Here is a 72,089-nt window from a genome sequence, read left to right as displayed (position 1 = left end):
ACAATATAGCACCCAAGGCAGCTGCGCTTGTGCCCCACCAGTGCCAAAAATTGCCTGAATTAATGGTGTAGTGACAATGGTGCTCTAAGATGTTTTGGCATTTTAATATGTTAACAGAAATAAGTGAAGATGATGTAGAAGGTTTTAAGGTCATCAATGCTCAATCACAAGGAAAAGGAAAAAGTACTTTGGGATACAGCATCCTGTCAGCTGAAAATCTTGACTGTTTCGCCATGGGCTCCAGTTCCAAACTCTGGACCAGAGCAACAAGCCCCTAGTGTCAGCCTGTTGGTGGCTTCTCCTTCTTCTGTGATGAGTGGTGCATCCTTGTGTGACCACTCGACACCCGTATGGGCAGCTGTCCCTACCACACTCAACCATCCCACATATCTATAAAAGAATGGCTTGATTAGGTTCTTACTTGCTAATCTTGTTAGTAACTATCTTTTTATAACTATTCCTTCTGGTCCAGACAGGTCTCCCGAGCGTTGCTCTGTTGTTCCAAACATGAACAGAATAGCCTGTGGTGGTCCATCCATGCCTCCAGAGATCTGCAATAGGCGAGGGTGCTGCTTTGATGATGGAGACCAAATTAACCCTTGCTACTATGGAAACTCGGGTATAATGACTACTAAGTGGCTAATATTTGGTGATGTAATTTGACCTTTTAATAATGAATTGTCTTTTAGTTAACATCCAGTGTAGCCAGGATGAACTCATCTCTGTTGCCATTTCTAAAGCCTTAACAAGTCCTCCACTCAAGCTCAACTCTGTGCACATGCTAATGGGAGAAGAGGCCTGTAAGCCTGTGCTGAGGTCCACCAGGTTTATATTGTTCCAGTTCAGTCCATCAGCCTGTGGAACTACGTCTAAAGTGAGTAGCAAAAAATGTCCTCTGCCTGGAAGACCTCGGTGAATACATTTGGGGAAACTTGTTCCTGAAGATATATCCGCAGGTTTCCCACAGCTGCTCGCCGGAATTCACAGCTATTTTTAGCTGCGGTAGTACAGCGAAATAGCTGCGGTAAACCTGCGGCCATTCGTGCGGCATACCTGCGGAAGTTTCGGCCTCTATCTTCATAGTGGAGGGCTGGGATTTCCGCAGGTAATTCTGCAGAAATAATTGACATGCAAATATGTGCGGCTGCGCGACATCCACAGCATGTTCCGCAGCATGGACACAGCACTCCCCATGTCCCATAGGATAACATGGGAAGTATCTGTACATGCTGAAACCGGTGGATTTATCTTGAAAATCCAGAAAATCCGCAGGTCTAATCTCCCGTGGGCACATAGCCAGTCGTGTAACTAGAGTTTGATGGGCCCCGGTGCAAAGTTCGGACCTGGGGGGGCCCCCCCCCCCCCTCCACGTACACCGACACTTGGGGTACGGGATAATGATGCTGACACTTGGCTCTTACCCTCAGCACCCAGAGGGAACTCAAATCATGGGAAATCTGGGTGCTGAGGGAAAGATGTATAGCAGAGCATGGGGAAGCTGGGTGCCGAGGACAAGATGGAGATCAGAACATAGATTTCCCATGATTTGAAATACCTCTATCAGCACCCAGCTTTCCTATGTTCTGATCTCCATCTTGTCCTCGGCACCCAGCTTCCCCATATCAGAGCATGGGGAAAGCTGGGTGCTGAGGGAAAGAGCCTTTTTCTCAGCACAAAACATTCCCATCCCATGCTTGTATCTTTGTCCCCTCTTGTATATAGTTCTCCAAATAGAATAATGGCCCCCACGTAGCCTTCCATATAGTATAAAGTATGGGTCCCCAATTCCAGTCCTTGAGGGCCGCCAACAGTGCATGTTTTCAGGATTTCCTTAGTATTGCACATGTGATAATCACCTGCACAGTTGATGATTCCAACACCCATGCAATGCTAAGGAAATCCTGAAAACATGCACTGTTGGCGGCCCTCGAGGACTGGAGTTGGGGAACCCTGGTATAAAGGGTCCCACATAAACCTTCATATATTAGAATGCAGGTACATAGTCCTCCATATATTATACTGCGCCCCATTGTCCTCCATATATTATAATTCACACCATAGTCGTCCTTGTATAAAGTAACCCTCTAATTATAATGAATTTACCATAGCTCTCCATGTATTATTCACTCCATAGTTCTCCATATATTAGAATGCACCCCATAGTACTTCATATATTATATTATACTGCACCACATAGTCCTTCATGTTTTATAATGCACCCCCGTAGTCCATGTATAAGGTAGCCTTCATATTCCTCCATATACTATAATGTATCCCCCATAGTCCTATATGTATTATAATGCAGCCCCATAAAACCTTCATATTGAGTTATGCAGCCCCATACACCTCCATGTATAATGCACCCCTGTAGTCCATGTATAAGGTGTCCGTCATGTTGTATAATGCAGCCCCATAGACCTCCATGTATAATGCAGTCAGCCCCCCCCCATGCTTCATGTATAATGCAACTTGAACAAAGGACCGGCACTCCTCATCTTCTGGAATTTTTTACAATGTATTCCATATTATAAGTATACAGGCGTAAATTTACACCTGTATCCTTATGATGTGGAATAAATTGTAAAAAATTCCATAAGATTAGGAGTGCCGGTCCTTTGTTCAAGTTATACTGTGGATGCCTTCCTTGGACACATGCACCTTGGATTGTGTGCTGCCTTTTTAACTTTTGTTTTTCCATGTATAATGCAGACAGCCCTCCATGTATAATGCGACCGCAGTAGTTACGCCCCTGCACATAGCCTAAACCATGTTCACACGTTGAATGCACCATTTCTACCTTTTTTCACCCACTCCGGGTTTTGACTTACAAATACTGATGTGAAATACTGAATCTGTGAATGTGGCCTTATGGTGATGGAAGCTACCAGCAGATATTGAAGCAGAGGACTAACCTTCATATCTGGCAATGCCAATAACAACCACTCAGCTCACTCTCATTTTCAGATACGCACTGGGAAAATTAAAAATCTCGTTACTACAAGGGGCTGCTGATGTCTTTGGCTTTGTGATTATTTTTTTTTTCCCTTCTATGGTAACATGCTACATGACACGATAGCCTTATGTGTCTAATATGTTTTAAATTTTGTGTTTGCTTATGGCAACAGTGTTCTACGCACACAGGAAAACAAAATGGCGAAGTCTAATGTGATGTTCACAGCATTCTGAGAGCAGAGGAGTGATAAAATTCTTGTTTTTGCAAGGAAAGTCCACAAAGGAAATTCATGGTGATATGTCACAGACATTGGGGGATCAATGCCCTTCATATTCCACAGTTAAGAACTGGGTTGACAAATTTAAAACTGGCCACTTCAGCACCCATAATGAGGAACGTCCTGGACGAGCGAGAGCGGTTGTTCCGGAGATGGTCGATGCTGTGCACAACCGCATACTGGAGAATCTGCGAGTTTCAGCTAAAGCAATAGCAGACATCATGGGGATTCCCCGTGAACGTTTGTGTCATTAATCATGAACATTTTGGACATGAGGAAGCGATCTGCAAAGTGGGTCCCCAAAAGTTTGACAACAGATCAGAGAAGCATGAGAGTGAAAACTTCCCGGTCCATTTGTCAGCATTTTCGAAATAAGAACGTCCTGGATCGACTGATCACTATGGATGAGACCTGGCTTTCTGTATGACCCTGAAAACAAGGAGCAGTAAAAAAAAAAAAAAAAGTGGAGACCCAGTGGTTCTCCTCCGTCCAGGGTGCAAAAATCAGCCACTAAGGTGATGGCGTCTGTGTTCTGGGATAAGGAGGTTGTGCTGCTAGTGGACTATCTTCATAAGGGTTCCACTATCAAGGCAAGGTAATACATTGAACTTTTGGACCAATTGAAGGCAGCTCTGAAGGCCAAAAGGCGCATCAAGCTGTCCAAAAGAATCTTGTTCCTATAAGACAATGCCTCCGCTCACACTGCACAAGTGACCACAGCAAAACTGGCAGAGCCAGGCTTCCAGCTGGTTGACCACCCACCTTATTCACCAGATCTAGCTCCCTCCGGCTATCATCTATTTTCAAACCTTAAGAAACATCTCAAGGATACCATATTTCACACCATTTCTGATGCCATGGCTGGTACGGATGCCTGCTTTAAGGCAGAACTGAAATCCTCCTTTTTGCTAGGCCTACAGAACTTGGAATGCTGATTTAGAAGAGGTGTGTTGTCGTCAGTGGAGAATATGTGGAATAAATGTGAAGTTTCTTCATTCTATCTTGTTTCTTTCTGGGTAAAGCCAAAGATTTATCAGCAGCCCCTCGTATAAAGTTTTACTGAAATATATAGTTGTCTAATCTATACTACATTTCTAGACACTCTTCCTATATGTGCAAATAGGAGGCTTTTCAGTAGAAAACTACAACAAAATGTGCATAAAGTAATTTCAGATTTCATGCTTGCCCCGTGTGCACAAAACCTAATATTCAGAGGGTATGTATTCTCACCCACCCCTACTCCTTTGAAGTAGGAAAATACACATGCATGATGACCTTCAAAGTTCAATATCTGTTAGCAATATAACATGTATATATGCCTTATATTGTAAATGAACATACAAACTGGATGGGAAATTCAGCTTTAATTTCATATGTCCACAACATGTGGATTTCAGTCCTTTAAATTTAAAATCTGTAGACTATTGGGGGGTGGGGGGAATGTTAAACAGAAATGGCTTCAGGCTCAGGAGAGTAGAATGGAGAGGATTGAAAGACTGTGAATCTTCCAATGCCCGTGTCGGAGATCTTGCCCTGCTTCTGGACGACCAGGAGAACAGAAGCAGAAGAAACAATATCAGGCTGAAGGGTATACCTGAGGACTGGCCCCAGGATCTCCTGCGCACTAATGTCCTAATCATCTTCAATCGGGTCACTGACCGACCTCCGGAGGCTACCTACCTCTTTGATAGAATTCACAGAGTTGCAAGGCCGGGCCCCAGATCTGCCCCCTCCTCTAGGGATGTGTTATGTCGCTTGCGTTATTATGGAGACATAGAAAGGATCCTACAGGGAGCTTGGGCACACAGTCCGGTGGAGCTGGATGGGGTCATGGTGAAGCTTTTTCCAGATGTCTCCAGCCGTACACTATAGAGACGCCTGCTTCACCCTCTCTTGCTCAGCATCAAAGAAGCACATGCCTCATACAGATGGGGCCAACCCTTTCACTTGATTGTGTTCTTGTTAAGGAGACACTCGGAGCTTCCGGATCTCTTTGCCTTCCTGGGAATACCAGACTGTTCAATTCCGGATTGGATGGAGTGGGAACCCCAGGCACCCATGGGACAGCGGAGGAGGAGGAGGAGGAGTGTTGCCTGTCGTACCCAGGGTAGGGAACCTTGAGGGGCATGGCACACAGCGGGAGTTACCGGGTTGGAGGCGAGCCTCCAGAGGAGGTGGTGTCGGCGTGAGACTGAGTCAAGGAGCGGGGAGTTGGGAGACTCGTCCACGTCCTCGAAGCAAGTGGCCCTAGCCATGAAACCAGATTGTTCGGACATAGTATATTGACTTATATATACAGTCAGGGCCAGAAATATTTGGACAGTGACACAAGTTTTGTTATTTTAGCTGTTTACAAAAACATGTTCAGAAATACAATTATATATATATATATATATATATATATATATATATATATATATATATATATATATATATATATATATATATATATATATATATAATATGGGCTGAAAGTGCACACTCCCAGCTGCAATATGAGAGTTTTCACATCCAAATCGGAGAAAGGGTTTAGGAATCATAGCTCTGTAATGCATAGCCTCCTCCTTTTTCAAGGGACCAAAAGTAATTGGACAAGGGACTCTAAGGGCTGCAATTAACTCTGAAGGCGTCTCCCTCGTTAACCTGTAATCAATGAAGTAGTTAAAAGGTCTGGGGTTGATTACAGGTGTGTGGTTTTGCATTTGGAAGCTGTTGCTGTGACCAGACAACATGCGGTCTAAGGAACTCTCAATTGAGGTGAAGCAGAACATCCTGAGACTGAAAAAAAAGAAAAAATCCATCAGAGAGATATCAGACATGCTTGGAGTAGCAAAATCAACAGTCGGGTACATTCTGAGAAAAAAGGAATTGACTGGTGACCTTGGGAACTAAAAAAGGCCTGGGCGTCCACGGATGACAACAGTGGTGGTTGATCGCCGCATACTTTCTTTGGTGACAAAGAACCCGTTCACAACATCAACTGAAGTCCAGAACACTCTCAGTGAAGTAGGTGTATCTGTCTCTAAGTCAACAGTAAAGAGAAGACTCCATGAAAGTAAATACAAAGGGTTCACATCTAGATGCAAACCATTCATCAATTCCAAAAATAGACAGGCCAGAGTTAAATTTGCTGAAAAACACCTCATGAAGCCAGCTCAGTTCTGGAAAAATATTCTATGGACAGATGAGACCAAGATCAACCTGTACCAGAATGATGGGAAGAAAAAAGTTTGGAGAAGAAAGGGAACGGCACATGATCCAAGGCACACCACATCCTCTGTAAAACATGGTGGAGGCAACGTGATGGCATGGGCATGCATGGCTTTCAATGGCACTGGGTCACTTGTGTTTATTGATGACATAACAGCAGACAAGAGTAGCCGGATGAATTCTGAAGTGTACCGGGATATACTTTCAGCCCAGATTCAGCCAAATGCCGCAAAGTTGATCGGACGGCGCTTCATAGTACAGATGGACAATGACCCCAAGCATACAGCCAAAGCTAACCAGGAGTTCATGAGTGCAAAAAAGTGGAACATTCTGCAAAGGACAAGTCAATGGGTTTGGTTTTTGTCCAATTTCTTTTGACCTCCTAAAATGTGGAGTGTTTGTAAAGAAATGTGTACAATTCCTACAATTTCTATCAGATATTTTTGTTCAAACCTTCAAATTAAACGTCACAATCTGCACTTGAATTCTGTTGTAGAGGTTTCATTTCAAATCCAATGTGGTGGCATGCAGAGCCCAACTCACGAAAATTGTGTCACTGTCCAAATATTTCTGGACCTAACTGTATGAACACAGTGTATTGCCCTAAGTATATGCTAATTTCATTTTCATGGTAATGGCTTGCGGGTGGTGGTGGTGGGGGGGGGTAATGCTCCCCTTTATTTTGCTTGTCCTGGGTGGGGGGGTTTGGGGGAGGATAGTTGGTTGACCCTCCCCGGTTGTTGGGGAATGGGGTCACTTAGTATCAAAAAGTGGGGTGCGGGCCAGCGCTCTGGCCGCATGTCAGTTCTTGTCCCTATTTTTTTTCCTAAGCAGTCCCTGGGCTGGTTCCCGGTACTGCGTGCGGCAGTCTTTCTGCTTTTCTACTTTCTTGTGCTCTTTTCTGAACTTTCCTTTTTTCTTTCCCACTTTCTCCTTCTAAAGGTTCTTCACTTCTTCCCCTCTCTATCATACCTTCTCCCCTCTTTCCCTCCCCACCGACCTCCCCCCAATTTCTCTTTTTTTTTTTTCCCCCCTCCCTGATTTGTTTCTCTGGGGTCTCGCAATGGAGAACGGTGAAGCAGAGGCAGGCTACACTACAGGTGGGCTCCCTAAACATTAAGGGCCTTCATAGTCCGGAGAAAGAGTCTATCCTTTTGAACTTATTGTGGAAAAATCGAGTCCATGTCGCTTTCCTTCAGGAGACACACTACTGTGAAGCCAAACCCTATAAACTCTCGGACAGAAGGTACTCCATAGTGCATCACTCACCCTCCCCTGATCCTAGAGCTCGGGGCACGAGCATCATATTATCTAGCACGCTCCCTTGGGAATTGTTGGATTCTCGGTCAGATGATCAGGGAAGGCTTCTGATGCTCAAGGGTCGTATTGCAACTCAGACATTTATATTTGCGGCAGTCTACTTACCTAATGCGGGTCAATTCCCCACCTTGCTGCGATACCTTGAGCAGATAGAGGAATTCACTGAGGGCACTTTGGTTCTCGGGGGGGACTTTAATGTTGCGTTGGAGCCGGCAAGAGACCGTTCAAAAGGGGTGTCCAGCCTGCCACACTTGACGCTGCGGTGGATGAGATGGGGATTACATGATCACCAATTGGTGGACACTTGGCGATTGATGCATCCATTAGATAAACCATCGCCCCCCCCCCCCCCACCACCTTTCCCCTCCTTCCTCCTTCCTCCCCTCTCCGCAACTCCTTCTACCCCACCCCCTCTTTTCTTTTTTTTTGCTCTTCTGTCTCTCTCTCTTCGCTTTTAAGTGTGTGTGTTTTTTTTTTTTGTTTTTTTGTTTTTTTTTTTTGTTCCGGCTCTGCTTTCTTCTTTAAGCTGTGTATTCTATCTTCTTTTTGTTGGGTTGGTTTACAAAAGTTTAAAATGGGTCAGACTCGAGCAGGTGCGGGGTCGAGAGCTGTGTTTGCGAGCAGACTGATACTATGCATATCATTGTTAAATGTTAATTTTTCTATAATGATTATTTGCTGCCCGGTGTGGAGCAGGAGACCCTGTACTGATTTGAGTTTGGCTTTTAAAATAAAGAATTTAAAAAAAACAAAACAGAAATGGCTTATGTAGCGTGTTTTTAGTCTGTACTGCAGGTTCATTTCTGTGTGGGGGGGGGAAAGTTACAGCGCAAAATTTTATTATTCAAATTGCATTTACATAGCTGGTTCTGTAACTACTGTGGTATTTTCATGCACAAATTTGCCTGTCTGGAAAATTGGGATTCTTTACTTATCACTCCTGGACGAAGCACACGAGCTGCGAAACGCGCGTCAGTGTTGGTGGGGGCCGCTGTACTGATACCCGCTGTGGATATATTATATTGTGGTAATGTATATGCTTTTCAACTCCTAACTTCCCTGCCTCTTGCTTTACGTATAGTAATTGATGTATGATACACTTGTACTTTTATTAGTGGCTGTGATTCTTATTTGATTAACATACACAGATGTATAATAGCTTTTTTCTATTATCCCTGTGGTGTGACTATTTTACCACAGTGTCGTGTCCCCATGTGAAAATTCCATCCGTCTTCTTGGTGGTTCCATTTGAGAATTCACGATAGTTTAAATGTTTTCAATAAAGGATATTTTTTTTTAACACATATATATTGCTTGCTTTAGTGGTACTTTTGGTGTTTAGTCTGGAAAATTGACAACATTTTAAAGGGAATTCGTCAGTAGGATTAACCCTCCTTATTCATCTATATGGGCATGTAGTTCTTAGTAAGCTGAATAAAATGATACTTCCGTATCTGGAATCCAATGTGTTATTCCATAGAAATCCACAATATTCTAAATATGTACATGTTAAGATCTATGGGACTGACAGATCTACCTGAGATTCTGCCTCCAGAGATTTTATATAAAAGAGGACATTATCAGTGTGAGACATGTCAGTCATTACATGTCTCACACTGGTAATGTCCATTTTTCACTTACATGGTAAAGATGTTTTTTTTTGTTTTTTTTTTTTCTTCTTTGTGGTTTTGTAGTTTATTTAGGTGTTATACTAGTAAATATGAAATAATTCGATTTCTTCTTCAGAAAGTAGATGGAATCGTAATCTATGAATCCATCATCTTTGCAAATATTGATATGCCAAGATCTAATGATACGAGGATAAACAAAAGTCTACCAATACGGTAATTATTTCTATACACTGGATCATAGCTTGTCTTCATTTTGTGGAGAATATATATATATATATATATATATATATATATATATATGCTCAGCATAAGTGAGTACACCCCTTTTGAAAAGTAACATTTTAGCTGACATCTCATGGAATACAAATATATTTTTCTTATACGAACTACCTCCTTTTTTTTTAGAGCCTGTATGCTGGATGGAGAGTGACAACTTTTCTCATCAGAATTCACCATAGGTGTCTCAATTGCGGTCAGATAAGACAATTGGCCACTGAAGACAAGTTGCCATCACTGTGCATTGAGTATTCAGGCTCTAAGAGATGTCGTTCATGAATAATAGGGGTGGGGGAAGTTGCAATATGTAGCCTACTTGTTCATTGCAGGCCTAGAAGACTAGATGCTGACCTTTTAGAAATCATGGAAGTCACACAGAATACTAGATGTTGTAATCCATTTTGGATCACCTAATTTGAGTAAATTTAAAGAGTTTGCATTTTTTTTTTCTTCTCAAAGAGGTGTAAGCATTTATACTGAGGTGTGTGTGTGTGTGTGTGTGTGTGTTATTTATATTTATTCACCCCCCCCCCTCCCCTTTTCAGGTTGCACATCCAGTGTCCTTTAGGTTCTAGTGACATATCGACAGAGAAGACCAATGCATTGGTCCCATCACTATTACCTACTGATGTTCCTGAGCCATTGATGTTGCAGATGAGGCTTGCAGAAGGTTATTATAAACTATTCATGTCTTAAATTGTTGTTATATGAACCGATTTGCACAATAGCTTTTTTTTTCTTTTTTTTTTTTTCAGTAGTAATTAAAAAAAAGGTATTACCCAGAGTAACAACTACTGTGTTTATGGTCTATCTACTACAGCTACAATGATGTGTGTAAAAGATAGTTCTGATTTGCATGTGCTTCATAAGTATTTGCTGTCCTTTTTGTACCTCCATTACTTGTTCCCCAAATAACCTTATATGAATGTCATATCTTCATTTCTTGCCCACTGTAAATCTGATCTATTGCATCTTGTCGTGTTGTGAGTTATTTCACAGATTGCACTGATGTATGTGATTCACATGCAAAGGTGCAGGATTATTAGTATTAGTTTTGGCTTCTAAGAGGGTTAGCTGATGAGGGATGTTAATGTATGTTCTGTACTACCTGAGACCTCAGATGGGGAATAGCCATTGAGTGAGAGGGCAGGTGTAATGCCCTGGCAAAACCAGGTAGTTACAAATAGGCCCCCGCATTACACCATTCCCTCACTAGGAAACACACAGCCAACCACAAACCCTAGACCCCCCCCCCCCCCTTAGGGAAAAACACCAGTGGGCGTGACCAGGCAGTTGGGACACGCCCACCCAGGGGTCTAGACAGCCCGGTACGGGAAAATAAGCAGAAACTGAACTCCTAAGCTTGGAGAGGAGTGTGGGCTAGAGCTAAGTGTAGCTCTAGCAGGAAGGTTCAAGTTGAACGGTACCAGGGTAGGAGCCCTGATGCTATTGGCTAGAAGGCAGACGGTGGTCTCCGTCAGCAGGAGACGGGAAGACTGCTCGGCAACACCGAGGTGGACAGGGTTGTAGCCCGCTGGTACTGACACGTGCAACCGACCCGAAAACTGTAGCACAAAGGAGGGTACTCGGACCCTGAAGCCAGAACCCGGAACCAAGTGGACTGGTCAATTCACCGATTGAGGCCAGGACTAGAGGTCCTGTCCCACCCAAAGTCCCTCATAGAAGACAACAGCCCACCGATAGGGATAAGAGGTCACCGCCAGGGCCCATAGATCCCACGGGCCAGCGTCTGCGGGCACGGCTCCTTAGGCCACATCCAGCCGAGAGTGGACTCCTGAGTTTCACACTAGGAAAGTCCACCTTACACAAAGCAGTGCAGGAAAAGGATAGAGACCACCGGTGGGGGACCCGAATGCAACCGGCCATGGCACCGGCCACCATCACCTTGGTTTACCAGAGTGCACCAACACGCCTTGCGGTCGCTATCCCCTGCACTGAGCCACCGGGTCCCGGGGCCACCATCCCTGCCCACGGAGGGGTAACAACTTGCTGCACAACGTCTCCCCCGGGTGCCCCATAACAGCAGTAGTGGTGTCCCACCTCACCACACACCGTGGGTGGCGTCACAAACTTACTACGGCCTAGCCCATACACATCTACGTTCTCCCCCACCCCACCCCCATTTATTCGGCGTGTCTGCAAGACCCCCGTGTCTGGAGACCCTCGAAATACCACCCCTGAAGGCCCGGATCCGAGCGGCGCCGGCTGCTGGCACGGGGGCGGCACACAGGTCATAGCTGGTAAAAGGAGTGTGTGTACTGCATGGGAAAGTACTCGGAGACAGGCGAGTAGTGCCGCTTAGTGTAAAAAGTTGAGTGCCATCTTGCTTCTCCTCAGGGGATGGTGAAGTTAGCAATGTGAGTGGCTTCTTATTGAGACAGTGAGCCTTCCCTGATATTATCTGAAACGCCTGGCATCAGGGTGATGTGAGATTGTGTCACGTGACTGGGCCACTCAGATAAGGCCAGCACCGAAAGGTAAGAAACCAATATGGGACCACATTTATCTAAGCCAGGTGGTTGGTAGATTTATTAACACTATTTAGAGCAGAGGTCTCAAATACGCAGGTCACGTGCGGCCCCCGAGGCTGCTTGTTGCGGCCCGCAGACCCTGTGAAGATCGCAGCTCTATGGCTGGCACTGGCAGGACTTTACTACAGTGGCATCATTTGCGGTGCTGCGCAGAGCAGCTGTCTGCGTTATAACAATGGTAGGAAAAGGATGGCACCTCCTGTCAGTGTGTCAACAAGATATTGGGGTGCACTTTAGGTTCCAAAGCCATAAAGTGAAAAGTAGACAAGGCACTCCCAAAATGCTTTGCATAAAGCACATAAATAAATCTTCATGCAAAGCATTTTGGGAGTGCCTTGTCTACTTTTTGCGTTATAACAATAACTGCTGCCCGCCCATCAGATGCAAGGAAGTGACGTCGCTGTTTAACATCACCTCCTTGCATCTGATTAGTCAGTGGTATAACGCAGACAGCTCCTCTGCGCGACACTGCAAATGATGCCACTGTAGTAAAGTCCTGCCAACCCCAGGCATAGAGCTGAGATCGTCACAGCTGAAACAAGCGGGTACGTGCTCACGATCAGGACCCGTTTGCTCTAAAACCATAGGGGGGGGGGGGGGAACAGACGCTGGGCAGACTCTACCTGTTTCAATGTAAAATCTACTTTTCTGATATGTGTGATACATGTTGCCCATAGATTTGTGCATGGATCAGATTGTCTGATACATTTTACCTCTTTACAGAGAAGATGGCATCATATAAAGCTGCCAGCAATAGGACCATCCTGATTTCCTCGCAGGGGCCACTGTACTTTCCAACTGCAGAGGAAACTGAAGCTTCTGGGAAAGGTATGTAAGAGAGATCAATAGATCATTATTGTGTCAATATTTAGTGAACTGTGGTGTCTTCCTCTTCACCATACTTTCTCTTTCAGGGTCTCCAGTGCTCCCTGGACCACTAGACAAGGAGTGGGAGAGGATCGTTCTTGTAGTTGGAATTTTTGCTTCTCTATTAAGTATTTATATTGTCAAGAGAAGATGCAAAAGGATGAATAAGACTGTATATAGTATTGTTCAATAAAAATGTAATTCACAATTACCTTTTAAAATTATAAAACTCTGGTGTACTGTCTGATTACGTTATTTCCTCAAAAGGAAGAGGGGCAAATGTAACTGAGTCTACTGGAGGTAACTGTATACCAACACAGGAATTAGTGGAGACTAAATTATTTTGGCTATTAAATACACTACAGGGCCACCTGACCATTACACCTATATGGGCTCTTATGGCATTCAAAGCCTTAGATGTTGGTAAATAGTGGAGTCTCCTCTGTGACGCTATAACAGCTTTCCATGACTGTTTTATAAAGCATGGTTTTCGGCATCTAGCAAGCAATGCATTGTCCATTAGATCGCTGGATAGCAACATGTTCACTGCTCCTGAAAAAAAGGCCATGTGTACACTATTACTTTCCCATAAGAGCCTTTGGACATGCACTTAGGCCCCCATTACCATGTGCTGTTCTGTGGAGGCCTTGATTTCCAGTAAGGCAGCTGGTTCTAGGAGTGATGGTCTCCTTTGCACTCCCTAGAATGATATTCTTGATCACAAGTCCATACATGATCTCTAGACTTTCAATAAACTCTCCATAAATTTAGTACACAGAAGTTTTGTAATGTGTCTTATCAGAGATATTTGCTTCCTCCACTAATTTTCCATTGTGCCCCCGGTATTTAGAGCTCATAATCCACACAATGGCTAAAGACGAGGCAGTGAGGTATTGTATATGCTATGTATAAGGAGTGACCATATGATTGTCCTACATCTCATATACAAATATATCTTCACATTTCCAATTGCATGTGATGATGTATATGTCGTTTGTTTATATTAGTAGCATACTAAGCTAAAAAGAACCTGTCACATCCATAAATGCTATTTACCTGATTGTATAGGGATAACTTCATGTGAATGACGTTTATATTCAGTGTTGCCAGAGTAGCGGCTACAGGGAGAAAATTAAATTCTCCCAGTAGCCACTGGCTTCCAGTCATTGGGGAGGTGTAGGGAGATATTATAGTCACCACTTCAGAGTGGCGCGGTTGTAATCCTTTTCTCTAGATATATTGAGGATTTAGAAAAACAAAATATAAGCTCACCGAACCACAGCACATGTAACGTCAGGAGGAATCCAATCAATCCAGGGCGGTGCAAGGAACTTGATTCCGGATAATCATGGAGACACAACTCTTGGTTAATATTCCAGCAACTTAACCAGGGACTTGTAAAAATCAAACTTTTATTCCATGAATTTTAAAATAGAGTAATCTGTTTAAAAAACAACATATGGTTCACCAATATGGAGGTACGCTTACGCATTTCGGACTAGAGGCCTTAATCATAGCTGCTTATCATGATTAAGGCCTCTCTAGTCCGAAACGCGCAAGTGTACCTCCATATTGGTGAACCATATGTTTTTTTTTTAAACATGTTACTCTATTTTAAATTCATGGAATAAAAGTTTTTTATTTTTACAATACCCTGGTCAAGTTGCTGGAATATTAACCAAGAGTTGTGACTGACATTGAGGGTATATTGCCCATAGCGGCAGACAATTTACGCTCATGAGCTGCGTGGATTCAGGGATTAATCATTTCTCCAGCCCAAACATCTCTCCCTCTGGGTTTTCCAATTTCATCCTCAGAATGTTACTGGAAGATTTTACAAAAAAAATGCTTGAGTTTATTATACTCTAGGCATGACTCATGCCTATCTGAGCGTACAACCTGCACTTAAGGAATACTGAGCATGGTAGTGCCCGCTCATCACTAGTTATGAGTACTGAGCCCCCGAGCATAGTAGTGCTCACTCACTCATCACTAGATACCAGCACCCAAGCATGGTAGTGCTTACTCCTCACTAGCTTCCACCATTCAGTCTGAGACTCTGCAGTCGGTGTGATGATGTTTCTAGACCTCGCGTGCTGTGCGGAGTCTTGTATATCACATGCTGTACAGAAAGCAGTGTGCCAGGGGCACAGGTGTGTGTGTGTATGTATGTATGTGTGTGTGTGTGTGTGTGTGTGTATATATATATATATATATATATATATATATATATATATATATATATATATATATATATATATATATATATATATATATATATATATATATATATATATATATATATATATATATAAATTTGTCCAACAATGTAGACCAGCTCACTCCTGTGAATCACCTGGAACCTCAGCTGACCTGGTTAACTCCGTTGTGCCCGGATCAGGATGTAGGAGTCCATCCATACAAATGTGAACAACGGCAAAGCAGAGTCCAGCAATAACGTGAGCAATCCAGGATGCTGTTAAAATTTTCTTTCTTTTTATTCATAGATCCATTAAAATACAGTGGTCCAAGCAATTCAGAACAGCATTATCACAGGAAAATAGCGCAGATAGGACTACGCGTTTCAGCGGTAAAATCCGCCTTCTTCACGGTCCAGAATCTAATCTGCTTTCCAAACATGGAACCTTACATGCATCTCACTCCCATCAGGGTAATTACATACCATAACATATGTGAGAGACTTAAAAACATGAGCTAGAAAAGCAAATCAAACATATAAACTATCCGCACATTGATCAATATACAACATACATGAGAATTATAAGGAAAGGATTCAGCATTTTGGAGAGAAATACAATCAGAAAATCCGATAACCTGACCATAAAATTTTAAATGATACAAAAACATAAAACAGTAATAATAGCCAGCATTATATAATGCAACAATGTATCAATAGTGCATAATGATATCCAGGCGATTATTAAAGCCCTGTGGCATGCGGGTCCCCAGTTCAAAAATCCACCTACTCTCTCTTGCAAGCACTTTTTTATGAAAATCTCCCCCGCTCAATGGTTTTTTTACATGCTCTATGCCCATAAAAGAGAAGCCGCGTAAATCCTCATTGTGTTTTTTTGAAAAATGTCGGGATACTACTGATGCACCAACCATTGGCAAATTACTAGCATCTGATAGGTGTTTGCAAATTCTGGTTTTAAGGGGGTTCATCGTGCAACCTACATATTGCATGCGGCATATATTGCAATTAATTAAACTACATTCTCCGTATTACAGTTTATAAAAGAACGAACATTAAACTGTTTTTCATTGGAAATAGATGTAAATATTTTGGACTTGTTAGGCTACTTTCACACATCCGGTTTGAGCCCTGCGGCTCAATCCGGCTGTGAAAACTATGCAACGGATGCGGCGAAAACACCGCATCCTTTGCATAAGTTTTTACATGCGGCCCGTCCGTTTTTTTTTCCGGTTGCGGCATGCTACTGAGCATGCGCAGTGGAAAAAACCGCATGCGGCGACCGGATGCGTTTTTTTCTGCATCGCGCCGCATCCGGCCTCCATAGGTATGCATTGAAAAATGCGCCGCAGCGGCCGGATGCGGCGCGATGCGGCATTTTTTGCCGGAGCAAAAAACGTTGCAGGGGACGTTCGATCCGGCCGCCGCATCGGCTAAATCTGCCGCATGCGGCCAAAACCGGACCGAACGCAAGCCCCTGCGGCACAATACGGCACTAATGTAAGTCTATGCAAAAAAAAAACGCCACCGGCGTTACAAAAGCCGGTGGCGGTTTTTCTGCAGAACGCCGTATTGTGCCGCAGAGCAAAAATCCGGATGTGTGAAAGCACCCTTAGCAAAACCGCAGCACTTGCAGATATTGGCACCGCATTTAAAAAATCCTGTTGTTTTTAACCAGTTGCTATGGGAGATTTTATCTGGATCTTTGAACATGCTAGGTGATAATAATGTAGTAGGGAGTGAGATGTATATAAGGTTCCATGTTTGGAAAGCAGATTAGATTCTGGACCGTGAAGAAGGCGGATTTTACCGCTGAAACGCGTAGTCCTATCTGCGCTATTTTCCTGTGATAATGCTGTTCTGAATTGCTTGGACCACTGTATTTTAATGGATCTATGAATAAAAAGAAAATTTTAACAGCATCCTGGATTGCTCACGTTATTGCTGGACTCTGCTTTGCCGTTGTTCATATATATATATATATATATATATATATATATATATATATATATATATATATATATATATATATATATTATAAAATTAGCTGTACTACCCGGCCTTGCCCGGGTTAATAACGTCTGCCCAGGATAGTAACTCTCTCTCTCTCTCGTCTATTTCCCTGTCTGTCTCCCTCTGTCTCTATCTCTTTCTCTTTCTTTCCCTGTCTGTCTCTTTGTCTGTGTCTGTCTCTTTGGGTCTGTCTCTTACCCTATCTATGTCTGTTTCTTTCCCTGTCTGTCTCTTTCCGTGGCTGCATTGTGACACGCCAACATTCCATATAAGGGCGTGGCTGTGCTTTCTTCTGAAGTTCTGGGTGCACTGTGGCTCCCAGCTCCATTCGCTTTAATGGAGGCAGGTTTTTTGGCGAATAACTGTAAAGCGCGGGGTTAAAATTTCCCCTCAAAACATAGCCTATGACGCTTTCGGGGTCCAGAAGTGTGAGTGTGCAAAATTTTGTGGCTGTAGCTGCGACGGTGCAGATGCCAATCCCGGACATACAACCATACATACACACATACATACACACATTCAGCTTTATATATTAGATATACACACACACACACACACACACACACACACACACACACACACACACACACACACACACACACACACACATATATGTTGCTGCTGTAAAGTGCTATGGAATTATTGGTGCTATATAAGTGAATAAATATAATCAGCCATTAATTGTGGGGTCATTATACTGTGATGTGGGGGCTTGTGTATAATATATATCGTTCTGTGGGGCCTTGCCGTGAGGTGGTCATACTGTGTGTGGTTATGAGGAGGGGAGGGTATCATATTGTGTATGGGGCATTTATCATGCAGTTTGAGGGCTATTAAAGGGGGTATTGCAGTGAGTGAGAACACTGGGGTCGTCAGTGGGGGGTGCTATTTCTGTGCACATGCCATGTCCCTCTGTTTAATGTTGGATGTCCCTCTATATACCAGAGCTCTGCTCATTTCTTTTATTTTTGCACTTTGCACCAAAAAATGTCTTACAGCCCTGGTTTGGTTATTTCTAATTCTGTCTGCCTACAAGATTACTGTTATTTGTCATCTATCTCTGCAGTCTTTACAGTTTTCCTTGTAACCAGAAGACCTAATGGTGACCTATAGAAAAATACCCAGTGAGATGACTACACCCTGCCGTCCACACTGCAGACAGGACGAGATTCTACACCGTGCCTTACCACTTCTGTCCAGCAGGTGGCAGCGAGGTGTTCTGATGAAACACTTAATCGCTCTGCTGATTGGTTTTCCACAAGAGCCAATCACTGAGAGGTTTTCCATTACACTATCCAATCGGATCACTCTGTTGTGAGCGGAAGTAGCGCGACATTTAAATCTGACTGTAAAGTACTGCAGGCCGGGACGGAGCGGGGGCGGCGGGGATCGGAAGGTACAGCAGCTGGGCTCGGCCGGTTATAGCTGTATTGTACTGTGCTGGAGCCGCGTACAGCACTAGGATACCTGGCTCTTCCTGTACAGCACGGCTGTGTTGAATGCTGGGAGCTGTGGTTCTACATGAGCAGGTCTGGATAGTGCGATCTCCCGTTTCTACGATAGAATTAATGAATGAGATTGTGCAAATTGTGACCGGAAAGTGAATGCGGAGTCAGGAGACATGCGCAGTGTGACGTGTGCTGCATTTACGTTAGGAACAAACGGAATCAATGTGCAAAACGAATATACACCTGATGCAAAAAGCAGAGGGGCCACATGGATGATTATGGGGTGGGGGAGCGGGCACTACCATGCTCGGGTGCTCCATACTGGTAACTAATTTGAGCGGGCACTACCATGCTCGGAAGCTCTGTACTGGTAACTAGTGATCAGTGGGCACTACCATGCTCGGGTGCTCAGTACTCAGAACTAGTGATGAGCGGACACTACCATGCTCGGGTGCTCAGTACTCAGAACTAGTGATGAGTGGGCACTACCATGCTCGGGTGCTCAGTACCCGTAACTAGTGATGAGCGGGCACTACCATGCTCGGGTGCTCAGTACTCAGAACTAGTGATGAGCGGGCACTACCATGCTCGGGTGCTCAGTACTCAGAACTAGTGATCAGTGGGCACTACCATGCTCTGGTGCTCTGTACTGGTAACTAGTGATGAGCAGGCACTACCATGCTCTGGTGCTCTGTACTGGTAACTAGTGATGAGCGGGCACTACCATGCTCGGGTGCTCAGTACCCGTAACTAGTGATGAGTGGGCACTACCATGCTCGGGTGCTCAGTACTGAGAACTAGTGATGAGCGGGCACTACCATGCTCGGGTGCTCAGTACCCGTAACTAGTGATGAGTGGGCACTACCATGCTCGGGTGCTCAGTACTGAGAACTAGTGATGAGCGGGCACTACCATGCTCTGGTGCTCTGTACTGGTAACTAGTGATGAGCGGGCACTACCATGCTCGGGTGCTCAGTACTCATAACTAGTAATGAGCGGGCACTACCATGCTCGGGTGCTCAGTACTCATAACTAGTAATGAGCGGGCACTACCATGCTCGGGTGCTCAGTACTCATAACTAGTAATGAGCGGGCACTACCATGCTCGGGTGCTCAGTACTCATAACTAGTAATGAGCGGGCACTACCATGCTCGGATGCTCAGTACTCATAACTAGTAATGAGCGGGCACTACCATGCTCGGGTGCTCAGTACTCATAACTAGTAATGAGCGGGCACTACCATGCTCGGGTGCTCAGTACTCATAACTAGTAATGAGCGGGCACTACCATGCTCGGGTGCTCAGTACTCATAACTAGTAATGAGCGGGCACTACCATGCTCGGGTGCTCAGTACTCATAACTAGTAATGAGCGGGCACTACCATGCTCGGGTGCTCAGTACTCACAACTAGTGATGAGCGGGCACTACCATGCTCGGGTGCTCAGTACTCATAACTAGTAATGAGCGGGCACTACCATGCTCGGGTGCTCAGTACTCATAACTAGTAATGAGCGGGCACTACCATGCTCGGGTGCTCAGTACTCACAACTAGTGATGAGCGGGCACTACCATGCTCGGGTGCTCAGTACTCATAACTAGTAATGAGCGGGCACTACCATGCTCGGGTGCTCAGTACTCATAACTAGTAATGAGCGGGCACTACCATGCTCGGGTGCTCAGTACTCATAACTAGTAATGAGCGGGCACTACCATGCTCGGGTGCTCAGTACTCATAACTAGTAATGAGCGGGCACTACCATGCTCGGGTGCTCAGTACTCATAACTAGTAATGAGCGGGCACTACCATGCTCGGGTGCTCAGTACTCATAACTAGTAATGAGCGGGCACTACCATGCTCGGGTGCTCAGTACTCAGAACTAGTGATGAGCGAGCACTACCATGCTCGGGTGCTCAGTACTGAGAGCAGTTCAGCAGCACGCTCCATCCTGCGCCTACACGGCAGAGGTGGCCGGTAACCAAGACTACGCACAACACTATTAACAATCCTTCTGTTCCTGTGAATGGAGAGGATTTTTAATAGGATCACATTTGCTGGTTTTTACAAGCACTTTGCTGTTTTAGCCTTTTTATTGATGTCTAGACAAGTCCTTTAAGAGAAAATGTTAGTTTTCTAAGAGGATTGGAGTTTGGGGGAATTTCGTGCAGACGGCCATATTGTTCCCATGTGATTAGATGGTATATTTTTAATACCTCGTATCTTTCCTTGCAGATGATGCAGGACACGGAGCGGGGGTCATCAGCATGGAGTTACTCCAAAACTGAATTATGTGAGGAGGACACCCTGAACCTGCTCAAGGAATTTGCTGAACAAAAGCGAAAAGAACGGGAAAATGACCCAGAAGTAAAACGGATCAAGAACAAGTACAGTTTGAGAGCCCCGACCTATCCTTCTCCTGGGAATATTCTTCACACTGGCAGACAGCTTCCCCGCACCCCGGGTCCCGGAGTTTTGCCCCTTTTGCCTTCTCAGAAGTTTGAACCAAGAGCAGATGAGGCTGAAGAGTCGCTCACTTCATATGGAGCTGAACGTCCAGACAATATGGTGCCGTGCGGCCGTCAGCTGCCTCGTACCCCGACCAAGGGGAATGTATTGAGAGAAATTCAGGTCAACGTAAAAGAAGGAGAATGTATTAGAAGCCAGAATAGAAGTCAGCGTGATGGGAACAGCTCAATGATCTGTGACGCTGGGGAAGGGGAAAGAACCAGAAGTAACAGCAATGTTAGAGTTTCAAGAGTTTCCAACAAAATATTAAACATGGAGACTATGCGAAAGGTGGGTGACTTATGTAAACCACTGCAACTTGTCTATACGGTGCTAGAGATTGGGGGGTTTCCGCATAGAGACATTTCTCACACATGTGCGGGGTCTGTCATAAGTGACATGGCCAGAGTCACTTGCTAGTAACTCGCGCGAGCACCGCACCTTCTCCTGACAGGAACGGGTTGGTTGCATGTATCTCTATGCACCTGAGATGCTCCTCTCCGGAGAGTGTGAGGCCGTGCCAGGTGAGGTGAGACTCGTGCGAGTCACTAGCAAGTGTGACTCCGGCCTATAGAGAAAACTGGCATTGTTATTGCTGTGTTAGAGGTGTTCTGATCAGGAGCACACTGCTCCCCTGACTCCCAGTTTCTTGGTTGGTCCTCGGGGAACTGTGCGCTTCTTTAATTGGACATTTTGGAGCAGAGGAGTCCCTGGTCCGAATTTTGTGCTCTCCTAGTAAAGGCAGCTTTGCCTTTGCAACATCAGTAGAGCCATATTGAGGCTTATTTTGTTGAGGGACAATTTGTAGTTTTGAATGACCTCATTCATTTTACCATATAATGTAGTAAAATTTAGAAAAAACAAATCCAAATCAGAAAATTCCATTCTGCCCTTGTTCTCTGTTTTTACTATGTTTATTGGTATAAAATTCCCTGGCAATTCCATTTGTCAGAACAGTATACAATTGCACTGATGCCAAACAGGTTGTTTTATTCCCCTTTTTAAAATGTCCAGAATATTTGCGTTTTGTGATTGCATCACTTACTGGGTCAATCTCAAATTTGGATAGGGGATAACTTACCGATCACTTGGCTCCGACTGCTGAGACCCCCACCGATCCCAAATACTGGGGGCTGAAGAGCTACGTGTGACCGGAATGGTGGACAATCATGTGAACTGCCGCTCCAATCGTTCTTATGAGAGTGCCAAAGACTAGCCAAACGCTGCTCTGAGCTGTCTATGGTGGTCTCAGTGAGAATGGTAAGAGCGTCAGTTCAGTTGATTGACTACTGTTCCATTCACACAGATCTCTTCACAGCCCCACTAGTCGGGATTTGAGGGGGGGCCCAGCAGTTTGACCCCCAGCAATTAGTAAGTTTTCCTCTATCCAAAGGAAATGGTGATAAGTTCCCACCTTGAGAGAACCCATTTAATTGCCGCTGTTAATCTGATAAACAGCAGCGATCTAAGCTAGCTCCTGTTAGGCCGGGGTCACACAAGTGTAAGTTCTCCCATGCGACATAATCTGCCCAATAATACTAATGATGCTGGGCTCAAACTCTGATCCTAGTGTGAGCCAACGGTCATTCGGTGTGCTCTGATTATCTCCAATGGGAAAATCAGAGCACAGGTGCAGAAAAGACGGCGGGATTAACTTCTCCATTGTCTATGTCTGCGTATATCAGACTGTACTCGGATGACATCTATGGATTCTATGCTCCCTCAGACTTGAATGGGTGTATGCGGTCTGATATACACTGCCAATCACAGCATGCAATGATTTTTGTTTTCCTAAATTGGTATGAGTAAAAAAACCTTCTGATCAGTATTGCTCCATAATATGAGATTGGAGCAAGTGCTATCAGACAAAATATCGCGCTCGTCCGTGTTATGCACGAACCCTTAGCGGTAGCTGCCAGCACCAGCAATACATGACTGGACACATAGTTTACATGCCATCATGCTAGAAAACCAAATGTAATTGTATTGGTAAATGTAATATATAGAAAGCGTCCATATTAAAAAGAGTTCAGCTTATCCTGAAAAGGAACGGCCACACTCCCGAGCCAGGAAGGTGCTTTTCAGACATAACAGATGGCAAAATCCAAGGGTTAAAATTCAGACATCAAATATCAGGTACACAAAGCCATAAAAATATAGATCTACGCGTTTCAGATGAGAACCATCTTTATTCATGGTAACATTATAAGTGCTTATACAGTGCATTTATGTTTGAGATCATTGTTCAAAGACAAATCTCCGTCCCAGTCTCAGGTCTTTTGCAAATAAGAAATAACGTTTGGAACTCCATTCTATGTCTGAACTGGGTGCAAAAACCTAAAAAACATCACTATGGGGAGATAAGGTATGCACACCAGTGACTATGTAAGGGGTGGGGAGGGTTCCCAAACGAAAAACAACTTCTTATTTGTTAGTTGTTTTTCGTTTGGGAACCCTCCCCACACACACCTATTGCCAATCCACATCGTATATATAGCCTGGGTCTCAGCTTCCCATACACGGTAAGTTTTTTTTTAACTGCATGAGAGGACACACACAAGCTAGGGACCCCAACGTAGAGAAATACTTTGGCGTAGTGTTGGGGCTCTATTGCATTGATCAATTCAGTAGCTAAATTTCTCTTTATTCATATATTCATGGCAGTAATGCAGGTTCCATTTTTCACATTTCATTCTTATATATAGCTATTGAATTTTTCATGTCAGTATTCACACAGCAGTTTCTGCTATTCCATGTATTCCCCTTACATAGTCACTGGTGTGCATACCTTATCTCCCCATAGTCAGGTCTTTTGCAGACTCCAACAGGTTTTCTGCAAGAATGGTCCTGTATTTGGCTCCATCCATCTTCCCATCAATTTTAACCATCTTCCCTGTCTCTGCTGAATAAAAGCAGTCCCAAACCATGATGCTGCCACCACCATGTTTGACAGTGGGGATGGTGTGTTCAGGGTGATTAGCTGTGTTGCTTTTACGCCAAACATATCATTTGGCATTGTGCCCAAATAGTTCGATTTTTGGTTTCATCTGACCAGAGCACCTTCTTCCACATGTTTGGTGTCTCCCAGGTGGCTTGTGGCAAAATTTAAACAACACTTTTTATGCATATCTTTGAGAAATGGCTTTCTGCTTGCCACTCTTCCATAAAGGCCAGATTTGTGCAGTGTACGACTGATTGTTGTCCTATGGACAGACTCTCCCACCTCAGCTGTAGATCTCTGCAGTTCATCCAGAGTGATCATGGGCCTCTTGGCTGCATCTCTGATCAGTCTTCTCCTTGTTTGAGATGAAAGTTTGGATTAACGGCCGGGTCTTGGTAGATTTGCAGTGGTAGGATACTCCTTCCATTATAATATGATCACTTGCACAGTGCTCCTTGGGATGTTTAAAGTTTTGAAAATCTTTTTTTTCTCCAATAGTTTTTATTATTTTCAAAAATAAAATCCAGACAATATCGCAGTTACATACATTATGGGGTCGATACACGAAAATTTTGATACTGCACAACCTTTCAAGTCCTGGCCCCTTATCTGAATAGATTTGTATACATAAAACATATCCATACATCAAAACTCCCCCCTCCAAACTATTAATTTTCCTACTTTGTCACAAGTATGCAGAATTTATATTTCGATTAGACTATCCCTGCCACTACATTTCTCCATCCACTGTGTTGGGTGTAACTATCTGTTTGCGGACCACCGGCACCTTCAGTTTCCCAAGGATGCCACTTATATCCTCCAAGAGATACCACTCAGTGTATGTAAATGGCTTCATGTAATTCACTATTTCCTGGTTTGCGTGGTAGCCCAACAAGAATGCTTTCCATTTCTCTATAAACTGCTTTATTCCCTTATCTTTATTTCGTTCTGCCTCCCTCCAGTCTAAGTTAAGCATTGACTTGAGTTGAGTTACAATCGCGCCCACCCACGGAATTGAGTCATTCAACCAATACCTCAAGATGTTTCTTTTGACCATGATGCATATCGAATGGAACAAAATCGGTACTGCCCTTTTTCCTTCTAACCGACTCTCCTCTATCTCTCCTACATAGTGGAATAGATATAACATGGGATTCAGGGTAGATCCCTTTTCCATAAGTTGTTCATCATCCTTCTCACGCTGTCCCAGACTTTCCTTACTGACATGCACTCCCATAGCCCATGAAATAAGTCTGCGTCTCTCCGCTTACATTTCGGGCAGTGTATTTTCCTATCCCTCATAGCTGCCGAAATCGATATATTAAAAGCTATGATTGCTCTATGTATAATGCGGAAGTGCGTATCTCTCCACACCTCGCTCAACACACTCTTCCTCAAGGTCTTCCACCCACCAAGTATTTTCTCTCCTGTGTCCTCATCTGCAATTCCCAATTGCCTTACCCATCCACCAAAAATTTGATTTTAGGTTCCTTCTGAATAAACACCTCCCTGTACTCTTTGTAAAGTGATGTAATCGTCGGTTTATCTAATGATTTGAATAGGAATTTATCCATTCTATTGCTTCTTGTCTCTTTCTCCACCCGCACCAATAGTGACATTATTGACCCTTTGATTTGCCTATATTGTAATGTTTGTTCGCTTTTCAATCCATATCTTTCTACTATCTCTTCCCTCCTCAACCACCTATGCTCCTCAGCGTGCAGCAGGTGCGCCACCCTATGAATCCCCTTACGTCTCCATTCAAGTAGTAGGCTATTATCCCCTATATTTGGAAAGGCTGTGTTTTGCCATAATGGCAGGTATTTAGAAACTCCATGATAAACTTAAGCTGGTGTCACACACAGCGACAACGACGTCGCTGCTACGTCACCATTTTCTGTGACGTTGCAGCGACGTCCCGTCGCTGTCGCTGTGTGTGACATCCAGCAACGACCTGGCCCCTGCTGTGAGGTCGCCGGTCGTTGCTGAATGTCCAGCTTCATTTTTTGGTAGTCACTCTCCCGCTGTGACACACACATCGCTGTGTGTGACAGCGAGAGAGCGTCGAAATGAAGCGAGCAGGGAGCAGGAGCCGGCGTCTAGCAGCTGCGGTAAGTTGTAACCAGTGTAAACATCGGGTAACCAAGGGAAGACCTTTCCCTGGTTACCCGATATTTACCTTCGTTACCAGCCTCCGCTCTTGCTGCCAGCGCCGGCTCCTGCTCTGTGCACATGTGGCTGCAGTACACATCAGGTAACTAACCCGATGTATACTGTAGCAAGGAGAGCAAGGAGCCAGCGCTAAGCGCGGCTCCCTGCTCTCTGCACTTTGACATGTAGCTGCAGCACACATCGGGTTAATTAACCCGATGTGTACTGTACCTAGGAGAGCAAGGAGCCAGCGCTAAGCGCGGCTCCCTGCTCTCTGCACTTTGACATGTAGCTGCAGCACACATCGGGTTAATTAACCCGATGTGTACTGTACCTAGGAGAGCAAGGAGCCAGCGCTAAGCGCGGCTCCCTGCTCTCTGCACATGTAGCGACGTTATGATCGCTGCTTCTGCTGTGTTTGACAGCTAAGCAGCGATCATAACAGCGACTTACAAGGTCGCTGTTACGTCACCGAAAATGGTGACGTAACAGCGACGTCGTTGTCGCTGTCGCTTAGTGTGAACCCAGCTTTAGTTTCTTACTTAGTTCTTTCCAGGTCGCGATTGTGTCCCTGAATACCACTGTATTTTTGATCTTAGACGGAAGAAGACCCTGCGGGGTATGCAGTAATGATATTATGTCCCACGGATGAGCGTATGCTTTTTCTATCCCTATGTCCGAGTACCAACTGGTATTTTTTTAACCAATCTATAATATGCCTCGCTATACACATCAGGTTGTATCCCCGTACATCTGGCATTCATGGCCCCCCCTCTCTTTGTCCATCATAAGTGTCTGTAATTTTATGCGAGGGTGTCTTCCCTTCCAAATGAATTTTCTCATAGCCGCATTGACGTTTTTAACGTCCGTGTGCTTTAGCAGCAATGGGATGGTTTGCAATGGATAAAGCAGCTTAGAAAAACTCATCATTTTCAATAAATGGATTCTACCCAGCAAACTTAAGTGTAGATTCTGCCACTTTTCCAATTCTGACACTATTTTTGCTATGACCGGTGGGAAATTCAAACTATATACCAGGTCTATTCTTCTGCCTAATCTGATACCTAAGTATTTTATGCTCGTCTTAGCTATTGGTATCTCATTCAGGTTATCCCCTCCACGGCTCTGTCGGTCTCTGGTCCTAAGGTAGAAAATTTCGCATTTAGTTTTGTTCAGAGTAAACCCCAAGAATTCCCCAAACTCTTCAAAAATTCCCAGTACCTTGGGTAAATCTCGCTCCACGTCCTCCATATACAAAATAATGTCGTTAGCAAAGTATGCAGCTTTTAGGCTTTTATGTCCAAGTGTTACCCCCTCAAAACACTTGTGCTGTTCCAGGTATCGAGCCAGTGGCTCCAGCGCCAGGTCAAAGAGCAATGGTGATAATGGGCACCCCTGGTGTGTACCCTTTTGCAGTGAGAAGGCATTCGACAAGTGACCCGGAATTTGTATTCTTGCCAAAGGTTCAGTGTACATCATTCTTATGTAGTTTCTAAACGCACCCCTCAATTCCACCTTGTCCAACACCTGATCCATCCACCTCCATTTAATGTTGTCTAATGCCTTCTCCGCATCCAGGGTCACAAGCGCCGGTCTGCCACCCCCATTCACATCCTTGCCCACAGCATCTATTGCCAGTAGCGTTCTCCTGATGTTTGTGACTGCACTCCCGCCCTTAATAATTCCTACCTGAGCTGTGGTAATTATTGTTGGTAGCACCTCCACCAAACGATTGGCCATAAGTTTCGAGATTATCTTGATGTCTTGATTTATTAGGGATATTGGTCTAAAGGACGCTGGATCTTCGGGGTCTTTCCCTTCCTTTGGTATTAAATTAATGTAAGCTAGATTAGACCCTTCTAAAAGTGTAATCCCCTGTAACAATTTGTTAAACCATCTTGTCAGAGTGGGTGTTATCTGTTGAGCCATTGCTTTATAGAAGTCCCCTGTGTATCCATCTGGCCCCGGTGACTTTCCTGTAGGTAGAGATTTTATGACCGCCTGTACCTCCTGCTCCGTGACATTCCCATTTAAAAGATCTAGTTGAGCTGTCGTTAAAGTCGGGATATTTACTTTCTCCAGAAAATTTGTGTCCCCCTCTCTCCCTGAGCTCTTTTCTCTATACAGCTCTGTATAAAATTTTTGTAATTCTGCAACTATCTATACAGGTTTAGTGACCACCGACCCATCCGTCTTCTTTATTTTTTGAATGTTGTTCCTGTGTCTCTTACCTCTCGCAAGATTTGCAAGCAATTTGCCCGCCTTGTCACCAAATCGCCTCAAGTCTATGTCCCATTGTGATTTTCTCATGAGCTCTCTCTTTTCCAACCACAGATCAAATTCCCTTTTTCCCTGCTTCCAATCCTCCCTTTGCTGGTTAGAAGGGTCTCTCAGAAAACTACTATAGGTGTCACGCAATCGGTGGCTTGCATTGTCAAACTTTTCCTTCACCTGTTTCTTGAGACCCGACGCTTGCCCCATTAGATGACTTCTCATGACCGCCTTCCCTGCCTCCCAGTATAGCGGGTTCATTCCCTCCGCTTTATTATGGTGTTCGTAATCTCCCCACCATTCCTGCATCACCTTCACAAACTGTTGGTCCCTAAGCAAAAAACCTGGAAATCTCCATATATAATCAGTGCCTCTGGGGAAATTTTCAGCAATATCCAGAGTAATTGGTGCATGGTCAGAGATTACTATGTCCTCTATCTTGGCCTCCCTACATCTGTCCAATAAGTCACTACTTGCCAGTAGATAATCAATTCTGGACCAAGTTTGGTGAGCATGTGAGTAAAAAGAGAATTCTCTCTCATTCGGATACTCCCTTCTCCACACATCTGTCAAGTCTGAGTCCATCAGTAGTTCTGAAAACAGCGTTGGCTTACCCTCTTGTCTCCTGTTCTTCTCTCCTATTTCCTTCCTATCCTCTGTCATGGACTGAACTATATTGAAGTCTCCTCCTACTATAGTTTTTTGGGTCCCCCCCCCCCCCTACAAATTTGTCCCGTAATTTAGTATAGAAGGCCTTCTGCTCAGTATTCGGGGTGTATATGTGGCGCCCTGGCCTAGCCAGGTCGTCACAGATAACACAAAAACACCCCCACCCCCATTAGACAGGGACACCAGCCAAACAAAAACCCTTGTTGCCTCCAGTGTCTGATGTCCACACCAGGTGGGGCGGAGCCAAGTGGTTGGCCCCACCCACCGAGGAGTTCACAGGCCTGGAGGCGGGAACAGTGACAGTTGAGTGTTGGAGTTTGAAGTGAGGAGCAAGCACTTGGGTGTCTGGGTTTGTGGCCCAGGCACTGACAGCAAGGTTGGCAGACGGTGGTGGCCGTCTGCAGGAGTGGTGGAGCAACGCAGAACCATAGGACCGGGGTCGGGGGACGGCCCGCCGGTACTGACCGGGGAGCGAAGTGAAGCCAGCACACACAGGCAGGGCCATCGGACCCCGACCAGGCTTGGAGCCGCCGACAATAGTCAGATCCAAATGTGACTGGAACCCCAGGGGTTTCACAACAGCAAAAGTCCCGATTGAAGGCAACAGCCCACACCGTGAGGGTTTACAGCTACCGCCTAAGGCTAGAGACCCAAGGGCCAGCGCCTGCGGGCAAACGGACTCCTCCGGTACCCATACACCGGGGAGCGGACTACCGTTGGGAATCCATAGTAGTCAGAAGGAGAACATCAAGGTTCAGGGAAAGACAGCCGCCATCACCTGTCCGGGGAGAGACACTGCAGCCGGCTGCGGGACCCGTCCATCCAGCCGTTTGGTTTACCGAGGACTTTGTACCTTTCTTGCTGAGTGAGTACACCCGTGCCATCCGGCACCGCGCCACGCTGTCCCTGCAACCCTGCACTTCACCAACCCTGCCTCCCCGTTACATCATCGGGCCCCGGGACCACCAACCTCTACCCACGGAGGGGAAAAACAACATCCCAGCTGCTCCTTACCATCGCTCCCGGGATCCTCGTCCTCAGCAGCGGTGGTGCCTATCTTCACCACGACCCGTGGGTGGCGTCACGGACTAAATTCCCCAAACCAACCACCCCTTTCACTCGCGGGCGAGGAGCGCCGCTCGAGTCCCCGGATCCGGCCCACCGCTCGAGCCACAGAGCAGCAGCCGCAGCAGCGCCGGACCCGAGCATTAGCGAGCGCAGCGCAGTGGCGTCCTCCTCGCCCGCGACATATACGTTATGAATGATCAATGTATCTACCGCCCCCACCAGCGTGATCTCTACCCATCTACCCTCTCGGTCTGTATCCACTTTTTGGCTTTTGTAAGCTAAATTTCTGCGTGTTAGTATAAGTAACCCTGCCTTTCTACCCTCCGATGGTGAGCCTACTACTTCATCCACCCACATCTTTTTCATTCTAAAAAAACTCTTCCTCTTTCAAATGGGTCTCTTGTAATAGGGCCACGTCCGCTTTCAATTTTTTAAGATGTCTCAGGACCATCATCCTTTTTGTTGGTGCTCTCCACCCCTTAACGTTCCACGAAATAACCCTCATGTTATTTTAACAGTATCCCTTGGTTTCCTTTTGACAAGTTGCCTCTTAGTGTTGTCTCTCTCTGCATTCTCATGTGTTAACAGTCAAACCCATCCCCCGTCTCCCCCATAACAACTAATCTCAACCATAAGGTACCGTCTACCCTTGCCCAAATCCTAACTAACAAAACAATATACACTTAATTATGTCACTTCCCTTTTTCTGGCTTCTTTGCTCTTCCCCCAACATGCTCCCCCCCGACCATTCGAAATGAAACAAGAAAAAAAAAATGTTCTCCCTTTTTTTTTTTTTTTCTTTATGTGAGTCTACCAAAATTGAGCACCCCCTCTCACGTGTCCTTTCAAACAAATTCGATCTCCATTAGCTCCTCTCCTCCCTGTTCCCGAGGACCTCATCTTGGTGACGTGGATCCTCACCCACAACTGTTCTTCTGATTTTGATCACAGCCGCTGTTGTTATGGTGACCCGCCTTGGAAGGTCTTTGTCTTTGCTCCTGTGGTGGGCGACGGGAGTCTGCGCTGTCCTCTTTCTCCAAGACTGACTCTTTCCCTCTGGGCTGGGCTGGGGACAGTCGTCCTCTTTCAGTAGGTGACCGCTGGCGTTCGCTTCCTGCTTTTTCCAGTAATGTTGAGATATAATCTTCCGCTGCTTTGTGATCCTGAAAGTCCCTAGTAGCACTATCTGGGCCCTTTTATCTTCAATGTCGCTGGGTAGATTAGCTGGAACTGGACTTGATTCCTATAAAGTTTGGTACAGCTGGCGCTGAACAACCTTCTTCTTTTGGTCACTTCCGCAGAAAAGTCATTGAATAGGATAATCTTGTGGCCCTGGAATGTTAAAGGTTCCTTCCGCCTCTTGAACGCCCTCAGAATATCCTCTTTGTCGTTGAAATCGAAATATTTAGCTATAGCTTGTCTCGGTCTGTTCGGTCCCTCTGCTGTTATTACTTTTCTGGGTGGACCAACCCTGTGGGCTCTTTCCATTCTCCTTTTGGGTTCTAGACCCAGGGCTGCAGGGAGTTTATCCTCAAAAACTTTCTGTAGCTTACTGTGTTGCATTGTTTCCGGAAGCCCCACTAAGCAAAGATTATTCCTGCGGGATCTGTTCTCTAGGTCCTCCAAGCGGTCTAAAAGGTATGAACATTCTTTTCTAGGAGCTCATCATCACTGCATCGCTGCTCAGCATCATCTTCCACCCTGCTGACTCTGCATTCTAGTTCATAAAGTCTGGCTACTTGCTGAGCAAGATCATCATTTAACCACTTCAAAGCACTTTGTAGTGCCTTAGATATGAAAGTGGACATTTCAGGAGCTAAGTATTTAACCATTTCCTGTGCCAGGGTTTTATAGTCCGTCATGAAGTCCCTTGCAGTGGGATTTTATTGAGGTTGTTGTTTGTTTAGCCTCCAAGCCTGCACGCTCCTCTCCACTTTCACTTTCAAAGCCACCAGCGTTTTGACTGTCTGCTGTGCCCTGCACACTTTCTTGGGGGTGTCTCTGCTTCTCCTCCTCCCCCTCACCCATATCTGGCACCTCCTGGCAATCTGGGGCTTCCACACAGGGATCTTCCATACCTCCTTCTGCTTGTAACTCCTCGGCCTTTTCCTGCCCTCCATGCTGTACACTTCCCCTGTGCTCTCTCTGCTTCTCCTCTTGCAATGCAGCCGGTTCTCTCCTGCTGACAGGCACTTTCACTTGTGCCCTGCGATCACTGCCTGGAGCTGGGCTTGCTCCCGTCCTCCTGCTTACGTCCGCCATCTTGGAGGCCTCCCTTGCAGCCCTCTCCTCACCATTCTTTGCTGTCCCTTTGCCACTCTGGAGCAGGTAACTTTCCATGGCTCGGTGAGTCTCTGGGGTGCTGATTCCGGTGCCTGGCGCCGCTGTCCACGATACTGAACGGCTTCTGGGGGGTGCGGAGCTTGCCACAATCACTCCTCTGGCCAGCGCCGGATCCGGAAGTCTCGAAAATCTTTTTATCACCAAATTCGACTTTAAACTTCTCCACAACAGTATCACAGACCTGCCTGTTGTGTTCCTTGGTCTTCATGATGTTCTTTGTGCTTTAAACAGAACATTGAGACTATCACAGAGCAGGTGCATTTATACGGAGACTTGATTACACACAGGTGGCTTATATTTATCATCAGTAATTAAGGACAACATTATATCATTCAGAGATCCTCAATGAACTTCTGGAGTTTGCTGCACTGAAAGTAAAGGGGCCGAATAATATTGCACACCCCACTTTTCAGTTTTTTTATTTTTTAAAAAAGTTAAAAATAAGCAATAAATTTCATTTAATTTCACAATTGTGTCCCACTTGTTGATTCTTCACCATAATATTAAAATTTTTATCTTTATGTTTGAAACCTGAAATGTGGGAAAAGGTTGTAAAATTCAAGGGGGCCGAATACTTTTGCAAGGCACTGTATATGAGGAAAATGGATAACTATCTTTTCTAAACCTACCTTTCCCTCATGTAATTTTATGGGCCTGGCTACAAACCTGTTGTATCTTGTAGGACTCTATAGATGAAGATATTGAAGTTTCCGGCCACCTGATTGTACCGAATAATAGGAGGATAAGTGAAATGCCTGTACAAGGTAAGTGCACACTACACAAAGAGGTGTTGTTTTATGGTGTTTTTAAAGAAGTACTCCCATCAGTTTTTTTTCTCCCTTTTTAACATATTGCAATTATTGCCATATTATATGGCACTGTGCACTTATGCTTATTTTGCTTTTCTATCCAGTAAATTCTTCTCTTTTCTTCATGTAGAAACAGGAAGTCTCTTGTCCCTGAATTTATCATTCTCCTGTTCACCTACTGACCCAGCTGCTCTCTCCTCCATCCTGCCAGAGACTTTTGCAATAATGACTCATGCAGGAAAAAGTGACTTCCTCTTTCTACATGGAACGTAGAAGGATTCAGCTAGCTAGTTTTCATCACTTGATGTGATAGGCCTAATGGGAAAAGTGACAAATTTACTTACTGATAAAGTTTTAAACCCAACACCCTCATATGCTCCATATTTTTGTGGAAGCTTGATATATCTACTTTTTATTCATACGCAGAGATGGGCAATGCAGAAATTAATGTCTCCATCTTCTCCTCACTTGTACTATTCTCCCATCTGAGAGAATCAAAGTATAGCAGAATGACACTTGGCTCACACTCGCAGCAGAGTTTGAGACGACTGTCATTAGTATATTGCATGAGAGAATCATCAGATACTATATGCCAGTGTGACCCCAGGAAAACAACAAAAATCTCTATTCTATAGCCCATATAATTAAAACATAGCAAAATACTGCACAGAAAAACACTACAAATATTTAATAAAAAGTGTGTGTGTGTGTGTGTGTGTGTGTGTATATATATGTGTAATAATTAAATATATATTATAAACACCCACTGTATTTTTCAGATTATAAGACACACTTATCCTCTCAGAAATTTGGGTCCTGTAGCTTACCAGGAGGTGGTGAAGAGCAGGAAGCAGGCGCAATGCCATGGCCTGCTTTGGCTGTGCTGCAGTTGCAGGCGCTGTGCTGCGGGTGGTGAGGCAAGGGCTATACTGAAAATGTCAGCGGTGCAGGCTTCAAATAATGGCGCCCGGAGTTGGTACATGCGCAGATGGAGCTCTTGGCTCAAGATCTCATCTGTGCACGTGCACGTGCCGCCTCCTGTCCATTGATCTCCCAGCAGCAGACTTGAGGAAAATGGCGCCCGGAGGTGGTGCATGCACAGATGAGATCTCTGCTTGTCATTGAGCTCAATCTGTGCACGCGCCGACTCTGGGTGCCATTTCTTTGAAGCCTGCACTGCCAACAGTTTCTGGATGTTGCCTTCCTCATAGCGCCTGCAGCAAGGATTGGGACACCCAGCGCCCAGAGCATTGCCCAGTTGAACCACCTCTGCTGCCCCTCCACTGGCAAATACAGCGCCGGATTATAAGATGGACCCAATTTTTTTTAACCTTTTTTTTTATTTTTCCCTCTAAATTTGGGGTGCATCTTATAAACCGAAGACTACGGGGTGTGTGCCACCTAAGGGATTTTTGTTGTGGATTTTTCTAGCAGTTATTAAGTAACAACAGATGTGTGATACCTCTGAAAAGTTAGTTTTCTTAAAAATAGAGCACTTTGTAACGTGTGTATTGTCATGTAGGAATAAATCGGATGCGTATATCAGGTGTGCTTAAAAAGATGGCGGGGTACGAGTGTCGGAATGAAGACCTAGAGTTTCTCAAGCATGTGCAAAACCAAGAAAAAGCTAAAGTTTTAAAGGTACCAAAACTACAGCTGCTATCCGGGAAGCTACAATCCGACAGGATTTATGTGTATTAGTGTATATTGTGAGACACGTCAGGGTGTGTTTTTCAGACTGGTCTGCTCTGAAAACGCACCTGAAAAAAGCACCCAAAACAGGCTAAAAAACTAAGCAATAGCACTTCTATGTAAAAACTATGTTCAGATTTTTGAGCATCTGTAACCCCCACACCACCAAGCGAGTTTTCGTTTTTCGCCACCCCTTCACCCCCTGCTTCATAACGTTTTTTGTAATTTTCCGTCAATATAGACATATTTGTGCGGGACAGGTTGCACTTTTGAATGACACAATTCATTCTGCCTCATATTGTACTGGAGAATGGGGAAAAAAATTCCAAGTGCAGTGAAATTGCAAAAAAAAGTGCAATTTTAACATTTTTTTTTTTTTTTGGTGGGGTTGGGGTTAGTTACTATGTTTACTATATGGTAAAACTGACCCGGCATGATGATTCTCCGGGCCAGTACAAGTTCATAGATGCCAAACATTTAAAGTTTTCCTTTTATCTAAGTGGTGAAAAAAATCTGAAGTTTGGAAAAATAAATAATGTGCTTTTCTCGCCTTTTTCAGAGACCTATAGTGTTCTCATTTTTCGGGATCTGGGGCTCGGTGACTGCATATTTTTTGTGTCTTGGGCTGACCTCTTTAATAATTATTCCATTTATGTATGGACAGATGTGATGTTTTGATCACCTGTTTTTTTTCCCATTTTTAAAACTCAGCTGATTCGGCCACCATCATATCACGGCTTTCATTGTTCTAGCATAATTAGTAAAAGTTGTGTTTCTTCATCGTTCCTTATGGGAGACCCAGACCATGGGTGTATAGCTTCTGCCTCTGGAGGACACACAAAGTACTACACTAAAAGTGTAGCTCCTCCCTCCGAGCATATACACCCCCTGGATGACAAATCTAACCAGTTCAATGCTTTGTGTTCAGGAGGTCACACACACATGCATTCTCTGATTTTTGATTTTTAAGATTTTTGATTTCAAAGATTTGGAAGAAAAGCGGGTCCAGTCTGGACTCCCGGCATGTCCCTTCTCACCCCACTGTCGGCGGTGCTGTTAAGGTTGACTTTACAAGGCTGGAGCCTTCACATGCCGCGCTCCTTCACCATCCCCTGAGGCTCTGGCTTGAAGTGGGAGCCATCACTGTTCTCTCTGCTTTGCAGGAGACCGGTCTCCATCCGCAGCCCTGTCAGGATCCTGCCGGACGGAGCGCTCACCCCCCCCCCCCCCCAGGGACCTGGCCCTGCTTTTCATAAGCTAAGTATTGAGACATTATTCAGGGGTCCCTTGTACATTTATTGAGGGGGGAGTGTGTTTTTTAACTTTGCTGTGATTTCCGGCCGGTTCTCTGGGTTTTTCCATGTAAAAATCTAGGCCCCGGCTTCAGTTGCGGCCTAGTTTCGTTTTCAGTTCCCCTGCATGTCAGTCATGCAGGGGAACAGTGCGGCGCCGCCCACCGGCCGTTCAGCAGAAGGGAGGACACTCCTCTCTGAGGAGATGTTTCCCTCCCCTGTATCTCTCCTTGGCCCTCCGGTTCCTGCTCTTGGGCTAATCCCCGCCCCCCCTCCTCACTCCGGCGCCATTTTATCAGCGTTTACACACTGATCGGCGCTGGCTGCTGCAGCTGCTGCATCCACTGGGGGTCCGAGCTGTGGAATCCGGAGGGCACACAAAAACCGGTCTGGTAAGCCACAACCTCTGGTTGTGGGCTTTATTATACACTCTCAGGGGGTCATTCTAAAGGAGTGTATTCTTTACTGCAGAGCCTCCACCTCAGCAGCATGTCTCTCACTAGGAGCAAGGCTGCAAGGCTTTACTCTATTTGCACTGCATGTCAGCTCATTCTACCTGAACCGAGCACATATCCACATTGTGATGCCTGCTCTAACATGGTGGTGCCTCAGCCTGGAGCCTCCTCAGGGGTCCCTCCGGCTGCTCCGGCCCCGGTGGCTGAACCCCCGGCTTGGGTAGCATCTTTTTCCAGAGCTATCTCCCAGTCTTTTGCCGACTCCATGGGACAGCTGTCCCGGACTCTGCTGACCATGCATCAGCCCCCCTCTCAGGGCGCCTCTGCTGCTCCGACTCGCTCTGCAGAGCTAACAGAGCATGTTTTCGGACCCCGTCCTCCTAAACGGAGACGCAGGGACTCTTCTCCTTCCTCGTCCCACGGCTCTGATTCACGAGCTGAATTGCAGGGCGAGGAGGATACTTTTACTGTGGGCTCAGACGCTACCTCTATGTACCCCATTGATTTATCTGAGGGTGATGCGGATGTTAGTGACTTGATTGCATCCATTAACTCCGTACTGAACCTCAATCCACCAGTGTCAGAGGAACAAGCCTCTCTGGTAGAAAAACACCAGTTTACCTCACCTAAGAGAGCAAGGAGTATGTTTTTTAACCACTCCAGTTTTCAGGCCACTGTTACCAAGCCCAGGGCCTGTCCTGACAAACGCTTCCCAAAGCGTAGTTCTGATGACAGTTTTCCCTTTCCACCAGAAGTGGTCAAGGAGTGGGCTCACTCACCAAAGGTAGACCCTCCGGTGTCTAGAATCTCGGCCCGGACAGTCGTATCTGTGGCCGATGGCACCTCTCTTAAGGATCCCACTGACCGCCAGGTTGACCTTCTGGCCAAATCTGTATATGAGGCGGCAGGAGCCTCGTTCTCCCCGTCCTTTGCAGCAGTGTGGGCTCTTAAAGCAGTCTCTGCTTCTCTGGCGGAGATACATTCCCTCGCCAGGGACTCTATACCCGAGATGGTTGCCTTAACTTCCCAGGCTTCGGCTTTTTCATCCTATGCCATGTCTGCCATTCTGGAGGCTTCTCACCGCACGGCGGTGGCTTCCGCTAATTCCCTCGCGATCCGCAGGATCTTGTGGCTTCGAGAGTGGAAAGCAGACGCTTCTTCCAAGAAGTATCTTGCTGGGCTCCCCTTTGCTGGGTCCCGGCTGTTCGGTGAACAACTGGATGAAATTATTAAGGAAGCTACTGGCGGGAAGAGTACTTCCTTGCCACAAACTAAAACCAGGAAACCTGTCCAGGGCAGGAACCAGTCGAGGTTTCGTTCCTTTCGTTCCTCTAACTCAGGGGTCAGGAACCTTTTTGGCTAAGAGAGCCGTAAACGCCACATATTTTGAAATATAATTCCGCGAGAGCCGTACAATATGTTTTTAAAGGGCCATTGACAGATCAATCGCTCCAATGTTCACTTAGTACAGCAAGGAATGCTCCTCCCTGCTGTATAAAGCCACAACTGGACTGAAACAATGGTACTACACTCTGCTACAAACAGACACACACAACTCTGCTACAAACAGACAAACACATACAACTCTGCTACATACAGACAAACACATACAACTCTGCTACATACAGACAAACACATACAACTCTGCTACATACAGACAAACACATACAACTCTGCTACATACAGACAAACACATACAACTCTGCTACATACAGACAAATACACACAACTCTGCTACATACAGACAAATACACACAACTCTGCTACATACAGACAAATACACACAACTCTGCTACATACAGACAAACACACACAACTCTGCTACATACAGACAAACACACACAACTCTGCTACATACAGACAAACACACACAACTCTGCTACATACAGACAAACACACACAACTCTGCTACATACAGACAAACACACACAACTCTGCTACATACAGACAAACACACACAACTCTGCTACATACAGACAAACACAACTCTGCTACATACAGACAAACACAACTCTGCTACATACAGACAAACACAACTCTGCTACATACAGACAAACACATACAACTCTGCTACATACAGACAAACACACACAACTCTGCTACATACAGACAAACACACACAACTCTGCTACATACAGACAAACACATACAACTCTGCTACATACAGACAAACACACACAACTCTGCTACATACAGACAAACACATACAACTCTGCTACATACAGACAAATACACACAACTCTGCTGCTCTGTGGGGCCTGCACCCGCGGCTCGGCGGGTACAGCACCCGCGGCATCGGCGGGGCCAACACCCGCGGAATCGGCGGGGGGGGGGATTGGCAGGGCATACATCTGGGGGGTTAGAAGCAGCTCACCGGGGCCCATAATGGGGAGGCGGGGAGGGCATTTACCCGATTAGGTCACGGTGGAGAGGGGGCCCACACAGCGCCGGACAGAAGCTCGCCTCCTTCATCTGTGGGACTGAGAAGGCGGTAGCTCCGCCCACAGATGAAATTCAAAACAGGATGTCTGCGCGCCTTAAAGTGACGGCGCCGCAGATTGCTGCCGAGGACTGCGGTCCCCGGAACTCGGCCGGGGGCAGCAGAACTATAAAGGCGAGTGGGCCCCGGCCAAGGGACAGGAGAACTGACGAGGCCGAGTGGGCCCCCCCGACTCTCCAGGGCCCCGGCATTTGCCCATAGACAGGTAGGAGCCCTGTCTGCGAGCCAGATACGGCCATCAAAAGAGCCATATCTGGCTCGTGAGCCATAGGTTCCCGACCCCTGCTCTAACTAACTGGTCATCCTCTAAGCCCTCAGCTTCGTCCACTAACTCAGCCAAGGATCGAAAACCCAGCTGGCGCGCGAAGCCGCGTCCTCAGAAGAACGGAGGAGCCGCTGCCACTAAGGCAGCCTCCTCTTGACTATCTGGCTGCGCCAGCAACGTCCTAGGTCGGTGCCAGGCTCTCCCACTTTGGCGACGTGTGGTTCCAACACGTCTCCGATCAGTGGGTGCGGGATATCATCTCCCACGGCTACAGGATAGAATTTTCTTCCAGCCCACCAAACAGATTTTTTATGTCCACTCCCCCCTGCTCCAAAGCCGCCGCCTTCTCACAGGCCGTGGCATCCTTGCAGGCCAACGGAGTAATTGTTCCGGTTCCCGCCCGGGAACGGTTCAGAGGTTTCTACTCAAACCTCTTCCTAGTCCCCAAGAAGGACGGTTCCTTCCGGCCCATCCTGGATCTCAAGCTTCTCAACAAGCATGTTCAGGTGCGGCACTTTCGCATGGAATCTCTGCGATCAGTCATTGCCTCAATGACCCAAGGAGATTTTCTAGCATCCATCGACATCAGAGATGCTTATCTGCATGTGCCAATTGCAGTTTCACACCAGCGTTGGCTACGTTTTGCAATCGGAGAGGAACATTTCCAATTCGTGGCTCTCCCCTTCGGGTTAGCCACGGCCCCTCGTGTGTTCACCAAGGTCATGGCAGCAGTGGTTGCGGTTCTGCACCTCCAGGGGTTGGCAGTGATTCCTTACCTGGACGACCTTCCAGTCAAGGCCTCATCCAGTGCAGACTGTCAGCGGAGTGTCTCGCTCACTCTCGCCACGCTTGTTCAATTCGGGTGGCTTGTCAATCTGCCCAAGTCCACTCTGACCCCGACCCAGGAACTTACGTACCTAGGGATGCAATTCGAGACTCTGCCGGCACTTGTGAAGCTGCCCTTAGTCAAACAGCAGTCCCTTCATCTGGCGGTGCGTTCTCTGTTGAAGCCCCGCCGTCATTCCATCAGGCACCTCATGCAGGTGCTGGGTCAGATGGTGGCGTCAATGGAAGCGGTTCCCTTTGCCCAGTTCCATCTGCGTCCTCTGCAGCTGGACATTCTCCGCTTTTGGGACAAGCGGACCTCTTCCTTGCACAGGCTAGTGGCTCTGTCGCCACAGACCAGGAGCTCTCTTCAGTGGTGGCTTCGGCCCCTCTCTCTGTCTCAGGGACGCTCCTTCCTGACTCCGTCCTGGGTGATCCTCACTACGGACGCCAGTCTCTCCGGCTGGGGAGCAGTATTTCTCCACCACCGAGCACAGGGCACTTGGACTCCGTCCGAATCAGCCCTCTCGATCAATGTGCTGGAAATCAGGGCTGTACTTCTAGCTCTCGTAGCCTTTCACCACCTGTTGGCGGGCAAGCACATTCGAGTCCAGTCGGACAACGCGACAGCAGTTGCCTACATCAATCACCAGGGCGGGACTCGCAGCCGCCTGGCGATGTTGGAGGTTCAACGCATCCTTCAGTGGACGGAGGACTCCAAGTCCACCATATCAGCAGTCCACATCCCAGGTGTAGAAAACTGGGAGGCAGATTATCTCAGCCGTCAAACCGTGGACAGCGGCGAGTGGGCCCTGCATCCGGCAGTGTTCCGGTCAATCTGCCGCAAGTGGGGCACTCCCCGGAAGTGGATCTAATGGCATCCCGGCACAACAACAAGGTCCCGGTTTACGTGGCTCGCTCCCACGATCCTCAGGCCTTGGCAGCGGACGCGCTGGTTCAAGATTGGTCCCAGTTCCGTCTGGCCTACGTGTTTCCCCCTCTAGCTCTCTTGCCCAGAGTCCTGCGCAAGATCAGAATGGAGGGCCGTCGGGTTATAATCATTGCTCCAGACTGGCCCAGGCGAGCTTGGTACCCAGACCTGCTCCTTCTGTCCGTAGAAATGCCGTGGCATCTCCCGGACCGCCCAGACCTTCTCTCTCAAGATCCGTTTTTCCGCCTGAATTCTGCGGCTCTCAGATTGACGGCGTGGCTCTTGAGTCCTGGATCCTGACGGCTTCAGGCATTCCTTCCGAGGTCATCTCCACTATGACTCAGGCTCGGAAGTCTTCCTCGGCCAGGATTTACCACAGGACTTGGAGGATTTTCCTGTCCTGGTGTCGCTCTTCCGGCCATGCTCCTTGGCCGTTTTCTTTGCCGACCATCCTGTCCTTTCTACAGTCCGGTCTGCAGCTAGGACTATCCCTCAATTCCCTCAAGGGACAGGTCTCTGCTCTGTCAGTGTTGTTCCAGCGGCGTATCGCCCGACTGGCCCAGGTGCGCACCTTCATACAGGGCGCATCTCACATCATTCCTCCTTACCGGCGGCCTTTGGATCCCTGGGACCTTAATCTGGTCCTCACGGCCTTACAGAAACCCCCCTTTGAGCCTCTTAGGGAGGTTCCTTTGTTTCGACTTTCACAGAAAGTGGTCTTTCTGGTGGCCATCACTTCTCTCAGGAGAGTCTCTGATTTGGCTGCGCTCTCTTCGGAGTCACCTTTTTTGGTTTTTCACCAAGACAAGGTGGTTCTTCGTCCGACTCCGGACTTTCTCCCTAAGGTGGTGTCTCCTTTCCACCTTAACCAGGACATTTCATTGCCTTCCCTTTGTCCGGCCCCTCTGCATCGCTTTGAGAAAGCGTTGCATACTTTGGATTTGGTGCGAGCGCTCCAAATCTATGTGTCACGCACCGCCGCTCTTAGGCGGTGCACCTCTCTTTTTGTGCTAACCACAGGTCAGCGCAAGGGTCTCTCGGCTTCTAAACCGACCCTAGCTCGTTGCATTAGGTCGGCCATATCCGATGCCTACCAATGTTCTCAGGTGCCCCCACCGCCAGGGATTAAGGCGCACTCGACCTGAGCTGTCGGTGCCTCCTGGGCTTTCAGGCACCAGGCTACGGCTCAGCAGGTTTGTCAGGCTGCCACTTGGTCTAGTCTGCACACCTTTTCGAAGCACTACCAAGTGCATGCTCATGCTTCGGCAGATGCGAGTTTGGGCAGACGCATCCTTCAGGCGGCTGTCGCCCATTTGTGAAGTTAGGTTTTGCCTACTTCTCAGTTCTGTTTATTTCCCACCCATGGACTGCTTTGAGACGTCCCATGGTCTGGGTCTCCCATAAGGAACGATGAAGAAAAAGAGAATTTTGTTACTTACCGTAAATTCTTTTTCTTATAGTTCCGACATGGGAGACCCAGCACCCTCCCTGTTGCCTGTTGGCAGTTCTTGTTCCGTGTGTTTTCACCGGCTGTTGTTGTAGACAGAGGTTCCGGTTATTCCGGGTTTTACTCTTTCTCTACTTATGGGTGGATGTCCTCCTTCAGCTTTTGCACTAAACTGGTTAGATTTGTCATCCAGGGGGTGTATATGCTCGGAGGCAGGAGCTACACTTTTAGTGTAGTACTTTGTGTGTCCTCCGGAGGCAGAAGCTATACACCCATGGTCTGGGTCTCCCATGTCGGAACTATAAGAAAAAGAATTTACGGTAAGTAACAAAATTCTCTTTTTTATTTTCCCTCTCATGTATTGTTATGATTTTGTGAATTGTATTGACTGTATCAGAGCTATTTATCGGTGTAGTGCCTTCTTCCAAAAGCTGCAACTTTTTTTTTTTTGTGTTGTTGTTTTGCGTCCACATCGTCGTATAAGCGCTTATTTTTGTTGAGTTGCAGTTTTGAATAACAACATTCATTCTTCCATTTAAAGGAGTTGTCCGACATTAGCTTATCCAAAAATTTTGAGTTTATCTGTGCAGTATTGACATATATAAAACACCCCTACATTGTTACTATTTGTTTACTAACTTCTGTTCCTCTTGAATTCACCCTTTATTCTCTGCAGCTCCTTGTTTACATTCAGCTCTAGCAAACCGACCACTTCCTGTGCAAAACCTCAGTCAGAGCTGGCACCGTCCGGCCTCAGTGTCCAGCCTCGCCCCCTGCCCGCCCTCTGCACACACATTCCCTGTCAGTATTCTGCCCCAGCACTTGACATGTTATCACTCTAGCATTGGAAATAACAGCCCCACATCGGGCTCTGCACCACACACACACCGGGCCCTGCAACCCTTCCCCACCACACACACACACACACACACACACACACACACACACACACACACACACACACACACAGCGCTCTGTACCGACCCCTACCCCCATAGGGAACACATGTAGGCTACATTCACATGACTGTTCCGTTTTTGCGGTCCGCAAAAAACGGAAGGAGCAAGAAAGATAAATAGATGAGTAGATATAGAAATGTATAGATAGATATAAAGACAGAGATAGAGGAATGAATGAATGAATAGAGGGAGGGATAGATGGATAAATGAGAAGGACATTTAATGTCCCACTCACCTGCATATTCTAAGCTGGCACCCTTTTGTGACTTTCATGTGGCACTAAAGGGTGCTTAGCCTTGCATTTAGCCAAAAAATAAATAATTAAAAAAAAAAAAACCCCCGACGTGGAGTCCCCCATATCTTTTGTACCCAGCTAGGATAAAGCAGACTGCTGCACCCTGCAAACCACAGCTGGCAGCTTCACCTTAGCTGGTAATCCAAAATAGAGGGCACGACACGCTGTTTTAAATGAAATAAATAAATAATTTAAAACAAAAAACATGGGGTCCCCCCCCAAATTGGATCACCAGCCAAGGTAAAGCGGACAGCTGTGGTCTAGTATTCTCAGACTAGGGAGGTCCACTGTCATTGGACACTCCCCAGCCTACAAATAGTAGGCTACAGCCGCCCCAGAAGTGGCGCATCCATTAGATGTGCTAATCCTGGCTCTTCGCCCCCAACTCATCCCATGCCCTGGTGCGGTGCCCTGAGACCCCCACCGATCCCGAATACTGGGGGCTGAAGAGCTACGTGTGACCGGAATGGTGGACAGTCATGTGAACTGCCGCTCCAATCGTTCTTATGAGAGTGCCAAAGACTAGCCAAACGCTGCTCTGAGCGGTCTACGGTGGTCCCAGTGAGAAAGGTAGGAACGTCGGTTCAGTTGATTGACTACTGTTCCATTCACACAGATCTCTTCACAGCCCCACTAGTCGGGATCGGAGGGGGGGCCCACCAGTTTGACCCCCAGCAATTGGTAAGTTTTCCTCTATCCAAAGGATATGGTGATAAGTTCCCACCATGAGAGAGCCCATTTAATTGCCGCTGTTAATCTGATAAACAGCAGCGATCTAAGCTAGCTCCTGTTAGGCCGGGGTCACACAAGCGTAAGTTCTCCCACGCGAGATAATCGGCCCAATAATACTAATGATGCTCGGCTCAAACGCTGATCCTAGTGTGAGCCAACGGTCATTCGGTGTGCTCTGATTATCTCCAATGGGAAAATCAGAGCACAGGTGCAGAAAAGACGGAGGGATTAACTTCTCCATTGTCTGTCAGCGTATATCAGACTTATGACTGTACTCGGATGACATCTATGGATTCTACGCTCCCTCAGACTTGAATGTGTGCGGTCCGATATACACTGCCAATCACAGCATGCAATGATTTTTGTTTTCCTAAATCGGTATGAGTAAAAAAACCTTCTGATCAGCATTGCTCCATAATATGAGATTGGAGTAAGTGCTATCAGACAAAATATCGCGCTCCGGCCATGTTCAAGCCCAGCCCTGTAGGCCCCGTTCCTGCTAACTGTTCTTGCTGACCTGCCGATAGGCCACATTTGTTCATTTAGCTCCTCCGTGACGACCTGTTCACCCAAGTCTATATCAGCCCTCCATTATATGACTAGCATTGCTGGATGCAGTTGCGACTCAGGATGCCCAGCTCTGGTACTAACTATGGTGAGATGGAGCACTCCGCTGTTCTGTCCTATGTTACAATTTCTGGTGTTGTGCTTCGCCACATACCTCCAAAGTGTCACTGGTCAGAACTGAAAAAATTGGCCTGGGCGAAGGTGAAAGCTGGCTTGGGGTGGGGGGGGCTAACCCTTTAATTTTTTTTTTAAAATGCATTTTTACCCTATACACTGTAGATCTAGAATTTTGCCTTGTTTTCTATTGGTAAATTTATTTTCCCCTTTCCCTATTTCCCCTTTCTTCTTTTCCCCTTTCCTTTCCCTCTGTATCAGTAGTGGTATGACACCAACCTTCAATAGCTAACATGGGGTAAAGGAAAAATAGAGCATTTGAAGTAAATTATTTATTTTATTTTTTTAATACAGTATACAGTGCCTTGCGAAAGTATTCGGCTCCCTTGACTTTTTCAACCTTGTCCCACATTTCAGGTTTCAAACATAAAGCTAAAAATTGTAATGTTATTAAACAACAAGTGGGACACAATTGTGAAGTTGAACGAAATGTATTGCTTATTTTAAACTTTTTAAAAAAATAAATAACTGTAAATTGGGGCGTGCAATATTATTTGTCTCCTTTAAGTTAATACTTTGTAGCGACACTTTTTGCTGGGATTACAGCTGCAGTCGCTTGGTATGTGTCTATCAGTTTTGCACATCAAGAGACTTAAATTCTTGCCCATTCTTCCTTTGCAAATAGCTGGAGCTGAGTGAGGTTGGATGGAGAGCGTTTATGAACAGCAGTTTTCAGATCTTTCCACAGATTCTCGATTTGGATTCAGGTCTGGACTGTGACATGGCCATTCTAAAGGGACCGTCACACATCACGAGATCGGTAGCGAGATCGCTGCCGAGTCACGGTTACTGTAGCAAATATCGCAGTAGCGATCCCGTTAGCGATCTCGTTATGTGTGACATCTACCAGCGATCAGGCCCCTGCTGTGAGATCGCTAGTCGTTGCAGAATGGTCCAGGCCATTTTCTTCAAAGGCGATGTCCTACTGGGCAGGACACATCGCTGTGTTTGACACTGTGTGACAGGGTCACAGTGACTGCTGAGATCGTTATACAGGTCGCTACTGCGACCTGTATCGTTCCTGCATCGTTGGTAAGGTCTGACTGTGTGACATCTCACCAGCGACCTCCCAGTGACTTACCAGCGATCCCTATCAGGTCCCATCGTTTTCGGGATCGCTGGTAAGTCGTTGTGTGTGACTGGGCCTTAACACCTGGATACGATTTTGTGAACCATTTAATTGTAGATTTTGCTAAGAATGGTCCTGTATTTGGCTCCATCCATCTTCCCATCTTCCCTGTCCCTGCTGAAGAAAAGCAGTCCCAAACCATGATTCTGCCACTACCATGTTTGACAGTGGGGATGGTGTGTTCAGGGTGATGAGCTGTGTTGCTTTTACGCCAAAGATATCGTTTTGCATTGTGCCCAAATAGTTCGATTTTGGTTTCATCTGACCAGAGCACCTTCTTCCACATGTTTGGTGTGTGTCCCAGGTGGCTTGTGGCAAACTTTAAACAACACTTTTTTTATGAATAGCTTTGAGAAATGGCTTTCTTCTTGCCACTCTTCCATAAAGGCCAGATTTGTGCAGTGTACGACTGATTGTTGTCCTATGGACAGACTCTCCCACCTCCGCTGTAGAACTCTGCAGTTCATCCAGAGTGATCATGGGTCTCTTGGCTGCATCTCTGATCAGTCTTCTCCTTGTTTGAGATGAAAGTTTGGATAGACGGCCGGGTCTTGGTAGATTTGCAGTGGTAGGATACTCCTTCCATTTCAAAATGATCGCTTGCACAGTGCTCCTTGGGTTGTTTAAAGTTTTGAAAATCTTTTTATCACCAAATCCGGCTCTAAACTTCTCCACAACAGTATCACGGACCTGCCTGTTGTGTTCTTTGCTCTTCATGATGCTCTCTGTGCTGTAAACAGAACACTGAGACTATCACAGAGCAGGTGCATTTATACGGAGACTTGATTACACACAGGTGGATTATATTTATCATCATCAGTAATTTAGGACAACATTATATCATTCAGAGATCCTCAATGAACTTCTGGAGTGAGTTTGCTGCACTGAAAGTAAAGGGGTTGAATAATATTGCACACCCCAATTTTCAGTTTTTTTTTATTTTTTAAAAAAGTTTAACCCCTTCAGCCCCCGGGCACTTTCCGTTTTTGCGTTTTTGTTTTTTGCTCCCCTTCTTCCGAGAGGCGTAACTTTTTTTTATTTTTCCATCAATCTTGCCATATGAGGGCTTGTTTTTTGCGGGACGAGTTGTACTTTTAAATGAAACCATAAGTTTTACCATATAGTGTACTGGAAAACGGCAAAAAAATTCCAAGTGCGGAAAAATTGCAAAAAAAGTGGGATTGTACAATAGTTTTTGGGATATTTTATTCACCGTGTTCACTATATGGTAAAACTGATGTGTGGGTATGATGCCTCAGGTCGGTGCGAGTTTGTAGACACCAAACATGTATAGGTTTACTTGTATCTAAGGGGTTAAAAAAAATTCACAAGCTTGTCCAAAAAACGTGGCACACGTTTTGCGCCATTTTCCAAAACCCGTAGCGTTCTCATTTTTCAGGATCTGAGGCTCAGTGATGGCTTATTTTTTGCGTCTCGACCTGACTTTCTTAACGGTACCATTTTTGCGCAGATGCTACGTTTTGATCGCCTGTTATTGCATTTTGCGCAAAATTTGCGGCGACCAAAAAACGTAATTTTGGCGTTTGGAATTTTTTTGCCGCTACGCCGTTTACTGATCAGATTCATTGATTTTATATTTTGATTGATCGGGCATTTCTGAACGTGGCGATACCAAATATGTGTGTATTTTTTATTTTTTTAACCCTTTAATTTTCAATGGGGTGAAAGGGGGGTGATTTGAACTTTTAGGTTTTTTTTTTTTTTTTTAATTTTTTAAAACTTTTTTTTTTTTTACTTTTTTTTTTTTTTTATTTTACTAGTCCCCCTAGGAGGCTATTGCGATCAGCAATCCGATCGCTCTGCACTATCTGCAGATCTCAGCTACAGAGCTGAGAACTGCAGATTTGCTGCTTCACTTTCAATGCCGGCTGTATTCCGGCATTGAGAGGAAGTGACTCATGTTAGCTACAGGCGTCATCATATGACCCTGTGCTACTATGGCAACCGCCGAAAGTCACGTGATCATGTCACGTAACTTCCGGTGGGGGCGGGGTAAGTCACTGTCATGGCGGCGCCCATATACATATCGCTGCCAAGACTTTGGCAGCGAAATGTAAGGGGTTAATGGCCGCGGGTGGAAGCGATTCCACCCGCGGCTAGCAGGCACACATATCAGCTGTTGATAACAGCTGATATGTGCGCGTCTCGCCGCCGCCTGCCGGCGGCAGGGGGCGGGGCTTACCGGCGCACGATCCATGACGTACCTAGTACGTCATGGGTCGTTAAGGGGTTAAAATAAGCAATATATTCCATTCAATTTCACAATTGTGACCCCCTTGTTGATTCTTCACCATAATATTACAATTTTAATCTTTATGTTTGAAGCCTGAAATGTGGGAAAAGATTGTAAAATTCAAGGGGGCCGAATACTTTCGCAAGGCACTGTATATGAGGAAAATGGATAACTATCTTTTCTAAACCCTCCTTTCCCTCATGTAATTTTATGGGCCTGGCTATAAACCTGTTGTATCTTGTAGGACTCTATAGATGAAGATATTGAAGTTTCCGGCCACCTGATTGTACCGAATAATAGGAGGATAAGTGAAATGCCTGTACAAGGTAAGTGCACACACTACACAAAGAGGTGTTGTTTTATGGTGTTTTTAAAGAAGTACTCAGTTTTTTTTTCTCCTCTTAATATATTGCAATATTATATGGCACTGTGCACTTATGCTTATTTTGCTTTTCTATCCAGTAAATTCTTCTCTTTTCTTCATGTAGAAACAGGAAGTCTCTTGTCCCTGAATTTATCATTCTCCTGTTCACCTACTGACCCAGCTGCTCTCTCCTCCATCCTGCCAGAGACTTTTGCAATAATGACTCATGCAGGAAAAAGTGACTTCCTCTTTCTACATGGAACGTAGAAGGATTCAGCTAGCTAGTTTTAATCACTTGATGTGATAGGCCTAATGGGAAAAGTGACAAATTTACTTACTGATAAAGTTTTAAACCCAACACCCTCATATGCTCCATATTTTTGTGGAAGCTTGATATATCTACTTTTTATTCATACGCAGAGATGGGCAATGCAGAAATTAATGTCTCCATCTTCTCCTCACTTGTACTATTCTCCCATCTGAGAGAATCAAAGCATAGCAGAATGACACTTGGCTCACACTCGCAGCAGAGTTTGAGACGACTGTCATTAGTAAATTGCATGAGAGACTCATCAGATACTATATACCAGCGTGACCCCAGGAAAACAACAAAAATCTCTATTCTGTAGCCCATATAATTAAAACATAGCAAAATACTGCACAGAAAAACACTACAAATATTTAATAAAAAAAGTGTGTATATATGTGTAATAATTAAATATATATTATAAACACACACTGTATTTTTCAGATTATAAGACACACTTATCCTCTCAGAAATTTGGGTCCTGTAGCTTACCAGGAGGTGGTGAAGAGCAGGAGGCAGGCGCAATGCCATGGCCTGCTTTGGCTGTGCTGCGGTTGCAGGCGCTGTGGTGAGGCAAGGGCTATACTGAAAATGTCAGCGGTGCAGGCTTCAAATAATGGCGCCCGGAGTTGGTACATGCGCAGATGGAGCTCTTGGCTCAATATCTCATCTGTGCACGTGCCGCCTCCTGTCCATTGATCTCCCAGCAGCAGACTTGAGGAAAATGGCGCCCGGAGGTGGTGCATGCACAGATGAGATCTCTGCTTGTCATTGAGCTCAATCTGTGCACACGCCGACTCTGGGTGCCATTTCTTTGAAGCCTGCACTGCCAACAGTTTCTGGATGTTGCCTACCTCATAGCGCCTGCAGCAAGGATCTGGGACACCCAGCGCATTTCCCCGCTCAACCACCTCTGCTGCCCCTCCACTGGCAAGACAGCACCGGATTATAAGATGGACCCCATTTTTTTAACCTTTTTATTTTTCCCTCTAAATTTGGGGTGCGTCTTACAAACCGAACAATACGGGTTGTGTGCCACCTAAGGGATTTTTGTTGTGGATTTTTCTGACAGTTATTAAGTAACAACAGATGTGTGATACCTCTGAAAAGTTAGTTTTCTTAAAAATAGAGCACTTTGTAACGTGTGTATTGTCATGTAGGAATAAATCGGATGCGTATATCAGGTGTGCTAAAAAAGATGGCGGGGTACGAGTGTCGGAATGAAGACCTAGAGTTTCTCAAGCATGTGCAAAACCAAGAAAAAGCTAAAGTTTTAAAGGTACCAAAATTACAGCTGTTATCCGGGAAGCTACAATCCAACAGGATTTATGTGTATTAGTGTATATTGTGAGACACGTCGGGGTGTGTTTTTCAGACTGGTCTCTGAAAACACACCTGAAAAAAGCACCCAAAAACAGGTTAAAAAAAACCTAAGCAATAGCACTTCTATGTAAAAACTATGTTCAGATTTTTGAGCATCTGTAACCACCACACCACCAAGCGAGTTTTTGTTTTCGCCATCCCTTCACCCCCTGCTTCATAACTTTTTTTTTTTTGTAATTTTCCGTTAATATAGACATATTTTTGCGGGACAAGTTGCATTTTTGCACTTCTGAATGACACAATTCATTCTGCCTCATATTGTACTGGAGAATGGGAAAAAAAATCCAAGTGCAGTGAAATTGCAAAAAAAAGTGCAATTTTAAGATCTTTTTTTTTTTTTTTTTGGTGGGGTTGGGGTTAGTTACTATGTTCACTATATGGTAAAACTGAGCCGGCATGATGATTCTCCGGGTCAGTACAAGTTCATAGATGCCAAACATTTAGAGTTTTCCTTTTATCTAAGTGAAAAAAATAAAAAAAAGTCTGAAGTTTGGGAAAAAAAAAAATGTGCTTTTCTCGCCATTTTCAGAGACCTGAAGTGTTCTCATTTTTCGGGATCTGGGGCTCAGTGAATGCATATTTTTTGTGTTTTGGGCTGACTTCTTTAATAATAATTATTCTATTTATGGATTTTATTGCAACATTGCGATAACCAAAAAATTGTAATTCTGCAGATTTTATTTTTGTTTTTTCACTACTGTGTACCGATCCAGATTATTTGATTTTATATTTTGATTGGGGATACCAAATCTTTGTGGGTTTTTTTTTGTTTTGTTTTTTTTTTTTTTAATTGATTTGGTGGTTGATTTGAACTTCTAGGTTTTTTTAAATATTTTAATTATATTTATATATATTTTTTTAATAATTTTGCTAGTACTTTATGACTGCAGTGTCTGATCACTTCTCGTGATCAGGGCGGTGCTTCAGCATCGCTCTGATGAGAAATAAACGCTGATCTGTGAGTGCTGGCGGTTTGCCGGCATTCACAGAAAACACATCGGACTCCACACTGCAATGCCAACACATTGGTGCCCCGTGATCGAGTCACGGGGCCACTGATGGCAGTGGGAAACAGCGTGATCCCTGCCGGAGTGTTTTAGATTGTGCTGTTAGTTTGACAGCACAATCTAAGGGATTAATAGGCAGAGGTGGATCTCTGATAGCAACTCCTGTTTGCTGATCAGATTAGCAGACATAGGCTATGTGTGCACAGTGCGTTTTTCGGGTGCGTTTTTGGCCTCAAAACTGCATGACTTTGCTTCCCCAGTAAAGTCTGAGTTTTCATTTTTGCTGTCCGCACACAACTTTTTTTTTAAGCTGCGTTTTTGAGCTTGGAAAAAAAAAATGAACATGTCAATTCTTTCCTGCGTTTTTCTGCGTTTTCCCCCCATGCAATGCATTGGAAAAATGCAGCAAAACGCAGAGATCAAAAACGCAGCAAAACGCAGCCAAAAACGCACCAAATCGCGGTAAAAACACATGCGTTTTTTGATGCGTTTTTCGACGCGGGTGCGTTTGTGCGTTTTTAGCGGCCAAAAACGCGTCGTCAAAAAAACGCAGTGTGCGAGCTTAGCCTTATGCTCTCTGCGCGGGTCTGCATTAAAGGACCATACACAACCAATGATGTATAGGTAAGTCATTAGTTGTGAAGGGGTTAACCTGCTGTAGGTTTCCAAAGTTGCCATGTGGTTAAAAAGAAAAAAAAAAAGTCTGAAAAATGCAATTAAAATAGATTCCTTAAAACCAGAAAAATGAAAAAGCGCTCATGAAATGACAAAAAGAAACCCAAAGGGTGGAAACACATCTATGCGAGTAAAATCGGTCCGACTGGGCTGAAAAAAACTCGGCTGATTTTAGTTCACGTTAGGTGCGAGTGCAACGCAAGTGCGATGCTATTTCTGAGATTTTACTAGCGTGTGTAATGCGTGTGTAATGCGTGTGTAATGCGTATTTTTTTACTATGTCATCTGCCATTCAGCGCTGCTACATGGCCGCTGACAGCAGACACAGACAGCCATGTAGCAGAGCTGAACGGCAGATGACAGCAGACACAGACAGAGCCGCACTGTCAGAATGAACTCTGGTGAACTTAACCCGATTACATTGTCATGCTGCGGCTCTGTCTGTCCCACGTCCTGATTAGCGGTCACCAGTGAAGGACTCACCGGTGACCGCTAATCCCCTGAGTGACTGAAGTTAGCAGCCCTCTCTCATACTCACCGATCCCCGGCGCCGCACTGCACGGCATTCACACTGCTCCGGCGGCTTTTACTATTTTGAAAAAGCCGGCCGCTCATTAAACAATCTCGTATTCCCTGCTTTCCCCGCCCACAGGCGCCTATGATTGGTTGCAGTGAGACACGCCCCCACGCTGAGTGACAGGTGTCACACTGCACCCAATCACAGCAGCCGGTGGGCGGGTCTATACTGTGCAGTGAAATAAATAATTAAATTAAAAAAAATGGCGTGCGGTACCCCCCAATTTTAATACCAGCCAGATAAAGCCATACGGCTGAAGGCTGGTATTCTCAGGATGGGGAGCTCCACGTTATGGGGAGCCCCCCAGCCTAACAATATCAGCCAACAGCCGCCCAGAATTGCCGCATACATTATATGCGACAGTTCTGGGACTGTACCCGGCTCTTCCCGATTTGCCCTGGTGCGTTGGCAAATCGGGGTAATAAGGAGTTATTGGCAGCCCATAGCTGCCAATAAGTCCTAGATTAATCATGTCAGGCGTCTATGAGACACCCTCCATGATTAATCTGTAAGTTACAGTAAATAAACACACACACACATGAAAAAATCCTTTATTAGAAATAAAAAACACAAACACATTCCCTCATTACCAATTTAATAAGCCCCAAAAAGCCCTCCATGTCCGGCGTACTCCACGGACCTCCAGCGTCGCTTCCAGCAAGAAGGTGACAGGAGCTGCAGAAGACACCGCCGCTCCGGTCACCTCCAAGCAGCAACTGAGGTGAGTAGCGCGATCAGCTGAGCTGTCACTGAGGTTACCCGCTGTCACTGGATACAGCGGTGACAGCGATTAACCTCAGTGACACCTCAGCAGATCGCGCTACTCACCTCAGTTGCTGCTTGGAGGTGACCGGAGCGGCGGTGTCTTCTGCAGCTCCGGTCACCTCCATGCAGCAGCGCTGGAAGCGACGCTGGAGGTCCGTGGAGTACGCCGGATATGGAGGGCTTCTTGGGGCTTATTAAATTGGTAATGAGGGAATGTGTTTGTGTTTTTTATTTCTAATAAAGGATTTTTTCATGTGTGTGTGTGTTTATTTACTGTAACTTGCAGATTAATCATGGAGGGTGTCTCATAGACGCCTGACATGATTAATCTAGGACTTATTGGCAGCTATGGGCTGCCAATAACTCCTTATTACCCCGATTTGCCAACGCACCAGGGCAAATCGGGAAGAGCCGGGTACAGTCCCAGAACTGTCGCATATAATGTATGCGGCAATTCTGGGCGGCTGTTGGCTGATATTGTTAGGCTGGGGGGCTCCCCATAACGTGGAGCTCCCCATCCTGAGAATACCAGCCTTCAGCCGTATGGCTTTATCTGGCTGGTATTAAAATTGGGGGGGACCGCACGCCATTTTTTTTAAATTATTTATTTATTTATTTCACTGCACAGTATAGACCCGCCCATTGGCTGCTGTGATTGGGTGCAGTGAGACAGCTGTCACTCAGCGTGGGGGCGTGTCTCACTGCAACCAATCATAGGCGCCTGTGGGCGGGGAAAGCAGGGAATACGAGATTGTTTAATGAGCGGCCGACTTTTTCAAAAGAGGAAAAGCCGCTGCAGCAGTGTGAATGCCGTGCAGCGCCGCGCCGGAGATCGGGGAACGGTAAGTATGAGAGAGGGGGGAAACTGACCGACAGACTGTGAGAGAGGGACAGAGATAGTGACGGACCGACAGAGAGAGAATAGAGACCGAGAGGGAGAGACCGACTGACAGAGAATAGTGATTGACAGACATTGGGAGACATCGCTCGTTTCCAGTGTTTTAGGAAACATGAGAGAAATGTATTTAGAAAATCGGATGTCACTAGGATGGTGTGAATGCCGTCCCGTGACATCCGATTTTTTTTACACGCTCCCATAGACTTGCATTGGAGAAACTCGCAGTAGAAACTCGCAAAAAAGCAGCATGCTGCGATTTTTTTCTCAGTCCGATTTGGACTGAGAAAAAAATCGCAGATGAGAGCTGAATCATTCACTAACATGTGTCCGATTCCAATGCGAGATTTTCTCGCATTGCTCTACTGCGAGAAACTCGCAAGTGAGAAGCAGCCCTAAGAGTTGCTTTAGGGGAAAAATATTTTTTTTCCCCATTTTTAAAACTCAGCTGCTCCGGCCACCATCATATCACGGCTTTCATTGTTCTAGCATAATTAGTAAAAGTTGTGTTTTATTTTCCCTCTCATGTATTATTATGATTTCTTTGTCGCTCCATTGGGAGACCCAGACAATTGGGTGTATAGCTATTGCCTCCGGAGGCCACACAAAGTATTACACTCAAAAGTGTAAGGCCCCTCCCCTTCTGGCTATACACCCCCAGTGGGATCACTGGCTCATCAGTTTTCATGCTTTGTGCAAGGAGGTCAGACATCCACACATAGCTCCACTGTTTAGTCAGCAGCAGCTGCTGACTATGTCGGATGGAAGAAAAGAGGGCCCATACAGGGCTCCCAGCATGCTCCCTTCTCACCCCACTTTATGTCGGAGGTGTTTGTTAAGGTTGAGGTACCCATTGCGGGTACGGAGGCTGGAGCCCACATGCTGATTCCTTCCCCATCCCTGTTACAGGGCTCTGGGCGAAGTGGGATTTTAACGGTCTCCAGGCACTGAGACCGTGCTCCATCTGCAGCCCCTGGAGAAGACGCTGGATATGGAGCGGAGTACATCAGGGACATGGCCCTGCTTCCTCAAGGTACTCTGTGTCCCCGTGCATTTCGCACGCACACCGCAGCATTGCTGGGTGTGTTAGTGCGCCGGGGACATCAGCGCTGCTGCGCTTGTGCCATTGTCTCACTTCAGCTTAGCTGAGTGGGCAGACTTATGTAGAACGGTCGCGCCGGCCGCTGGGACTGCGACGCGGCTGGGACTTGTGGTGCGCCGGGGACTTCCGCGCTGGCCGCGCTTTTACGGCGGCCGCGCTTATAAATCGAGTCCCCGGCTTTTGCGGCCTTGTTCGTTCGTTAACGCCCACAGGCCTGCCAGTCAGGGTAGGGGCGTGACGCTGCACATCACGGCAGCCCGGAGAGCTGGAGTATGTTTTGCATACTCCACCCCTCTCACTGTGTGCACTGTGAAACCGGATTCCCGCACTTTCTCAAGCACGCCCACGGCTTCCTTCTCTAACACAGGACGCCGGCAGCCATTATTGTCAGTTCTTTCTATAGCGATAAAACAGACAAGTGTGGGAACACCCTGACAGGGATTCTGAGGTTCACACAATCGCTGTGAGCAGGCGTTAATCAGCACTTGTGGTGCTAACCCCACTAGTGCCGAAGTGCATTGAGATATATGCTTCTACGCTATGCATTGCACTGTTTTGGTCGTACTTTTGTATATTTCCTCCTTATTGTGCGGAGGAGATTACAGCATACTGTCTGTGGAAAACAGAGGTGCAGAAGCACATGTTTTCCATGCAGCCGGTGCAGCAGGTACGGCTATATGGCCGGCAGGTTACATACACCCCCATTGTATGCAACTCAGCCGGAGTCTCTGCTAATGATCCAGAGGCTGGGGATGAAGTCTGCAGTGTTTACTGACAGATTTTCTGAGACTATGGCTGTGATACTAGAAGCCTTGCAGTCCAGACAAGTCTCTCACACCATGAGCACTGTTGAATCATTGATCCATGGTCCCCCTCAGTGTGAACAATTACAGCTCCGGGGGGGTCACGTGCATCCCAGAGTCACGGCTCTGACACGGACGACAGTCCCAGACAGCCTAAGCGGGCTCGCTGAACGGCCCTCAGTTTCATCGCACTGCTCAGGGTTCCGCAGGTGGACTCTCTGGGTGCTGAAGCGGAGATAGCTGCTCAGGAGTCTTATCCTGAGACCGCTCTCAATCTCTGTACACCTGATGGGGACGCCATACTGTATTATCTTAGCGTCCATCAATAGAATGTTGGTCATTTCTCCCTCAGCTCCTCCTGTGAAGGAGCCAGCTGTACGGCAGGAGAAATTCTATTTCAGGTATCCCAAGCGTAAATTAGGTATTTTTCTGGACCACTCTGCCTTCAGAGAGATAGTCCAAAAACACCACGCTTATCCAGATAAGCGCTTCTCCAAGCGGCTTAAGATACACGTTATCCCTGCCCCTGACGTGGTCAAGGGCTGGACCCAGTGTCCCAAGGGACATCCTCCACTCTCCAGGCTTGTGGCTAGATCCATAATTGCAGTGGAAGATGGGGTTCCACTTACAGATGCCGCTGACAGACAGATGGATCTCTGGTCGAAATCCACCTATGAGGCTGTAGGCGCGCCGTTGGCTCCAGCATTCGCAGCCATAGAGGCACTCCAAGCCATTTCAGCTTGTCTTACACAGATGGACACAGTCACACGTACATCTGTACCGCAGGTGGCATCCTTAACCTCTCAAATGTTTGCATTTGCGTCTTACGCGATCACGCCTGTCCTACACTCTACGAGCCGTACGACAGAGGCGTCTGCTCACTCCGTGTTTTTACGCAGACCCTGGTCGTTAAGTCAATGGAAGGCAGATTTTGCTTCCAAAAAAGTACTTAACCAGTTTGTTTTTTTCTGCGGAACGACTGTTTGGTGGGCGTTTGGATGAAATCATTAAACACTCCAAGGGTAAAGATTCATCCTTACCTCAGCCCAGACAAACAAACCCCAACAGAGCAGGGGTCCCCTCGTCCAAAAGGACTCAAAAAGATCAGAGGAGCTCAGATTCGTGGCGGGCTCAGTCACGCCCAAAACAGACAGTCTGAAAACCCGCTTCCAAGGCGGCTTCCTCAGGTCTTGCAGCCTCCTCTCTTCGCATCCGCGCTCGGTAGCAGGCTCTCCCGCCTTGGCGATATTTAACTGCCATAGGTCAATGGCCGTTGGGGGAGAGACATTCTGTCTCACGGGTACAGGATAGAGTTTAGTTCGTCCTCCAACTCGATTCTTCAGAACTTCTCCACCTCCCGGCCGAGCCGTTGCGCTTCTGCAAACGATGGGCACTTTATAGGCAGAAGGAGTGGTGACTACGTTCCTCTTCAGGACCAAGGTCACGGTTTTTGCCCCAATTTATTTCGGGTGCCAAAAAAGGACGGGTCGTTCCGTCCCGTTCTGGATCTTAAACGGCTCAACAAGCTCGTGAGCACCAGGCGGTTCTGGATGGAATACTCCGCTCCGTCATCGCCTCAATGTCCCAAGGAGGTTTCCTAGCATCAATAGACAGGATGCTTATCTCCACGTGCAGATTGATCCAGAGCACCAGCGTTTCTGCGCTTCGTTATAGGAAACGAACACCTTCTGTTCGTAACTCTTCCTTCCTGCTGGCGACAGCCCCACGGGTCTTCGCCAAGTTCATGGCAGCAGTAGTGACAGTTCTGCACTCTCAAGGTCACTCTGTGATCCCGTATTTGGACGATTTCCTGGTCAGGGCACCCTCTTAGGGAACACTGCCCGTATGTTGCGCTGGAGACTCTCCAGAGTTTTGGGTGGATCATCAACTTTCAATGTCAGATCCGACCCTGACCCAATCGCTACCATATCTAGGCATAGAGTTTCATACTCTCTCAGCGATAGTGAAGCTTACGCTAAATCAACAGCGTTCACTACAGACAAGGCTACAATCTCTCCTTTAAGGACCAGTCGCACACATTGAGCCGCCTTATGTACTTCCCAAGGTCCTTCCTACTCCCATCCTGGGTGGTAGTTACGACAGACGTGAGTCTATCAGGGTGGGGAGCAGTTTTTCTCCACCACAGGGCTCAAGGTACTTGGACTCAGAAATAATCCAACCTTCAGATCAATGTTCTGGAAAACAGAGCAGTGTATCTTGCTCGACTAGCCTTCCAGCAGTGGCTGGAAAGCAAGCAAATCCGAATTCAATCGGACAACTCCACAGCGGTGGCATACATTTACCACCAAGGAAGAACACGCAGCCGGCAAACCTTCCAGGAAATCCGGCAGATTCTGACGTGGGTGGAAGGCACGGCATTCACCGTATCCTCAGTTCACATCCCAGGGGAAGACTGGGAAGCAGACTTCCTCAGTCGCCAGGGTATGGACGCAGGCGTATGGTCTCCTCAAGATCTGTCGCCGCTGACAGATGCCGGACGTCGACCTAATGGCGTCACGGCACAACAACATCGTCCCGGCTTCATGGCACGGTCTCACAATCTTCGATCTCTGGCGGCGAACGCCTTAGTTCAGCATTGGTCGCAGTTCTAGCTACCTTATGGGTCACGCCGCTGGCATTGTTGCCCAGAGTGCTGCGCAAGTTCGGCACGACTGCCGCCGCGCCATCCTCGTCGCTCCATTGGCCGACGATGACGTGGTACTCGAATCGGTGGTACCTCACGGTGGGCCAACCGGAGGCACTACCAGACCGATCAGACTTGCTGTCTCAAGGGCCATTTTTCCAGTTGAATTCTGCGACCCTCAACCTGACGGTGTGGCATTGAGTCCTGGAGCCTTGCGTCTTCAGGATTATCTCAGGACGTGGTTGCCACCATGGGACAGACTAGGATACCAACGTCCGCCAAGATTGACCACAGGATGTGGAAGATATTCTTATCTGGGTACTCGGCTCAAGGGGTTTCTCCCAAGCCGGTTCCATCGTCTATGTTTCCTTCCTTCCTGCAATCTAGGTTGGAAAATGGGTTGTCGCTCAGCTCCCTCTCGGGACAAGTCTCAGCGCTATCTGTATTTTTTCAGAAACGCCTAGCACGACTTCCGCAAGTACGCACGTTCCTGCAGGGAGTTTGTCTTCTCAGCACTCCGTACAAGCGGCCGTTAGAGCCCTGGGATCTGAACAAGGTTCTAATTGCTCTTCAGAAGCCGCCTTTCGAGCCTAGGAAAGATTTTCCCTTTCCCACCTTTCACGGGAAGTGGCCTCTCTAGTACGGTCACGGCTCTTAGGAGAAGTTTTCGAGCTAGTAACGCTCTCATACAAATCTTACTTCCTGGTCCTTTACCAGGACAAGGTAGTTCTGCGCCCGATTCCGGGATTTCTCCATAAGGTGGTATCCCACTCTCATCTCAATCAAGATATCACGTCACTTTCTTTGTGTCCTCATCCAGTCCACCAACTTCAGAAAGATTTGCAGCTGTTGGATCTGGTGAGAGCACTCAGGTTCTACACGGATGCACTCTTGTCCTTGTCGCTGGTCGGCGTAAAGAGTCGCAAGCTTCCAGATCCACCCTGGCTCGGAGGATCGAGGAACTAATTCTTGAAACCTACAGTTCTACTGGGCTTCCGGTTCCTTCAGGGCTGAAGGCCCATTCTGCCAGAGCCGTGGGTGCGTCCTGGGCATTACGGCACCAGGCTACGGCTCAGCAGGTGTGTCAGGCACCCACCTGGTCGAGTCTATTTACTTTTACCAGGCATTATCAGATGCATACCTACGCTTCGGCTGACGCCAGCCTAGGTAGATAAGTCATTCAGGCGGCGGTTGGCCACCTGTAGGAGAGAGCCGTTTGACGGCCCTATCATGAGGTATTCTTTTACCCACCCAGGGATTGCTTTTGGACATCCCAATTGTCTGGGTCTCCCAATGGAGCGACAAAGAAGAAGGGAATTTTGTTTACTTACCGTAAATTCCTTTTCTTCTAGCTCCAATTGGGAGACCCAGCACCCGCCCTGTTTTCTCGGGGGTTTTTTCGGGTACACATGTTGTTAATGTGGAATGGTTTCAGTTCTCCGATGTTCCTCGGATTGAATTGGTCCTTAAACCTGTTATTGGCTTTCCTCCTTCTTGCTTTGGCACTAAAACTGATGAGCCAGTGATCCCACTGGGGGTGTATAGCCAGAAGGGGAGGGGCCTTACACTTTTGAGTGTAATACTTTGTGTGGCCTCCGGAGGCAATAGCTATACACCCAATTGTCTGGGTCTCCCAATTGGAGCTAGAAGAAAAGGAATTTACGGTAAGTAAACAAAATTCCCTTCTTTGTGAATTGTATTGAATGTATCAGAGCTATTCATCAATGTAGTGCCTCCTTCCAAAAGCTGCAACTTTTTTTATTTTGTGTTGTTTTGCATCCACATCGCCTTATAAGCGCTTATTTTTGTTGAGTTGCAGTTTTGAATAACAACATTCATTCTTCCATTTAATGAACTGACAAGGGGAAAAATAAATTGAGATATGGTGGAAGAAACCCCTTTTAATTTTACCTTTTTTTTTTTTTTTTTTTTTTGGCAACCTGTTATTTTTATATACAATTTCAGGGTACATACCATTTTGATTCAAACTTTTCTATATTTAAGATTTTCTAAGCATTTATTAATTTCTCATTATTCATAAAAGCTGCTGGCTACCATGGTACCACGTTGGCATCCTGCAAACCCACTAGGCATTTATTGCTGCAATCAGTCATTGACAATGGCCAGCAGCGCTCTGAGATGGGTCCGATCACTCCGGTTGGAGGCAAATGCCGGCTAATGGCACAGTCGGCATTTTCTCTATATGGAGCGGGATCAGCTCCTGAGTCTGCGTCATATACTTGCACCTGATGTATAGTGTATAGAGGTTAAAAGGGGCTATATAGCTCATTAAAGGGTTACCCAAATGTTTATCATAAGTGATAAATTGATAGAGACACACTGTAGTGCTCACAGTTGGGATCACAGTTTAAATCCCTTCAGTGACTGCTGCCATTGGGAGGGGCCCGCACACATTTTCACTAGTCGGAACGGCTGTGGTTCCTGCTTTTTCTCCTGCAGCCACTTCTCTCCCTTGCAGCAGCAATTAACATATAAGGTTGTGTGCGCTGCACATAGGGGGGTTCTCCATTACCTCCTCACGTGCACCCACAGGCACTATCCTTACTAGAATTGCTTTCACTTGTTCCTTAGAAAGAATTACTGCGTCTAAGGAAAGATTTCACCACTGCAAATCAAGAAAAAGAAATGGTTTTGGCCAAGAAAGAAAAAATTGAGGATGACATTGAGAAAATGGTAATGTACACTTTTGCATTATCTTTTTTTTTTTATATCCCTATTATTGTCAGAAATATGTAGAATGAGCCATTATTATTATTATTATTATTATTATTATTATTATTATTTTATTTTATTTTTTTTAAGAAAATGTCCTTTGACCAGATGGTGCAGCTGGGAAGAGCACTGCTGAGCAGGACACAGGATCCGACCCATGTGGGCAGTCTCGCCCCTGATGATGTGCTCAAGCAATTAAACCCTGAGACTATTCAACATGTCCATCAGCAAACAAGGCTACAACTTGCAGAAGCTGAGAAACAACTTGCCAAATGGGAACAGGAAGCTGCCAACCGAGCAAGTGTGGATGAAAATCAAAGGAGGTAAAACAGAATAGGGTGATTTGCCAAAGTAAAGGCGACCTCATGTAAAAAAATAAAAAATCCAACTATTATCCTGAAGATATGGGTTTAGTCTACAGATTAATAGCATTCTAAAGATGTGTGGCTACTACTCTGAAAGCCCAGCTACTGAGGAGAAATTAAGCTGGAGGCTGCCAGGAGGAATAAAGTTACAGTCCTAGAGGCGCGTCCGGAGCATTTTGTCACCGCTTAGTACATAGTGAACGACAGCTGTAACTGCGCACTGGCATGGAGTGACAGTCGGCTCGTCAATGCATCAGTGCAGAGCTGGTGTGGTTACAGCTGCCGCTTACTGTATACTGGCCGGTGACTGAAGCTGTGCCTCTATGACTGAAAGCTGGAGGCTGCAAGATTAAATCCCGGTAACCAGGCTTTGTGTGTGGTGGCCGGGCAGCTTTAAAACACTATTAATCTGAAGATTATCCCATTTCTGCAGGATAATAGCGGTTTTTGATATGACAGGTTCCCTTTAAATGTGCCTGAATTCTGGCTCAATTTGTGGTAATAAATTTAAACATTTATCCAGCGTAAAATCTATGCCATCTAGTATGTTTCTAAATCCAAGGGGGTAATTTTGATTTTGTATCTTCAGGAGTGCACTGCTACCGGCTTCTTGGTTGATAGGGCCGGTGTGCTACTACTTAACAGTTTGGACTAGCTGCATCTGTGTGTGTGTGTGTGTGTGTGTGTGTGTGTGTGTGTGTGTGTGTGTGTGTGTGTGTGTGTGCGCACGCACACAGTTTTTGCATTTTTTTTTTTTAACGATAAATTTGTTTATGCCTTAAGACATACTATCTTGCTGATAATTGCCTTGTAGGATTACATTATAGTGACTGTAAAACCCTTGACAATGTGCAGTACTTATTAAAACCACTAGGTGAACACACATACGCACAATTTCTGTTTTGATTTTTGTTTTATTTTTCTTAGGGTATGTGCGCACGTTGCTTTTTACCTGCTTTTTACCTGCTTTTTTGCTGCTTTTTCTTCTGCGCTGTTTAATGCCAAAATGGATGTGTTCTTCTATTCAAGCAAAGTCTATGGGAATTTGGGTTTCTTGTTCACACTATGTTGTTCAAAATGCTGCCTTTTTGTGGCAGAACTTTGGTCAAAAACTCAGCTTTTCAAAGAAGCAACATGTCAATTGTTTTTGCCATTTGGGTTTTGCACTGCAAAGCTGAGTTTTTGACCAAAGTTCTGCCACAAAAAGGCAGCATTTTGAACAACATAGTGTGAACAAGAAACCCAAATTCCCATAGACTTTGCTTGAATAGAAGAACACATCCATTTTGGCATTAAACAGCGCAGAAGAAAAAGCAGCAAAAAAGCAGGTAAAAAGCAACGTGCGCACATACCCTTAAAATAGTCTCACACCACAAATTATAAGATATGTTGAGCCCAGAGAAAAGATTATGAAGAACATGGCTGCATCTCTGTAACATGTTCCGGCATGTGCCGTTTATCACTGTGTTTGCCATGTTTTCAAATTGGCGTTGTTGAACAAGGTGTTAAACGTTGTTGTCTATTCTTTTATTCAGATCCTTTGCTTTGAAGGTGGAGTCCACTGAGCAGCAAGTCCAGGAGGTGCAGTGTAGGATCCAGCAGCTAAAGGTATGATGTGGTTTGTTTATCCAAATACTTTCTGCAGATGTCTGAACATATCCATATGTTCAGTGTTCTCTTCAGCATCCAGGTGAGTTGTGCTGATGACCTCCGTCTAGATGTATAACAACAAAAAAATACTTCTCAGCCACTCCACCACCATCTGCAATTCCTGGTATAGAGAAGGGGATGCACAAACCAGAGTCCAGCTGGTCACCAGAAGAATTAATACAAAAAAAAATCAAGAAAAATCCAGCAATCCCAAAAACGATAAAAAAATTACAAAACTTTATTTCACATTTTAAAATTCCATGCTTAGGTCTACATTAAAAGGGAAACAGATGATGCGTTTCGGATCCAACAGATCCTTACTCATACTCCGTTATGAGTAAGGATCTGTTGGATCTGAAACGCGTCATCGGTTTCCCTTTTAATGAAGTCCTAACCATGGAATTTTAAAATGTGAAATAAAGTTTTGTAATTTTTTATTGCTTGGGATTGCTGGATTTTTCTTGGATTTTTTTTGGATCCCATCTAGATGTACCTGATGGGAAGTGTGGACCATCAACATGTATCGTGCAGCTATCTGATTTAAGTTGCTGATCGTGCATGTGTCCCTGCAGACTTGTGTATACAAGGTCATCGACTCCACTCACCTACTGATGTTACAGTGAGAGGCCCTGGAAATCCTTTAACAAAAAACTATAAAACTAACGGGTGTTTATAGGGATCCTGTCACCAGGTTTTTCCCTTATAAGCTGTGGCCACCACCGCTGGGTTCTTGTATACAGTATTCTGGAATGCTGTATGTAAGAGCCTAGGCCGCTCTGTAGAACGTAAAAAACATCTTTATAATACTCACCTAGGGGGCGGTCCAGTGTGATGGGTGTCGCTGCTCTCCGGTCCGGCGCCTCCTCTCTGCAGCGATCGCCTTCCTCTGAGGCTCGTATGCATGACGCGTCCTACATCATCCACACTAGCCGGCATTCAGGTCCTGTACAGACACACTTTGATCTGCCCTGCGCAGGGCAGATCAAAGTATTGTAGTGCGTATGCGCGGGCGGTCTTTAACTTTCCCTTGAGCCTGCGCATTACAGTACTTTGATCTGCCCTCGGCTGGGCAGATCAAACTGCGCCTGCGTAAGACTGCAATGGAGGCCTAGGCTGGATAGAAGGACAGAGATCACTGCAGAGAGCAGTGACACCCATCAGACTGGACCTCCTCCTAGGTGAGTATTTTATAAACGTTTTTTTTTACATTATACAGCGTGGCCTGGACTTATATATAGAAATCCAGATTACTGTATAATAGAGCTCAGTGGTGGTGACAGCAGCTTATACTCACCAAATCTAATGACAGGTTCCTTTTAAGAGCACATACGGCACCAATCACAGCCCGTTTTGGATCACTGTATGCAGTGCCTTAAAAACTTTTTCCTATCCTGTGAATTTTTTACACATTACACTCACAAATTTAAAATCCCAATAAAATATATTTACGTAATATTCTAATAGAGTCACAAGTATTTCTAAAGTGTAAAGGAAACGATACATGGTTTTCCGAATATTTAAAAATATAAATCTGAAAATCGTAATCTGCATTTGTATTCAGCCCCCTGAGTCAATAAGTTGTAGGACCACCTTTTGCTGCAGTTATTGCTGCAAATCTGTTGAGATATGTCTCTACCAGCATCTAGAGAATATAACAGCAGGTGGAGCATACGCGTCCTATATAAATTATCCGACTCTTTCTGTGCAGCGTTCTCAAAGTTCCATTATATATACAGTGTATAATCAATGTCTACAAAACTGCAGCAACAATCCACATTACTACTTTAGTGCTGCTACTTCGCTCTTCTGTCTGCTGAGAGGACAGCATGGACGGTTCTTTACGTAATAGTGTCCTGCTTATTTTCACAAAGTTTGGAGATCCCTAGCGTGTGACATTTTCAATTCAGCATCATTCACACTACTGATTTGCAAAGAGTCTGTTTCGGTCAAGACAAGGATGAAAGTTGTTTTTTCTTTTCTTTTTTTTTTTTTCTGGAGGGTAATCTTTCATTTGTGAAATTGAGTATATTTTGGTGCATATACAGATAATTTACACAAACTTTTCTATGATTAAGATGTAGTGGTGGTAATTGAATTTTACTCTTCCCCTTTATACCATTACTGAGATCTGGACTTCTTGGGTGATGACAATTTTAGGGTGATTTTATTCATGAGAAATTTTTTTCACTTTTTGTAAGCTTCTTAATGAAATGCGAAGCCTTTTCACAGCATTGCGTGCTTTCGGGGGCGTTACTGCACGCTACGGGGTTGCTGATAACATTGCAGTGGCTCCTCACATTTATCTGTTCTTCTATACAGGAAGAAGTGATATTTCTGAAAACGCAGATCAAGCGGGTAGAGGAAAATCAATCCGAACTACAGGCAAGTATCCAAACATCATGGTTGTCGTCTGTTGGAGATACTTTCCTCTGTCTTTCATCCATAGGCAGATACCTCTGACTATGGTCCACGGTGATGTCCTCCTTATGTCTTCGCCCGGGTTAATAACTGTTAACAAAATAGAATGTATTAACAAAAATTTATTCTGCACCCAAAAACCACAAAACAAATAGATAGAAATGTAATTATTAAAAGGCAAAAGCTAAGCTAATAGAAGCATTTCACCACGTATATATTCCACACAGATTTAACTAAATTGGCCAAGTAATGTGCTCCGTCTGTCTCTTTCCCCGTCTGTCTCTTTCCCCGTCTGTCTCTTTCCCCGTCTGTCTCTTTCCCCGTCTGTCTCTTTCCCCGTCTGTCTCTTTCCCCGTCTGTCTCTTTCCCCGTCTGTCTCTTTCCCCGTCTGCCTCTTTCCCCGTCTGCCTCTTTCCCCGTCTGCCTCTTTCCCCGTCTGCCTCTTTCCCCGTCTGCCTCTTTCCCCGTCTGCCTCTTTCCCCGTCTGCCTCTTTCCCCGTCTGCCTCTTTCCCCGTCTGCCTCTTTCCCCGTCTGCCTCTTTCCCCGTCTGCCTCTTTCCCCGTCTGCCTCTTTCCCAGTCTTTCCCCGTCTGTCTCTTTCTCTCTGTCTCCCCACCGACATCTTATTACCTCACATATAAGCTTCTTATACTATTAATGTCTTTTGTTCCTATAGCAACCAATCACAGCTCCTACTAATAACCTGTAGTTCCAGGGTCCATTTACTTTAATGGAGGCATGTTTTTTGGAGAGTAACTGTAAAGCGCGGGGTTAAATTTTCCTGTCAAAACATAGTCTACGACGTTCCCTGGGTCACATGAGGTGTCTGTGCAAAATTTCGTGATTGTAAATGCAATGGTGCGGATACATTTTTCGTTTCACTTTTTCCCCCATTATGTAGATAGGGGCAAAATTGATTGGTAAATTGGAACGCGCGGGGTTAAAATTTCGCCTCCCAACATAGCCTATGACGCTCTCTGGGTCCAGACGTGTGAGTGTGCAAAATTTTGTGGCTGTAGCTGCGACGGTGCAGATGCCAATCCCGGACATACATACATACATACATACATACATACATTCAGCTTTATATATTAGATGTCTGTAATTCACATAGACAGTTGAGCTGGTGATGTTTCCATGGATGGTATAGTGGTAATGAATGACATTTAACGATATATAGGGGATTTGGAAATTGGCACACGTCAGTGTGACCTTCATGTTGTACAGTAGACCTGCCCTCACAAATTATTTCTTGATCACAATTTTCCCCCCATTCACCAGGCAACTGTGCAGATAAAGAGACAGCAGATCAGTGACTGTTTAAAAACTGCGAAACAGGGCAGCGAGATGTCTGAAGAAGAAAGAGAGAAGATGAAGCGCAAACTGCAGAGGATTCTTCATAGGAAAGACAACTATCTAGAACGACAGCGGATCCTTCAGAGGCTGAAAGAAAATATAGAGTGATTCCAATAGAGGACTGTCTCGCACCACAAAGGTTTTCTCATTTGAGATCTGTGTATTATGAATTTAAACTATTGATTCTACTGAAAATGTCGGTGAATCCCAGCAACATCACCGACAAGTTTAAAGGTTTTAGGTACACCTTTAACATGTACTGACTTCATCATCGCTTGGTCCGAAGTCCTCATAATATCAACTTCCTGCTGTGCATGGATTTATAAATACTAATAATTAATAATAATACTTTTTTCCTTTTTTTTTTTGTAATAAAACTGGTCCTAAAGTTGCTGTGCCCTCCACACTGCTGTAGCCACAGTTTGCATTTCTTTTCGCTCCACCTTTTTTTTTTTTAATAGTTTCTAAGGCTGAAGGAAGACCTTATGTCCATCTGGTTTAGCCTATTTTAGTGCCGCTGTTCTCCAGTATTGAACTTGTGGAAGGCAAAAACCCACAGATTAGAATCCAGTTTTCGTCATAGGGAAAAAAATTATTTCCCGACTCCTAAGCTGGGTCAACTATTTACCTGTAATATGATGTTATTCATAACCTTCTATACTGTTGCTATCAAGAAAAGCATCCATTCCTCTCTTAAATTCATTCAGTGAGTTAGCCATCACCACCTCCTCAGGAAGAAAGTTCCAGAACCTTACTGCTCTTACCATGAAGAACCCTCTTCTATGCTGGTGCAGAAATTTTCTTTCCTCCAAACGAAGAGAATGCCCCCTTGGTACAAACAGATGATGGGAGAGATCTCTGTATTGCCCTCTGATATACTTGTACATATTTATTAGGTCTCCCCTAAGTCTTCTCTTTTCTAGAGTCTTTTTTAGAGTAAATAGATCTAATTTTGATAACCTTTTTGGGTATTGTAATGCTCCCACTCCATTTATTATTTTAGTTGCCCGCCTCTGAACCCTTTCAAGTTCAGTAATGTCTTTCTTGAGCACCGGCGCCCAAAATTGCACACAATACTCCCAAGTGTGGTCTGATGAGTGATTTGTAGAGAGGGAAAATTATGTTTTCATCTCGTGCCCCCAGACCTCTTCTAATGCATCCCATCACCCTATTTGCTTTGGTGGCAGCTGCTTGACACTGGGCACTGCAAATTAGCTTTTCATTGACTAAGATGCCTAAGTCTTTTTCCATGTCTGATTTCCCCAGCAGTTTCCCATTTAGTAAGTAATTGTAGCATCGGTTTCTCCTTCCCATGTGCATAACCTTACACTTATCTGTGTTAAACCTTATTTGCCGTTTTTCAAACCAATTCTCCAATTTACTCAAATCCATCTATAGTTGCAAACTGTCTTCCTTTGTGTTAACTACCTTACATAGTTTTGTATCATCTGCAAATACTGATATTTCTTTGTCGCTCCATTGGGAGACCCAGACAATTGGGTGTATAGCTATTGCCTCTGGAGGCCACACAAAGTATTACACTTAAGTGTAAGGCCCCTCCCCTTCTGGCTATACACCCCCAGTGGGATCACTGGCTCACCAGTTTTGTGCTTTGTGCGAAGGAGGCAACACATCCACGCATAGCTCCACTTTTTAGTCAGCAGCAGCTGCTGACTATGTCGGATGGAAGAAAAGAGGGCCCATACAGGGCTCCCAGCATGCTCCCTTCTCACCCCACTGTATGTCGGAGGTGTTTGTAAGGTTGAGGTACCCATTGCGGGTACGGCGGCAGGAGCCCACATGCTGATTCCTTCCCCATCCCTTTTTACAGGGCTCTGGGTGAAGTGGGATTTACCGGTCTCCAGGCACTGAGACCGTGCTCCATCTACAGCCCCTGGAGAAGATGCTGGATGGAGCGGAGTACATCAGGGACATGGCCCTGCTTCCTCAAGGTACTCTGTGTCCCCGTGCATTTGGCGCTCACACCGCAGCATGCTGGGTGTTGTAGTGCGCCGGGGGACATCAGCGCTGCGGCGCCTGTGCCATGGCCTCATTCAGCTTCGCTGAAGCAGGCTCACTTATGGGAATTGGTCGCGCCGGCCGCTGGGACTGCGGCGCGGCTGGCACTTGTAGTGCGCCGGGGACTTCAGCGCGGCCTGCGCTTTTACGGCGGCCGCGCTGATAACTAGAGTCCCCGGCTTTTGCGGCCTGCTTCCGTTCGTTCCCGCCCCCAGACCTGCCAGTCAGGAGAGGGGCGGGACGCTGGCCACTTCCAGGAATCGGTCGCGCCGGCCGCTGGCAGCGGCGCGGCTGGCACTTGTGGTGCGCCGGGGACTTCAGCGCGGCCCGCGCTTTTACGGCGGCCGCGCTGATAACTAGAGTCCCCGGCTTTTGCGGCCTGCTTCCGCTCGTTCCCGCCCCCAGACCTGCCAGTCAGGAGAGGGGCGGGACGCTGGCCACTTCTATGAATCGGTCGCGCCGGCCGCTGGAACTGCGGCGCGGCTGGCACTTGTGGTGCGCCGGGGACTTCAGCGCGGCCCGCGCTTTTACGGCGGCCGCGCTGTTAACTCGAGTCCCCGGCTTCTGGGCCTAGTCTCCCTTCGTTACCGCCCACAGCCCTGACAGTCAGGGTAGGGGCGTGACGCTGCATAGAGCAGAGCTGAGAGCTGGAGTATGTTTTGCATACTCCACCCCTCTCACTGTGTGCACTGTGAAACCGGATTCCCGCACTTTCTCAGGCACGCCCACGGCTTCCTTCTCTACAAGGACACCGGCAGCCATTAGTGTCAGTTTCTGTACGATACAGAGACAAGTGTGGAAGACCCTGGCATTCTGATAGTCACACAATCGCTGTAACAGGCGTTAAGCACCACCTGTGGTGCTAACCCCACTAGTGCAGAAGTGCACGTATAGATATGCTTGTACTATATACATTGCACTGTTTGGTCGCACGTTGTATATACCCTCCTGGATTATGCGGAGGAGTTATCAGCATATTCTCTGTGTAAAACAAAGGTGCAGAACCACATGTTTTTCTATACAGCTGGTACAGCATGTACGGCTATACGGCCGGCAGGTACATAGACTCCCATTGTATGCACTAATGGCCAGGGGATGAGGACGGTGTCTGCAGTATTTACTGACAGTTTTTCTGAGACTATGGCTATGATACTAGAAGCCTAGCAGTCCGGACATGTCTCTCACAATATGGGCACTGTTGAATCATTGATCCATGGCCCCCCTCAGTGTGAATAACTAACAGCTCCGGGAATGTCACACGCATCCCAGAGTCACGGCTCTGCACGGACGTCAGTCCCAGACAGCCTAAGTGGGCTCGCTATGAGCGGCCTCGGTTTCATCAGGGTCCTAACAGAAGGACTCGCTGTGTAATGAGGCGGAAGTAGCGGCTCAGGATTCTGATCCTGAGACCGCTCTCAATCTGGATACACCTGATTGTGACGCCATAGTAAATAATCTTATAGCGTCCATCTATAGAATGTGGGTTATTTCTCACAGCTCCTCCAGTGGAGGAGTCAGCTTCACGTATTTTTCTGGACCACTCTGCCTTCAGAGAGGCAGTCCAGGAACACCACGCTTATCCAGATATGCGCTTCTCCAAACGGCTTAGGATACACGTTATCCCTGTCCCCTGACTTGGTCAAGGACCGGACCCAATGTCCCGAGCGGCATCCTCCAATCTCCAGGCTTGTAGCTAGATCCATAGTTGCAGTGGGAGATGGAACTGCAAACTCAAAGATGCCACTGACAGACAGATGGATCTCTGGTCGAAAGCCATCTATGAGGCTGTCGGCGCACCGTTGGCTCCGGCATTCTCTCCCTTGGGGCACTCCAAGCTATTTCAGCTTGTCTTACACAGATTGACACGGTTACAAGTACATCTGTGCCGCAGGTGGCATCCTTAACCTCTCAAATGTCTGCATTTGTTTCTTACGCGATTCAGGTTGTCCTGGACTCTGCGAACCGTGCGGCGGTAGCCTCCGCTACTCCGT

The 72,089-nt window shown here is 46.0% G+C and overlaps 1 protein-coding gene across 1 annotated transcript; it reads left to right on the top strand.

Moving 5' to 3' along the window:
- The first annotated feature begins 18,712 nt into the window (after positions 1 to 18,712).
- LOC142283317 (uncharacterized) lies at positions 18,713 to 68,392 on the top strand. The gene is made up of 11 exons (XM_075333102.1): positions 18,713 to 18,843; positions 20,994 to 21,557; positions 33,392 to 33,473; positions 35,041 to 35,159; positions 49,280 to 49,361; positions 50,867 to 50,985; positions 62,150 to 62,251; positions 62,381 to 62,613; positions 64,191 to 64,263; positions 66,625 to 66,687; positions 68,005 to 68,392. The coding sequence occupies exons 1-11, from the start codon at positions 18,814 to 18,816 to the stop codon at positions 68,185 to 68,187; spliced, it is 1,650 nt and encodes a 549-aa protein (XP_075189217.1). The 5' UTR covers positions 18,713 to 18,813; the 3' UTR covers positions 68,188 to 68,392.
- Positions 68,393 to 72,089: the final 3,697 nt, after the last annotated feature.

The sequence above is a fragment of the Anomaloglossus baeobatrachus genome, chromosome 2 (genome assembly GCF_048569485.1).
Source record: "Anomaloglossus baeobatrachus isolate aAnoBae1 chromosome 2, aAnoBae1.hap1, whole genome shotgun sequence".
Lineage (NCBI taxonomy): Eukaryota > Metazoa > Chordata > Amphibia > Anura > Aromobatidae > Anomaloglossus > Anomaloglossus baeobatrachus.
This window is presented reverse-complemented; position numbering and strand designations above follow the sequence as displayed.

What these genes read in the sequence shown, in the direction of transcription:
- LOC142283317 (XM_075333102.1), top strand. Translation starts at nt 18,814, where the DNA reads ATGCTGGGAGCTGTGGTTCTACATGAGCAG. An exon ending in AAAAAGCTAAAGTTTTAAAG is followed by an intron (nt 35,160 to 49,279) that starts GTACCAAAACTA and finishes TGTATCTTGTAG; the next exon opens with GACTCTATAGATGAAGATAT. An exon ending in GTGGATGAAAATCAAAGGAG is followed by an intron (nt 62,614 to 64,190) that starts GTAAAACAGAAT and finishes TCTTTTATTCAG; the next exon opens with ATCCTTTGCTTTGAAGGTGG.